This window comes from Martes martes, assembly GCF_963455335.1.
Source record: "Martes martes genome assembly, chromosome: 9".
NCBI classification, from domain to species: domain Eukaryota; kingdom Metazoa; phylum Chordata; class Mammalia; order Carnivora; family Mustelidae; genus Martes; species Martes martes.
Genome location: NC_137896.1, coordinates 109,199,630 through 109,271,718, shown reverse-complemented (window position 1 = coordinate 109,271,718; position 72,089 = coordinate 109,199,630). Strand labels below are relative to the sequence as shown.

The window sequence follows — 72,089 nt, the reverse complement described above, 5'->3', positions numbered from 1 at the left end:
GAGCTGAAGGCAGAGGCTTTAACCCACTGAGCCACCCAGGTGCCCCATTAGAGGTAATTTTTAATTTTAAGTAGATTGCTTGGTTTTTCCTGCATGTTGGCACCTGGAGGAAAAGCTGACTAAGGCTCTGCCGAGTCCATGGGGTGGGTGTCGACAGATCTGACTGACATTTGCGTGGCATTTCCTTCTGTCCTCTCCCCACACCCTGCTTCTTAGTGGCGGTACTTCACTGGTACAAAAATCCTGGAAAATGGCATTTCTTCACCAATTTCTTTCAAAGGGGAGCCCATAGAGAAAGGACTCATTTTTATCTGCGCAAATAACAAATTCTTACAGAAGCTTGTAATTGCTATCAACTCTCCCCCTCGAGTCCCCAAAAATAGACCTTGTGGTGTGACATGAGGACAGCAAATGATTCATACGTCAGTGAGTTTGCAATTCATTTTAGAAATAAAGCTGAGCCCCGTAAAGTACAGTCCAGGAAAAATAGGGAGAATGAATAGCCTTAAGGACGCATCAGATACTTGGGCCAAAATAAAAATATTTGGTATAACTTAAAATAGGTCTGTATTTTTTGAAACATGTGCAATTAAAATTCCCTCTGTCTATTGAGTAACTGCGTAAAAATAGTTTTGCGGCACTGATGTGGCGACTTCCAATTTATGTAAGGGCTGGATGCTCTGATCTCATCCGTGGTTCTGTGAAAGAAAGGTTTTCACGTGATGTTGTTGACAGACGACAAAACAGAAGCTGAGAGATTTTGTCACTCTCCTCAGGTCACGTGGGTTGTAAGTGATAGAGCCAGGACTTGAACTTGGATACTGTGGCTGTAAAGGTCATTCTTTTCCTATTAAATTGCTCTGAATCATGTTCCACAAGGCTTTGTAGCAACAGCAACCATGGGCCTGCTCACCTGCTATCGGGGGGGGGGGGCGGGGTGGAAAGAGTTTTGGACCCAGAATTAAGAGCTGGGTTAGAGTCTCCCCAGATAGGACTTGGGCTGAGTGACTTGAAGCACATCACTAAAAGTCTTCCAAGGCTCAGTTTGATCATCTGTAAATTGCAGGGAGATCTCTATCTATAGGACTGTGGTGAGCACAAGGATCAAGAATGTAAAAGTTCTTGGAAGATGGTAAAGTGCTCTGCACAGGTACACCACTGTTATTTATTAGGCACAGACTCTATATCTGATAATGGGCTAGGAGCTATGAGAAATTCAGAAGACTTTTTTGTAGTCTGTCTGACATCCGCTCCTTCCTTACCTCTTTCCCATCCATTCTAGAAGCTCCATGCCCTAGTTACATCGAACTTTTTAGGTTTTCACATGTAACTTATGTTCTGCATGCTTTTGCATGTTTTTGCATTTTTGCCTACCATAGCCCTTCCTCTAGGAACTCCTACGCATCTGTAAGGACCTATTTAGCAAGAGGCTTTCATTAAAGTTAAACTGTCCCTGCTCCCCTTCTCCCAGGGGATTTATTTAAAAACAAGTCCCGGAAACCAGCTCCAGGTAACAAAGCCCAGATACAAGGGTGGGTCAGGCCAGGTGGAGACATCAGATCAGTGCAGGGTTGCATACTGTCTCCCTAGCTACAAAGGAGTATGGGCCCCTGCCCTTTGGGAGCCTTTTTGGCGCCAATCCTAATCAAGGTGTAATAGGCTGGTTCAAATGTGTACTAGGGTAAATTGTAATTCAATTGGTCACCTAGCATCACTGTGGAGTTTCCTGTGTGTGTTACAATCTCATTGGTCACCTGTGTGTGGCCAGGCCCGACCACATGGCCTTTGCCCTTAAAAGCTAGTCTGTGATAACAGAGAAGGGTCGCCCTCTCTTCTAAGAGGTGCGTCCCCGAACGTTCAGTCTGATTCTTGATGCTTGGCGCGAAATAAAGCTTTGCTTGACCTTCGCTTTATATCAGTCTCGCTCCTTTAATCACGGACCCATTATTGGGGCATAACAGCTTCCTACAGAGGTCCTTTCCAACTTTCCTAGGTAGAGTTCATTCTTCCTCTTCTGGGTTCCCATACACTGTGCTCACATCTCTATTAAAGTGCGCCCTGCAGCATGTTGTAATCCGTCTGTTTACATATCTGGTTCTGCCCCTTCCTAAGCCACGAGCTCCTCAAGGGCTGGTGCTGCCTGGCACACAGGAGACACCCAAAGGCTTGCTTGCTGGATGAATGGTTAGAGACATAAGAATTGCTGCCCTAACCCGCAGATACATTCCAGCCTGAGGGACAAGACAAATACACAAGAAACATGAAGAAAGCAGGCTGGACAATGGATTACACAATAAGGTACATACAGCCCTCACAGGTGCATAAATTCACATGAACAGGAAATTATTGAGAGCTCAGGGAAGCAGGGCAAGTTTTAGTATGTGCAGAATTCGTTAATGGTATGAAATGAGTGGAGAAACACTCAATTCACCAGAATTCCTGTACGGAGGGAGTTGGTTTGGAAGCCAAGCTATGGTGGACACTAAGGGTCCACCGTAGGACCCTTAGTCTGGGGACTCAAGGGCTCTGCCTGTGGGCAGGATGGTTTGCAAGAGGGAAGGGGTGTACCTGAAGTCCCAGGGAGATCAGGGATGAGGAAGGAATGACAAAGGGGAGGATGGAGGAGAATGGAGGACGACAGCTAAAGACCATGTGCTAATAAGTCTCAGTGAGATTGCCTAAATCCTGGAGAGCTGGAACCAAACAGATGCTTCTTTTCATGGAAGTGATGGGTGGATTCGAACAAGAGACATTCCATGTGAATACTGGAACAGGGAGACAGAAAAGCAAGACATAGGCGTTACTAGAAGCATGCATGACAAGGATTTCTGAGGCTCCAATGATGTAGATTTGGGGTTTGGGCCAGGTTTAACCAAATCTCTAAGGAATAGAGCTGGAGGAAGTGTGCAGAGGGAGGAGAAAGCTGACATCCTGATGACAATATCAAAATGAATTGTTCCTCCAAAGCAAAGAATTGGCCAGGAAGTGTTGTAAGGAATCATGCATGTTAAAGGCAAATGATACTTCAGTCCTCTTTATAGACATTTCTGTAGCCACGGACCCTTAGACCCATAGTCCGTAAATGTCAGTCTTCCAACCGGGCTGATGATAGAGGAAAAATTTTCACCTGCCTGTCTCTGGCCATGGGAGGAAAAATGGCAATGGGAGTGAGTCATTTGTAATACTAAAGTCATTTAATTTCAAGAACCTTTTTTGGGAATCCTGTTCTTGAATATATGTATTTTTTTGTTATAAATGTTCTTTCTTTTATAAATTAGTGGTTATTTTTGGATGTCCTGACATAGCAAAATTAAAATGTGTCAACTTTATGCCCATCTCCTAACTCACTTGGAAAATTCACTGGTAGAGAAAATCCAAAATTGTAGGAACCACCTCTCTTAACATGACTGACTCTTGGTATAATTTTAATTCACTAGTGTGTCGTGAATGAAATGTTCGGAAGGAGACTGATTTTCATTTCCTAATTCCACCATTCCTGGTCTTGGTTGGTGCTGTTTAAGATGATGGCTTTTTGAGTCACAACATCCAGGCACTCTTCAAAGTAAAATGTATAAGTGGAGGAATTGCCATGAGGCTCCTCTGAAAACTGTCTGATTATGAACAGGGTTTCGTTCTCCAATTAATATGCCATTCAGCGAAGTAAATCTCACACCTAATGCAAACAATACCTGGCATTGTATTATTACAAAGCAGTGTTTATGTAATGATTACATATTTTTACTCACATAATTATGAAATGCACAACTGTTATTATGCTGCATGGTAATTAACCACAAATGGTACACATTTCATGTACATGGCTGTAATTCATGTGACTTTCAGAACAGGTCCAACTTCATGGGTATGCAGCTTGTGCAGTCCCACAGGACCCCTCCTGAGCCGAGGCTTGCTCTTGACTTAATGATCTGAGGGCACTGTCTCAAAATTACTAATAATTTCTGAACAAGGGGACCCACGTTTTCCCTTTACACTGACACTGCAAATTACAGAGACCTCCGGCCCTGGCCTCTGCCTTATTCTTGATGCCAAGCTCAGCTGGCTTTAAGTCTTATTGAGTCTATACCTAGTAGAGGGATGGGCACAACAATCTGAGTAGTCTGGTTTATTGCAGAAAGATTATCACTGCAGAAAGATACTATGCTCTAAATATCTCCCTGTGGTCTAAAATCCCATATGAGAGAGACCATTGAGGTCAATGCAGACCAATCCCTCTGGAAGAGTTAAGGGGTAGGTGGGGAGCCCTTCTGTGCCTGCTCTGGGGTAACCCATGTGCTGGAGGTGGGCTCCACTGGGAGGGAAATAGAGAGGGTAATTAACAGTGCTCAAGCGACTCCACAAAAGGATTTAGTGGGGTCAATTGTTGCTGTGGGATATCTAAACTATCTGGGTTCCCCCGATTCTTCTATGACACCTTCAGTAGAGGTGACATTGCCAGTTATGGTTTTGTGTTGGTGGATTTCTTTGGAGAACTCAAAAAATGATCAAGTTCTGAGGACAAGTTGATTCAACATGAAAACTAAGATTGTTCATGTGGGCTCAGGAACCAGAAGAGAGAGAGACAGTGGGCAACTAACTTCTGGGTGGGAGGCCTCTGTGGCCTCCGTGAGAATTTCAGTTCTGCCATAATCTTCCTGGTGAGGTCATGAGAGTGAGTGTATGTGGCCCTGAATTTGGGGGGTAGGAGAACAGAGGGCTTTTTCTGCACTCATGAGCAGAGGGAAGCCCAAATGTGAATCTGTTACCTTTGGGGATTAATTGTCTTTGCCTGGGCTCTTCATAAGATTTTTTGTGTTTAAAGATAAAATGTTTCATATAACTCATATAGTAGATGTCAGACATCATTAGAAATAGTATGGTTGTCATTCACTATGTTGCTGCTTTAATTCTTTTTCAAGTTTCTTTCTTTTATTCTCTATCTCTGTATTCCTCCGTACTACACAAAAGTATGCTTACAGCTTTACTGTTGCTATGATGTTAACCTAAGATAGAGGATACGTTGCCAGCCACAGGCCAGAACACTGGGCAGAAGTGCATAAAAGAAATATTTTGGCAGCAATAGGGCTTGGGAAGCCAATATTTTTCACCATACCTTACAGTAAATATGTACAAATTCAGGCTCATGTGGGTGTTCAGAATTTTAGTGAAAAACAATCTTATGCACTTATATTTACTTTGAATGTGTTCTCCTCTTTTCAGTAACCATGACTAATTCCCCTTTTCCCGGGGAGTAGAAAGTAAGTTAGCTCTCGTTCTAGCAAAACACACACATACACCCCAAACAATTTATTATGCACATTCTGGTAGCCAGCACACAGAATGCAGGAGTGAGAAAGCAAAGAAAATCTCTAATATCATAGTACCAATCAGTAAAGGAACTGAGGAAGCACTGTTGCTACAGGGGTGAATCACTGTTCTGCTGATTTTTACTTGGCTTTCACTAGGAAAGCAAAGAATCTGTAAACTCTGAGAGTGATGAAGCCAATGAACTAAGTCCAGTAAAGACACTTACTGTGTATTGCTGTTGATGCTCTGAGAGATGTGAGGGAATAGGACAAGATCTTTGCCTTCAAGGAAATTATATTTGTAAAGAGAACTCACCAGTGATGCAAAGTTAGGTGACCCTAAAAGACGTGAATGACACTCGAAGATAACAACCCAAGAGACGCAGGGATGATTACTTTAAAAATGGAACGTATGGAGTTGTCTTGGAGAGTCAAGAGATTATTCGTGTTTGGCAGGAAAGGAAAGCCTCCATGGAGGAGGAAGATTTGAGCTGAGTATTGGAAAGGGACGTTCCAGGGAGCAGAAGGCATGAGCAGGGTCACAAAGGTGACAAAAGATCCAGGTCCAGGAGAGTAGGACAAATAAGCCAGTCTGGCTGAAATGGAGTTTCAGATGGTGAGTAATTAGAGCACTGGAAGTAGCCCATGTGTTGGACTGTAGAGGGCCTTGAGGTGGCTGACTTTGAGGTAGGAGACTCACGATGCACCATGAAAGCCTTGCTCTGAAATGGTAACCATCTCTTGGATCCACATTTTCCTTAAGCCATTGGGGTCTTCTTTCCTTTTCTAGTTTTATCTTGAAGCCAAGAGTCTATTCCGATGGGCAAGGCCTGTCCCTCCTGACTCCATTGGTCTGAGTCTGACACAAATCTAGGCATGGCAGGTGAGTGTGGAAGGCCATGTGGGAGCTCCTTAAAACTCATGACGATTCCAGGGGCGCCTGGGTGGCTCAGTGGGTTAAGCCTCTGCTTTCAGCTCAGGTCATGATCTCAGGGTCCTGGGATCGAGCCCCACATCAGGCTCTCTGCTCAGCACCCCCACCCTGCCTTCTCGTGATCTCTCTCTCTCTCTCTCTGTCAAATAAATAAATAAAATTAAAAAAAAAAACAACTCATGACTATTCCAACTTGGACAGGCCTGGTTTAGAAAATGGAGTGAGTATTTTTGGAGCATCAGCAGGTGTGGAAACTTCTTCTGTGTGTACAGTAGACACAGAGAAGGCTTCTCCTCACTGCCCTTAAAACCCACTCAGATAGCCCTCAACAGAAGAGCCTGAGAAGTAGGTGTAACACTGGGAATTTGCTCAAAGGACAGGTATTGCCTAAAGATTCAGCACAATCCCTGAGCAAGGCTTATGCACGCAGACCTGATAATGCATTACTATAAGATAGTGAAAAGCACGGACTTTGTGGAGATGTCTTCAGAGCTAAGTAATTCTAGCAAGTAATTATGACGCAGGAGAATGATTGTACAAACTGCAGACTAAACATTTAAGCCCTGTGTGTGGGGCCAGCTGACAAGCGGACGTAATTAATAGGCAGTTACAATGTGGAAGATTCCAGAAAATAGAGTTTTGTCGTTTGAAATTCACAGTTTCTGACAGAAGAATATTCCTAAGACGAATGCAGTTGGATCAAGTAATCTTGAGAGGAAGGGGACTCTCCAATCCCTTTTGGAAAGAATCCCTGGTGGTGTTGGGTTTCCTCTGTCCCTTTGTGAGAAAGTGTTCTTGAGTATTAGGGTTGGCGAGCAGGCGGCTAAAGGAGATGTCACAAGCAACGGGTACAGCTGTACAAGCACGCCGCTGGGAGGATTAGACACTTGTTAGTTTTTATGAAGTTAGGTGTCTGGTCTCTGTTTCTTTGCCTTTCAGAGAGACTTCCTGGCAGAGAGTTACAATCGTGCCTCACAGAAAAGCCCAGGCCAGCTGTATCTGCTCTGGAGCTTGGCAGACTCCAGCTGGCTCTGAGCACGGCTTCCTTATTTTCTGGATCAGGAGTCGCAGTGGGGACGATGGGCCCCAGCCAAACAGTACCCTCTAACCTCTGCTTCCCTTCTCCTGCCCCAGGTATATTGATTATTAGAAGGTGTGACAGGGATCTCTGCCTGCATTTGTGCTGCAGGGGAAAGGAAGGGAGCATAAGGAGCTTTTGGAAGCCAGGAGCCCGGTCTCTACAGCAGATTTTTAGAAAACCATGAAGCTGACTACTTGTTTTTCTCCTGCATCCTTTCGTGACCCTTTCTTCCCGACCAGCCTATCCTCACTGCTGACAGATAATTTGCCCTATTTCCTAAATGTCCAGTTTAATCTTCTTTTGCAACACCATCAAAGTCTTTTTTTACTCTATGTACCTCATCTTCCAAAATGATCCCCAGCCTCACCTCTTCAGAATGTCTGTTTCTTCAGGGCTAATCCCAGAGGAAGCAAACAGATTGATTAGTTCACACTAAGATGTGAATGACTGATGCCCTGGGGTGGGGGGTAAAAAATTAAAGAGATATTCACAATAGAAGATCTTTTAGGCCCAAGTGGTTAAGAATATTTCATATCTATCATTTCACATGCATTTTCCTGTTCATCTGTGTAAAGCAGATCATCTTATAGCCACAGTTTTATAGAAGGGAAAACTGAGGCTCAAAAAACTCAAGTTACCTAATCAAATATACAGTCTAGGCAAGGCTTGAACCCAGGTCTCTGGCTCTAAGAGGCCTGTTCATTCCCTCTCATTCTGTTGTCTGTACAACAGATGAAAATATATTTTGATAGTTAATTCTTCTTAACTTTTAGGATGACCAATAGGTCAATCTCTAAAAACCAGCAGTCTAAGGGGGCACAATGGGTTGAATTGTATCTCCATTAGATTCATATGTTAAAGCCCAACCTCCAAGTGTTGGTACTTAGAGGTGGGACCGTTGGGAGATAACGAGTTGTAGATGCAGTCACGAGGGTGGGGTGCTTATGATAGGATTAGTGCCCTTTTAGGAAAAGCTACCAGAGAGCTTGGTCTCTTTCTCTCTCCTGGCCATGTGAGGGCACAGTGAGAAGGCAAGCCAGGAAGAGAGTCTTATCAGAACCCAAGGCTGCTGGCACCCTGATCTCAAACTTCTAGTCTCTAAAACTATGAAAAATACATTTCTGTTTAAGTCACCTGGCCATTGGTATTTTGATAAGGCTGTCCACACTGACACTGGGACCATTGGGCCAACCAGGAGCCATGTACCCATATCTGCTGTTTGTTTAGCAAATGTCCATGTGATGAACCGAAGAACCCAGGGAAGAACTAGGAAGAAAACAAAAAGCAAAAAATGAAAAAAACCTGAGAATTCTTTTTTTACTAGGTTTTCCTGAAATTGTGTTTTGCTACAAAACCCTGAGTACAGGCCACTAGCTATAAAATAATCCGTAATTCCTCTTAGCCCAGTGATATGAGCTTGGAGTTTTCCTTTAGAAAAGTTTTTCCTAATTGGGCACAGTGTTCTCAATTGTATTAGTTATAAAAAATAAATGCAAAAACCATGCCCAGTCATTTAAAGTAATTCTCTTCTTGACCTAGTTGGTTCCATCTGGTTCTCCAGATGAAGGAAGTGCCCTCAAATGAGCTTTATTCTTTGGAAGTTACTTTCGATGATACGAAAGCCACACATCTGGGGAATGGCAGATGGGAAAGTCTCCCTTGGGATAAACCAGATGGGGATGATTCACATCACCCAAGGGTGATGTCATCACAGTCCAAGATCAGCTGAAACTTGCTTAGGCAAAGGGGGAATTCATTGTCTCTCATAAACAAATCAGGAGACGATGGGGTTGTGGCTAGGCTTTGGGGGTGACTGGGTGACGACTCAATCCTTCCAACCCTGGCCACTGCTATTGGTTACTCAGTGATTCCACTCTTTCTGACAAATGTCCTCCTGGCAGCTGGAAATAAGACCAGCAGAAGCAGCTCACTGCTTGGATCCAGAGCTCACCTCCAAAACCAGCTGGCATTGTAAACCACATGAACAGAATGGAGGAAGGGATCATCTCCCGAAGTTAAGAAATGCTGTTCATTAAAGAAATGCAGGAAGGGGCTGTGTAGATTCCAAATAGATGATCCTATAAATGACCATGGAAATCACAAATAAATGATGACGAAGCTGATTACGCATTCATCACATGTCTGTCTCCCTTCATCCCTTCCTCCTTTCCTTCCTTTTCTCATTGACCATTAGTGATTGAAGTGGATCTCCTCCCCAGCCCCTGTCTTCTCCCTGGAGATCTGGGTTGGGCTGAAAGTTCCAAACCTCTAATCACTTGGTTGTTTCTTCTGACTCCCAGCCTCCCTCCTTAGGTGTGATCCCAAAGTCACTTCATTAACATATAAAGACACCTTTGTTGCTCTTACCACTTAAGAAATGACAAGGGGTTTAGAAGCCCAGAGCCAGGAACCATGGAAAGATCAAATATATAAGAAATATATTTCTTTTTATAATTATTTGAGAATAATCGACATACAGGGTTACATTAGTTTCAGGTGTACAACATATACATAACAGCTAATACATGATGCTGTGTTCACCATCTGTCACCATATGACATTACTGCAATATCATTAACCATATTCCCTACGCTGTGTCTTTCATTCCTGTGACTTATTTATTCAATAACTGGAAGCCTGTATCTCTAACTCCCCTTCACCCATTTTGCCCAACCCCCACCTCCTCCCATCTGGCAACCATCAGTTTGTTCTCTGTATTTATAGGTCTGATTGTGCTTTCTGTTTGTTTATTCATTTTTTGTTGCTGTTTTAGATTCCGCTTGTGTGTGAAATCATATGTATTTGTCTTTGACTTGTTTTACTTAGCATAATAGCTTCTAGGTCTATCCATGTTGTCTCAAATGCATGACGTTATCCCTTTTTTGTGGTTGCATAATATTCTATTGTGTGTATATACCACATTTTCCTTATCCACTTGTCTATCAATAGACACTCAGTTTGCTTCCATATCTTGGCTATTGTAAATAATGTTGCAAGGAACATAGGGCTGCCTATATCTTTCTGAATTGGTGTTTTTGTTTTCTTTGAATAAATACCCAATAATGGAATAACTGGATCATATGTATTTCTATTTTTTATTTCTTGAGAAACTCCCATACTGTTTTCCACAGTGGCTGTACCAATTTACATTCCCATGGTGCACAGGACTTCCTTTTTCTCCACATCCTCACCAATGCTTGTTATTTTTTGTCTTTTTGAGTCTAGTCATTCTAACAGGCATAATGTGACGTCTCATCGTGGTTTTGGTTTGCATTTCCCTGATGGCTATTGATGCGGAGCATCTTTTCACATGTCTGTTGGCCAACTGTAGGTCTTCTTTGGAAAAACGTCTACGTGGGTCCTCTGCCTATGTTTTAATTGGATTCTTTATTTATTTACTTTTTTTGGTGTTCAGTTGTAGAAGTTCTATATATATTTTAGATATTAACCCCTTATCAGATATATCAGATATACATACCATTCAGTAGGTTGTCTTTTTGTTTTTTTGATGCACTACATGTGCTTGTAAATTGTAGGTTTCTTTTTCTTTTTTTCTTTGCAGAGAGAAAGAGAGAAATCACAAATAGGCAGAGAGGCAGGCAGATATATATACACACACACAATATATATACTATATATATACAATATAACTGTAAAATAAGGAGACAAAAAAGTGTCAGGCATACTAGAATCTTACACTAACAAGTTTACAATGTATCATTTTGTTGGTATAATAATAAGTTAATATTTATTGAATGTTAATATTAAGTGTGGGTAACTTTTATGAAACTTTCACTGGCACCATCTCAATTAATACTCAGAGGAAGTAGTTGATGAAGAAAGCCCTGTGTGGGCCAAAGCCAGCCCACCATGTTTGTATCGAGTTCTATTGAGACACAACAACAGTCCATTCACTTATGCATCGACTATGGCTACTTTCATGCTGGAGAACAAGCAGTTTCAACAGAGACTATATGGACTGCTGAAGGAATTTATAATCTGGTCCTCCACAGACCAGGCTAGCTGATTCTTGCAAAACAATCCTGTGAAGGAAGTCCTATTTTCCCCATTTGTCCCCAAGGTCCCATACTGGTATTGTCAGGGTGGCGCGTCAAATCCAGGTCTGTCTGAATGTTAAGTCTATAGTCTTTTTAGATATTTCTATAGCAAAGAACACAGGTCCTAGAGCCAGACTGTTTGGGTTCAAATGAAACTCCACCACTTAGAAGCTACTTATTAGACATTTTGTTTAATTGCCCTGTGTCTTAGATTTTTCCACAACACTTCAGGTTGTTAATAGATGTCACTGGTCATTGTTGCCATCAGCACAGCCCTTGAATCCCAGTATGTTTGTCCCAGAACCGATACCTCCGGGCCCCTCATGCTCTGGAATGCCTTCCTCAACATTTTCAAAGTTCCCTTCAGGTACCTGGGAATAACTGGGATGACTGTATTATCTGGGCAAGATCTTAGGATCAATATCTTTGTGAATTCTGATCCCCATTTCTCCCTTTTGGCATGTTCTTTGATCTTTACTCCCCACACACCACATGGAATCAACCAGATGCCCCAAAGAGCTCCAGGACTCCTATCTATAAGATCATTCTGGGGCCCCTGGCCTGGCCCTGATTCCAAGAGGGTGGCCTGACAAGCAATTGCTACCAGGATAGCCCAGTTTTTCTTCATTGAGATTTCATAAGATTGAGCCACCATAGAAGTGCAGACACACTGATTTTGATGACTCTTAGGTAGGAGACACAAGTTCAGGTCTCTGGGGTACCCATGGCACACTGCCAACTCTTGGGCAGCCACATGTTGGGTCCATGTGTCAGCTCTCACCCCTCCATGTTCCTATATATGGCAGCCTCTGGTCTATAGCCCCCCAGGACAGTACATGGGGCAGCTTACATCCTTTATCCTGCTTACCTCTCATCACAGGCACCAGGATGGTCAAACCCCTCCTTGAGCGGTCCTCCAGAGGTGGCTCTGTCATTCTCTTCTGACAGCTTTCAAGCTATTGCTCTGTAACGGCAGCAGAACCTTCTGATTGACGCCCTCTCTAGGTGCCAATCGATGTGTTGACAAGGAAATCCAGTTTAAGCCATTTTGCTGAGACACAGACATTCCTTGCACCAATGGGACCACTCTTCTTTGTCTACTCATGGCCCCATCCCTCTCCTCCCCTCCCACCGGAGGTGGAAGGCGGAGGTGCTGTCAGCATTGAAAGAAATCACATTCTAGGGGCACCTGGGTGGCTCAGTGGGTTAAAGCCTCTGCCTTCAGCTCAGGTCATGATCCCAGGGTCCTGGGATTGAGCCCCACATCTGGCTCTCTGCTCAGCGGGGGGCCTGCTTCCTCCTCTCTCTGTCTGCCTCTCTGCCTACTTGTGGTCTCTGTCTGTCAAATAAATAAATAAAATCTTTAAAAAAAAAAAAAAAGAAAGAAATCACATTCTAGGAATTCAGGGAATACCCGAAGGAGTACAAGAGAAGATAAGGTTAGAAAAATGCATGCTGTTCTATGTTTTTTCCATACAGTTTCAAACAGCGAATTTCACCTGATGACAAAGTAAATTAACATTCCCGTTTCCCTTCATATTCTGGGTGAGACCACCAGGGTATAGTCCTCACCCACAAAGCCAGAAGGAACTGTTGAGAGTTTCTGAAACTGGGATTCATGGGTGGCAGGATGGATGGGGTGTCCTGGGTGTGGGTAGATCAGCATGAAATAAAGGGGATGAAGGAAATGCAGAAGCAAGAAGAGCTAGGCTGTTTCAGTGCATACATATTCTGAAGAACCATGGTGTGTACGATGACAATGTCATTACCCTTTCCTCGGGGAGGGGGGAAGGTGAAATGAGCATATTTAATGATAAAGAACACAAATAGACACTACTGGTACCCGCATGGAAAGCGCAGGCGCTCAGGCGCTGTGAGTACTCTCCACACAAGCTGATGGGACAAGAAGCAAATTTTTTTTTTTTTTTTAAGATTTATTTATTTATTTATTTGACAAAGAGAGATCACAAGTAGGCAGAGAGGCAGGCAGAGAGAGAGAGGAGGAAGCAGGCTCCCTGCTGAGCAGAGAGCCCGATGTGGGGCTTGATCCCAGGACCCTGAGATCATGACCTGAGCCGAAGGCAGAGGCTTTAACCCACTGAGCCACCCAGGCGCCCCCAATTTGTCAATACTTTAAAAATCAAATTGTTGGCATAGACAAGAGCCCCCCCACACACACACACAAAATTGCCCAGGGGCACACAGTCTAGGGACAGTCCTGCTTGGGGTCACCTTATTTTCTTTCCAATGAAGTCACTTTTGATTTTCATTTGTAGTTTCTCCTACATCTTTTGTGTTCTCCTGTATGTTTTTTGCTCATTTCGGTTGCTCTTTCTTGTCTCCCTTGCAAAAATCAACTTGGGCTTTGTAATATTACATATCCTTTTACTTCTTTGCAAGCAATTTGCTATCCTTTCTCGGTGTCTCTTTGATCATCTGCCTTAGCCTGTCAGCCATTCTCTCTCTCTCTCTGTCACAGATGCACACACTCACACACACTCTACCCGTACACACCACGTCATGTGGGCACACACAATGAATGGATATAAGGCTTTGATATGTAGGCAGCATGTTTCTGTGGGATTTGTTCTTGCTTTCAGAACTATGAGACTCATTAAATAAAGGGCTTCTATTTGATACAGGGAAGAGAGTCCAGGGCTACGTTTCCTCATTCTCGGGTCTAGCATTAGGACAGTGAGGTCATATGTAGCATGCCAAGAATGCCAAGATGTCAGGATGGCACAAGTGGGAATTCTTTCTGATGCCCTGTTGTGTGTTCCAGTCTGTGGTTAGAACTCGGCTCTGTAAATCTTTACTTGCCTGTGGATCAAGTGTCCTGTGACTCGTGACAGCTGCAGCATTGGGGGAGATAAGGGACGCTATGTGTAATTCATAGCTGTGTGTCTACCTTTTCACGATAGAAAGCTATTGAACTTAAAATCACATTTGATGGCACTTAAAAATACTTGGATAGCCCAAGATCCAATTTTTGCTTTCTACCAGGAGACAATACAATCAATTTTAACATGTTGTTTCTCTTTGTTACTATAATTTATTTGTCTTTATTATATGTTAATATAATAATATATTTTATTTATTATATGTTACTATATTAATATTATATTTTATTTATATATGTTACTATAATTTATATGTCTTTATTCCTGGCACTCTCTGGCTGTCCTAGAAACAGCCGATGCCACCAATTAGGACATAAAATCAGTTGCTGCTGCCTCCCTGTCCTGTTATGTGTTCATGCATCAGCAGGGAAGGGCACTTGAAATGCATTTGCTTCAGCACATTTCGATAATGCATGGTAAAGGTGACAGCTTTTTTTTTTTCTTTTTTGTCAACTTGCACATTAGTGTCTCTTAAGTGGCAGATTAAAAATTTCATAAAGCACTAACGCTGATTAAAAAGGTTTGTTCAGGCTTGTTCAGGGCTGTAAGTGCCCACGGGCTCCAAATCACATGCTTACCCTTCTTTAAACCAACACCATTTTAAAAGCTTGCTGTAATGGTTCTGTCTTATTGTAGCAAACAATAATAAATTTCTGTAGGGCTATATTCTTTTATAAGGTAGATAACAAAAATGTGTAAATATGGAAAAACAATCCAGATCCGTGGAAACACTTGCATGAATATATATTCTTTTAAAAGTCTCAGTCCTGTTAGTCAGTATCCTCCTTTTAATACATTAGAGACTCGCATCATACCTTGTTCTCTTTTTCTCAAAAATTCTTTTTCAGAATTTATGGCACGGCGCTCATCTAGCTAAGGCTCCTGAAAAGTCTGAACTTCTTGTGGATTTTACATCTTGTGGACTAATAAAAAAAAGTCTCTGGCGAGCATGAATTTTTGTTGTCTACTTCTTATCTATTTACTCATTCTTTCATCTTTTCCTTCATAGAACCACAACTCCCGCGCCTGACTGGGGGTCAGGTGTGAGGATGGTGTCATCCCTTCACGAGGAAGGACTCGGCTGTAAAACAGTGGAAAACTTGCGGAAAGAGCCTACGCAAAGTGTGATGGTCCTCAGGGAGAGAGCAGTCTCCTGGACACGACCTGATTCCTGCTTGACTTTCTAAGAGAGGGAAGGAAGATGAGGCTTCTCTATAGTCATAAGGAGACCCCAGACCCATTTATCCCAACAAAAGCTAGGAAGGAAAGAGAAGTGATCTAAATTTTAAGAAAGTTGAACTCTATAAATTTATTTATTTATTTATTTATTTGGGAGAGAAAGAGAGAGCATACATGAGCAGGGGGAGGGGCAGGGAAAAAATTGCAAGCAGACCCCATGCTGAGCGCAGAGCCTGACAAGGGGTTCGATCTTATGACTCTGAGAGCATGACCTGAGCTGAAACCAAAAGTTAGATGCTTAACTGACTGAATCACCCAGGTGTCCCGAGAAAGTTGAACTTTAAAAGAAGAAGTCCTGACTGAGGAAGCCACCCGGAAGCAAGGATGTTTATCTTCTAAACCTAACCCTTAGCAGCATAGATCCAATTTTTACCTCCTTGGATATTTGGATTAAGGTGTTGTGGGGGGGGGGGGGGCGGGGTTAAGGATTAGACTTTGATTTGCGTAATTTGTTCACAAATCTATGCTTTTTTGTATTCAGGTTCTGCCACTAATATAGTGAGTTCATGGAGGGCCTTACATGCCTGCTTAGGAGTTTGGTTCTGTGTGGTAAGAAGGAGTCTCTGAAGGTTGTTCACTTAGAACTTCAGGGGTTTAGATATTCATTTGGAGAAGTCTAAAAGATTTGTTTAATATTAAAAAATATTTTGAAAACTCATCAGCAGCAAAATAACACAAAACCATTAGCAGGGGTCAATATGAAGACAGGGAAATAGTTAGGAGCTGTTGCTCTAACAGAAGCAAGGGATGACGAGGTACTGAACAAAGTTAGTGACCGTAGGAATGGCAAAAAGAGGTTGGATGTGAGAAATAGGAAGGGAGTAGAAGAAGAGGGTTGTAGGAAGGAGTCAACACCCACGTTCTTGTCTTGAGCAGCTGGATGGCTGGTGGTGTCATTTCCTAGGATGGGAGAAGGTGCCATATTGTTGGTGATGGTGAGGTCCGTTTGGAAGACAGTAAATTCAGGGTTCCTGCAGGACAAACAAGTGGAGGTGTGCAGTGTTCACTTGGGTATTCAGGTATGAAGCCCAAGAGGTGAGTCTGGGCAGGAGATGCAGATCTGGGAGTCATCAGGAAGTAGCTGGGAGCTGAAGCTATGCCCCAAACAGAGGGATAAAGGGAAGCACAAGGACGGCCCCGGGGTGAACAGTAGTGACAGTGTTATTGATCTATCACAGCCACTAACTCAGGGATGGAATAGTGAGCCCTGGGTGGCCCTGGTAGGGATGCCTGCTCCTCCTGGGGAATCATAAGGGGGCTGGGCAAATCAGAAGCACAGCTCCTGGCTGGACCCGCCAATGCTGTTGCCAAACAAACTCAGATAAACTTGTTGCAAGAGAAGCCAATAACGCAAGAGATGAAGGTCTGGAGCAGAGAAAGGGAGAGATTTATTTCAGGTGCCAGCAACCCTGGGAGGTGGTAGGTGCAATGTTTAACCACTGACCTCTCCACCCCAAGATGGACACTAGAGTTTTACAGGAGAGGTTCAGGGAGGTAATGGCAATAGAACAGGCTGAGACCACTCGGGGCGGGGGTGGGCAGGAGATGTTCAACTAATAATGATCTCAAGCAGACAAAGGGACATGTGGAGTGTGGGTTTCTAGGCATTCTGTTGCTATTGGGACTTTTCTATCCCATGACTATGAAACATGAATGTTTCAGTCATTGCAAAATTTTAATGTCTCAACACAGTGCAATAACAAACAAGTTTTTAGAACACAAGTTAAGCAGTCTGGTCTATTTCTGGTTTTGACTGTTGAGATCTGTAGTGGAGCAACAGGGCTGGCTCTGACAACAGAGCAGGTCAAGGAAGAGGGACCAGAAAGTATCCAGAAAGGAGTGGAGGGAGAAGGGGAGAGAACAAGCAGGGGACCAGTTGAGTCAAATGCTGCAGAGAAGAAAGGAAGGTGGGATAGGAAATGGCCGACTTTAGGAACAGAGATCACTGGTGATGAGGTTGAGGCAGCTTGGGTGGAGTGTGGTGGTGGAAACCAGAGGACAGTGGCTTCACTGAACTTGAGGTGAGGAATGGGGTCAAGGGTGCAAACTACCCTCTTGAGGCTGTGGATCACAGTTTTGAGGCAGTGCTGTTTGGTTTTCAGAGTGAGAATTGAGCACGCTCTCCATCTTGTGTTCTCCAGTGGTCAATGACATGGATGAGCTATTTCAGCCATGGGCAGTCATAGGCAGACCCAGGATTGCTTCTCCCATCATCAGATGGAAGGCTTTTTGCTGTTTAGATCTTTTCAGCTCACTGGGCTCAACTCCTAAGTTCCCTGTACCGGCTTGGCTCCCCGTTCCCTGTTACAGGTGAAGGGTTTGAAGGGTGTGTCACCGCATGGCAGTCAGGGCTCACCAGGCACCATGTTAGCTATCCCTCAAGGGTCACCTTTCTCTTTCATCTGCTTGTGCCACACACGGGTCCCAGGTCTTGGAGTCTAATGAAGAGCTTAGGGGGTGGTCCCATAGTCAGAGGGGCCAGTGAGATGATAAGTTCTCTGGGGTGGGACTTCCCACAGTGCCACTGTTGGGTGTCCAGGCATTAACAGGGTGCTGAGGCATTGAACCCGCAGCGCCGGTGGTGGTAGGTGGGGCCTGCCTCAGCTGTAATAGTCCTTTCATTCCCCAGGGTATCCTTCCAATGGTTCCGTTTCCTTTGTGCACCATGTTGTGGGAAGCACTGGCCCAAGGGGCCACTCCAGCACTCTGGCTCTTCGCCAGTCAGCTTCCTGGGGAGTATCTACAATGCCCTCACAGCACCCCCTGAGTTCTCTCGCCTCTTCCTAGATTTGCCCTCTGCAGACGGGGAAGGCCTATTTGCATTTGCTTGCATTTGTGTGGGATGGAACACATCTTAGGCAAAGAGCTACTGAAGGATATGTCCCTATCAACAACCAAGGGCCCCTCCAAGGTCTTCTCTGCTTCCCTTCTGTTGTTATCTGGATGACAGGGATAATCTGGCCCCTGCCCACATCAAACACTGTCTGGTGCTGGAAACAAGCCTCAAAACATGTTTTAAATCCTTTATTTCTCTCCATCTCCCCCAAATCTGCCCACCAAGAATACACTTGACTTACATCACACAGCAACACTCAATTGGGAGTGACAGTGACCCTCCTGAAGGTAGCCTCTGTGGCTCCCATGGGCGGAGACATCACACCTGGGTCTGATTAGACACTGTGTTACCCGTCTACACATGTGGCACTTGAAAGCAGCTTTCTCTCGTGCACTTATAGGGGGATGCTTTCTGGAAATCGTAACACAAAACTAAAATTTTGCTCCTGCTGATTCTCCTGCCTAGAATGTTCTCCCCTTGTTCAACACCAGCCAGAGCACCACTGAATCAGGGTAAAATCCTCGTCTCGCAGTGGAGATGGAGGTCCAGGGAGATGGGATCATGCTTGGCCTTACCCCCTCAAAGAAGCCCTCTTGAAGGGAGTTTTCTTTGTTAACTCTCCATTGGGCTGCTTGGACCACCACAACAAACGCCACACACAGGCGGCTTACACAACAGGGATTACTCTTCTGTTCTGAAGTCTGAAAGTCCAAGATCAGGGTGCCGGCGGGGCTGTTTTCTCGGAAGGCCTCTCTCCTTGCCTTGCAGATGACTCCCTCTTGTTGAATCTTCACATGGCCTTTGACCTGTGTATGTGGGTGGAGAACCGTAGTGGAGAGGGTGGAGATCTTTCTCTCCTCCTCTCCTTGTAAATCCACCAATCCTAGCAGGCTAGGGCCCACCCTTATGGTCTCATTTAACCTTAAGTGTCTCTAAAAGGCCCTATTTTGGGGCACCCGGTTGGCTCAGTGGGTTAAGTCTCTCCCTTCGGCTCAGGTCATGATCTCAGGGTCCTGGGATCGAGCCCTGCATGGGGCTCTCTGCTCAGCAGGGAGCCTGCTTCTCCCTCTCTCTCTGCCTGCCTCTCTGCCTATTTGTGATGTCTCTTTCTGTCAAATAAATAAATAAAATATTATAAATAAATAAAAGGCCCTATTTCTAAAATGCAGCCACGTGGGAGTTAAGCCTTCAGCATATGCATTTAGGGGGAAACCCAGTTCCGTCCACAGCATGCTCTGTGCTTTAATATACCCCATTGTCCTGTCTTCTGTCCAGTGCTTGGGTTATTACATCCACTGCCTATGCTGCTCTAACAAATTACTATCACCTTGATGGCTTTCACCATGGAGATTTATTCTCTCACAGTTCTAAAGGCTGGAAGTTTGAAACCAGCATCCCTGGGCTGAAGTCAAGCTGTTGACAGGATCACGCTCCCTCCGGAAGCTCGAGGCTCTAAGGCGGCATCTGTTCCTTGCCTCTTCCAGCTCTGCCCACCAGCATTCCTTGACCTGTGGCCACATCACCCCAGTCTCTCCCTCTGTAGTCACATTGTTTCCTCCTCTTCTGTGTGTTACATTTTCATCTCTCTCTTGTAAGGACAATTGAGATTGGACTTAGAGACCACCTGGATAATCCAGAATAACTCCCCATCTTAAGGCCCTTAACTTCATCATATGGGTAAAGATCCTTTTTCCAGATAAGCTAACATTTTCGGGTTCTAGGGATGAGGACCTGATATCTTCACGGGCCATTATTCAGCCCACCTCATGTATACTGTTCATATACTATCATTTGTTGTTTTCAGAGGGGAGTCGATCTATGAGAGGAGCTCTTGCTGGAAGGGCAAGAGACCCACACATGTCTTTCTCGGGCATGTCTAGGCGAGATCATGCCCTGCAAAGCATCCTCCAGACCATTGGCTCTGTCCTTTCCCATGGATCCCTTCTCATGATCTAAAGGGAGGGCTGGGGGCTGGCGGCTGGGCGGGGGGTCTCCCTGGAGAGGAAATGTTCAGATGATCAGGGGTAGGAAGGAAAGAAAGTGTCTTCTTTGCAACCCCATTTCATGGCTGCTTAGAAGGGTGAGCTATTTCACTTGTATTCTTTTACTTCTGGTTCAAGCAATCTCTGAGACTGGGGTCTCCACAAGGAAGATCCTGATTCCCCTCCTCTCTGTTCTATCAGGACACAGTTTCCCCTCTCCATTACTGAAAACACCTGATCAATTTTCAATGTGCTTATGAAGTCTGGAGAGCCAACTGTGTTGAAAATTGGCCATTTTAATAACAGTGAAGCCACCACCTTTTTTTTTTTTTAAAAAAAACAAGGGGGTTACTGTGGAGTGAATCTTCACAGTGTTTTATTTGGTCACAGGACCCATGGTCCGCTACCAGGGCGGGAAAACTTTATTGGTTGCTAATCTTATCTAAGCTTGTGTTTGTCTGCTCTCCCTACTGGCCATTTATGGTAAAAAAATAAATAAATAAATAAATAAAAAATAAATCTGAGGCCAGAACACTGTAAATGTTTTCCTTCTTGTGCCTAGTCCCATCCCAATTTCATCTTCATGCAGTGAGAGTAGGGGTTAGAAGATAGTTAGCAATTTTCTTATCCTGCTTTCAACAACGCCTCTGCTTACTTTACGAAGAGATGTTTGGACATTACTGCTTACTCTGAAACATGCAGAGTGTCATTTTTAATATTGTTTCAGGCTTTGCAAAGTTTCATGTGTTTCTGGAGAATTGCGAATGGTTTACCTCAGAATGCAGGAAAAGTATTGTAAAGGAGACTCTAGGAGAAAATCATAATCTCCTTAAAGAAGCCCTATCACTAAGATGTCATTGTTTAGGGTCAAGAGGGGGAAAGGCAGAGGGAAGATCAGACAGTGATTCAGAAATATCAATGGTTGGCATGAAGGCATGAATACCCTGTAGCCTGTAGGGTGAGGGGAACCATGCCCATCACTGAGAGCTTCACTTTAGTCTCTCCCTGTGTTATCTGACTGGTGTTGATTCAAAATTAGATTTAATTGCAGTGGTTGCACAAGGGAGACCAGCCAACTATAACCTTTATTATCTCTTCTGGTGAAGGCTACCCTTGGTGACAGGTAAATATCCTGGAAAAGCCTATCTCCCCACCCCCTCTTTTATTGGGTTCCAGACAAAATTCTGCATTAAGTGAACCCACTCTTCATGCTTTTCCTGGTGTCTCTTAACTCTGTGTGTCCCTTGCCCCAGTCCATTTGCTAGACGCTTGTGTTCCTAGAGTAGATGTCTGATAAACAAGTTCACATCCCATTGCAAAAGGTTTTAAGATGCTGATACTCCAGGGGTATTCTAAGGGGACTCCTTGCCTAGCATGCCTCACCCAAAGAACCATCTCCAATGGTGGGTTTTCTGGCCCTGGGAATAGCTACATAAAGGAGAAATTGTTTTGAGTGGGATTGTCTTTTTGGGGTCACTCAAGTTCTGCCTATTTCACTTATAAACAACTCTGGTCATGGGTGAGGGGACAACAAATCCTTTAGGGGTTTGAATCCACATTTCTTGTGACTCAAACCCGGAATTTTTTCCATGGAAACAGTACCTCAAGGGCGCCTTTGTTCAAGAGCCCAGTGCAATGGAGAAAGATCGTCCCACTTCTCACTGGTGTTGATTTGTGTTGTAAATGCGGGGGACTTCGTGCTGTGCTGAGATGGTGGTTTCCTGATGTACCTTGTAGGGTAAGGGCTAATCCAATGGGTGAATGTGGTTTTCCCTGAGGGGTGGGCAGCCCAGAAGTCACTGCTGAGAAGAGGCAAGTACTGACAGGCATCCTGAGTCTGGACATCCAGGACTTCTGCTTCTTTCCGGGACTTCGTTCTGTGACTGTGAACTTGAAGGAATTGGCAAGAATGCCAGGGGCTGTTTGTTTCTACTCCATTGGGCTGGTTTTCCTCTTAGCTGAGACTTGTCAACAACATTTAATTTTTTTATTTCTTGAAGAGTTTTATCCCTTAATCTTGCAGGAATTGCAACCCAACTGGGAAAAGAGGGTTGAGAGGGAGCTTGAAGAAGCAACCTGGAGGTTCTGTTGGCGGGACAATGGCCCAAGTAGGTTCAGTCCAGGGACTGTAATAATAACTTTCATCTTGTGCTGTTTCAGGAGTTACTTTGTCCCTCTTGCTTCTTCCATCATCATGAAGGACTTTCTCTGAATGCTCACTGGCCTCACAGTTGAGGTGTCCCCAGGTTGGCCTTCAGGTCATAATGTAGGCACTGATAACTAGACATGCTCATGTCTAGTTTAGTTTAATGTAATGTGCTTATTGTACATAAATTTCTAACCTTGGGAGCCACCTGTCCAGCAATCTCAGATTCCAGAGTCTTCTTACTCCACCGGGAGACCCTTCTCAGGCATGGGCCCAATTCTTCCAGGCTCGAACCTGAGCATTTTCTACCTCGATCCCTGTTCTTGGACTGTCTGGAGTATAAAACCTTCTAGGATGCAGTGTATCCTTTTGTTTTCTCATAATCTTCTTCCTCCTGAATATTCTCCCTCTCCTGAAAAACAAATCTCACTATTTGGGTTCTCCTCTCCCATGAAGCCATCCAGGACTTTCCCTCCCCAGAACTCAAAGGTCTTTTTTTCCCCAATGATCTTTTGGCAACGAATCACACATGTTGTATGACTCACTCCAATAATTGTTTTATGGCAAGCATAACACCCACTTTACCAGTTCAGCCTCCCTAATTTTGATGTATGGCAGGCATCTCTGCACAAGGAGACTCTGGGACATTAACTGTATTTGGCAAAGTGGCCCTGAATTGGGCGGATGTTGTTACGTATCTATCCCCAGTGCTGATCTGTTGGAAATTTGCCTGAACTTCAAAGCATAAAGATTATTGACCTCCCTTAGAAGCCAATGGAAGTGAATTCACTATAGATTTTTTCTTTTTAAGTACAAATGGAGGACAATTAAATGTAGTATATTACAGTTGGTCCCCCCTTTACCCATAGGGGATATGTTTCAAGACCCCCAGAGGACACCTAAAACCACAGATAGTACCAAATCCTATGTATACTATGTTCTCCTATACATCCATAAAGTTTAGTTTCTAAATTAAGCCCAGTAAGATTAATAATAACTAATAATAAAATAGAACAATTATAACAACCGATTATAATAAAAGTTATGTGAATGTGGTCTCTCTCTCTCAAAATATCTTATTGTAGTCACTTTTCTTGTGATGTCTGATGATCAAATGCTGGCAGAATGAATGAGATGATGTAAGGTGAGTGGCATCATGACATAGCGTTAGGCTACTGCTGACCTCTTGGCCATTGGTCAGGGGGATCATCTACTTCCAGGAGTAGATGGCCATGAATAACTGAAATGGCAGATAATGGGGATTACTCAAGTAAGAAATGTTTAGGTCGACTTCTTAATCACATGCCCTGAGAATAAGGAGAATTCAACATTCTCAGATGGAAGACAGGCTGGATGAAATCTTGTGCTATGTATCCCAATCAAGCATACACCTCTCCAGGTTACCATCAGATGAAACAAACATGGCCATCAAGCAACCAACCAGGGACTGCATCTTCTTTAGAAAATAACTGTATTGCTTAGTCACACATAAGTTAACGTGGGAATATTGTTTTGGGTATTGGGACATTCTCAAGCCTTATACAGCCAAATAAACCAGAAGGCGACCTACCTGTCTGGGTCAATGCTAGCTTATCATTTAGCATCTGGAAACTTCTCTTGTGTTGCTGGATCTGGTCGAAAAGTATGGGTGGTGACACAGGGGGGCAGCCAGTAACCTAATTCTGTATGTGGCCTATTGACTTGTCAAAAAAAAAAAAAAAAATCGGGCGCCTGAGTGGCTCAGTGGGTTAAGCCTCTGCCTTTGGCTCAGGTCATGATCTCAGGGTCCTGGGATCCAGGCCTGCATAGGGCTCTCTGCTCAGCGGGTAGCCTGTTTTCCCCCTCTCTCTGCCTGCCTTTTTGCCTACTTGTGATCTCTGTCTGTCAAATAAATAAATAAAATCTAAAAAAAAAAAATAAGTCGATCATTCATTTTAGTTTGGTAGACTCATTCTAAAGTCTGAGGACTTTATTAGAACTGCTAAATTAGGGAATAGATTGGTAACAGTTTCCAAAAAAGAAACTCTTATTGGAGAGAAACCATCAAGCCAACTTGCTTTATTGTTTGTATGTTTTACAACAAAATGATTCAGTCTTACCAGGCTTCATATTAGGAGGAGCAAAGCCATCATGGAATGTATACTTTTCTTTTGTCTGTTTAAAAACATTTACCAAGTTAATGGATTCATGACTTCCTCCATTCCATGACTTCAAGCATTTTTGTGCAGAGACTTAAAAAACTCTAAGTTTGAATAACATAAAGGAGACCATGACTCTGGAGACCTGGATTTCTGTTCAACCAGTTTAGTCTTCTGCCAGGGGCCTGACTCAATGAAATGTGTTAAGTTATGGCTTTATATTTGGGAAGAGCTAAGTACCCTGGTGTTTTGATTTTTTTTTTTAAAGCAAATAATTTGAGGCAGAAATAATAGAGCAGGTCCTCTGTTAGGTCTCATCGCCCAAGGAAAAGATCACCTCCAAGAACCTCGCCTACAACACAAAGAGTCTCTACTTCACACAAATTGCATGGTCTCTTTTCTGGTTGTTGGGTTACAGGTGGCTCATCATTCTGAGTTTGCAAATAACGTGCATCTCGATACATTAGGTTTAAAGTGGGAGGATGTACACAGACTGAGAACATCAATTCAGCTCTCAGCAGGTGCCAAGTTCAAAGTGCCTTTTTGCAGAAAGCCACCACCAGCTCTGCACCTGCTCCTTGGAGAAAGAACCAGGTATTAGAAGGGCTGCCATGGAGAAATGACTTAACAAAATCATAAGCAGGTTGTGGCTCTGCTTCCTCTGTGACAGGGGCATCTTTGTGCCCTCTCAATTATACCGAACTTAATGGGATCCTATCTGTGAGAGGGGCCAGAGAAAGTATAATAGTAAATACCAGCTAGGATGCATTATTACTTAGATTCTATCAAACAAACCCAAGCAGAGGAAATACACAAACATTACTGTTTCACCTAGTAGTTTATCTTTTCCTTGAGGTCATGCTGCAGATGAAGAGTAAAATGAGAATGAATGTGACCGTAAATGAAGATGGGGAGTGTTCAAAGGCTCTGGTTGAACAGAAAAAGAATGCTAGAAAATCGTGGGATAGAAATGCAGCTGGGGAGTTAAGGCAGGTACTCTGTGCTCCAGAGAAACTGGTTTCCTCTTGTAGTTGGTGAGTTGTCTTGTGTGTCCCTGCTAAGTTCAGAGGTTGTTTCAGGCCATCAGATGTTAGAATTGCAACAACTCCAAACCAGGTGGGACAATCATTGACGTATTTGGGAGAGGAAGTCATTTCAGGGATATAGTTCTAGGAGAAATGAAAGTTATTATGTGCAAGTGTTGGACTTTGAAGGGAGGGGAAGGGTGGTTGACAGCAGGGCAGGAACTGTGTACATTTCCTCTTCCTGTTTCCTTAACTGACGTCCTCAGGCATCTCTCCTTGTGGGGGGAGGATGTTCTCTACTGCCTTCTTTTTAGCGTCCTTAATCTTGTTTATATGGCACCTGCAGCAAGGAAACATCTGTCCAACAGGGATGGGACTGGGGTTACAAGAGTTTGCTATAAAGTGTGTTAATGTAAGGTTAAGAGATTCACAGAAATGAGTCCTGAAAGGCTGGCATAAGTGTTGACTTAAAAATTCTGATCTCACATGTTCATTTTTCCTAAAACTGAAGGGTCCTGTTTCTGGAATCTCAAACCTTTGGGCAAAAAATTAAAACTGCAGAGTGGATGAAAATCACCTCTTATTTTAAAGGCTCACATACACTTTAGAGAAGCCATTTTTCTAGCCCTGTTATTACTATAAACAAGCAATTTCATTTTAACATTTACTCTTTATTGTGTTGCATGAAGTACCTACGTAATGCAAGTATGTACTGTACTAAAATACCTATATTTCCAAATAACATTATATGGTGTAGCCCACAGTCTCTGCAGAAGCATCGTGAATAACCTATGCCTTTAAACTTAACAATCCATTGTTGGATGCTGTGAAAAGTACGCTAACAGATGAAGAGAAAGAAATAACGCTAAGTATGAATACACTTTTCCAAACATATACATACGCAGCTTACAATGGAACCCCAATGGAAATAAGTCAAATGACAACATCTGATGTAGGAGCTATAAAATGTAGACTCTGCAATAAAAAGCCAAAGGCACATAAAAATATATTTTAACTTTAAAAATAACTTAGTTACAGTAATACTTCGCTTGTGTCTTACCAACATGTAGCTGACGGTCAAAATTGCGCGATATAGATAGAATATATCGGGATATATAAGAGCTACGAGAAAATCCCCCGAACCCATAGAGTTGTTCAAATGTGAAAACAGAGAACAGTTTTAACACTGAAGAATTCGCTATGGTGAGCCCAAATAAGGTAATATAGAAAAGAGTCTAGAAAAAAAGGCTTAGGTATTAAATTCTGACTTCTTCTTGCTCAGAAAATGCTGGAGTATTGTCAAGTTCTTTAACGTGACTTGTGCAGCCCTTCGTAGCTAGTGCCAATCCTGGCCGAGCCAGAGTTCTTACGTTTCTGGAAACACAAAAATGTGAGCTGAACATTAGGAATGCCCGCCGAAAATGGGTTCTGACTGACTCACTTCCTTTCTGCCAGGACGGGGTTTTTTTTTTTGTTTTGTTTTGTTTTGTTTTTCTAATTGTTTTTGCAAACAGAGCATCACAGGTACAAAAAATATTTCGTAGGAACATGATTTTAGAAAACCCATCACACATAACTGCACACATAGCCAGTGAAGCTCTTCTCTTTGACTGTGGTTAGTTTAGTTTTTATTTTCTGATACCTTTTCCCCCAAAGGACAAGAGTCCACAGTGTCCATTACTTATTTTTATCCATGACATTCAGCACCTCATCCAAAAAGGAAGGCCCCAGATCGAGCTGCAGGGAGAGGAGAGAACCCGTGAGGTCAGAGAGGGACTCCTCGGACTTCGTCTTCTCCTTGACGAGCTGGCACGGGGCGGGATGATCAAACATGTCCTCGGCCGGCCAGTCAGAGTACTGTTCGGAGAGGCTGGAGGAGTGGCTGTCCCTGCCCCGGCTGGACTGTGACGCGGAGCCGCTGGAGCCCCATGAGACGTCTCCCTGGTGGCCTGTTCCGTTCTCCAGCAGACCGCTCTTCTCTGGGGCCTTCTCCTCCACGACCGGCTCACAGCTGAGCCGGGGCAGCTTGGCCGGCCCAAAGGACTCCTGTTTGGAACTAAATGTCACCGGCGACAGCAAAGGCAACATGAGTGCCTGGGACCCTCCGATGGTCGGGAGGGAGATGGCGTTTTTGAGCACCGGGGAGGGCGTGTCTGTGAACACGGAGTCGGAGGTGCTGTTGGCCCGCAGGAACTCGCTGTGCCCAGGGAAGGGGCCCAGGCGCGCTTTCTCCTGGTTTCCTGGGAGCAGCTCGTAGTTCCCTTGCAGGAAGGAGATGTCGCCGAAGACATCGTGCTGGCCCTCTTTGCCAATGTGAATGGTGTGGCGGAAGTCTCCAAGGGGAGGGCTGATCATATCGGGGGACAAGATGTCCCTCAGTTTAAATTTCTTGCCTTTCTTGTTATTGGCTGCTTTTAGGTAAATCGGTGTCTTGGCTGGCATTTTGGGATCCGAGAATGTCTACTTTGCAAAAGGGAAATGGGCCACTTTCTTCTGCGGATGTTGGGTTTCTGAAAATCCTTCCTGAGAGGATCGGTCACATCATTATTTTTTTTCTCAAGTAGCTTCCAGAAGTGGCTGTGAGATGAGCCGGGGTTTAAGAGGCCTTCCTGAGATTACAGCCAAGTGGGGCGTCCCAGAGAGCGAGGTACATCATCCAACCCCTTCCACGGCGGGGAGAAACCTGGAAAAAGGAAACCAAAGCAGGTTATAGTTAGCACCTTGCCCTTTGGGGTTCACCAGGGCCCGCCTTTTTCACCAGAACCTGTGCATAATGGCAGGAGCAGTTCTGTCAAGAGCCATGCTTGATTTTGTCTTCTCTCTCTCCATCAAGTAGGATAGAAACTTTCATCTTCGGGTTTTCTACTAAGGTTCCACTAACCACAGTGTTATTTCAGGGGGAAAAAGGAAAAAAAAAGAAAGATCGAAAAATCTCACACCTATGACATCAGCACTTTCTAAACATGGCTATGGACACAATTCTTTGCATGTGTCTAAGATTTTAGATTTTTCCTCTATTCTAAGCACTGCTGTCAGCACATGACCAGAGTGATTTCAGCTTCCTAGATGCAAGTGGATTTGCCTTCAAATGTGTTTTCTCTTTTGTTTGGTATTCACGCTAGCAAGACTGATAGTATTTTGTCGTTGAGCTCCATGTCTAAATAAAATTAATGCAATACGGCAAACAGTCCTATAAGCAAAGGGACTGGAAATATTTACTAAGTGACAGTGGTTATTAGAGGGAGCGAACTGCATTCTTACATATGAGAAAACAGGGATTCAGGAGTCAAAAAAAAAAAAAATCACCCTTTCTCAATCACCTACAGCCAGTAAAGAGCTACAGCTGGAATCAGGTCGCGGTGCAGAGAACTGGGCTACCAAGGGTTTCAGGACCTGAGGCATTCTGAGATGGAAGGAAAAGATCAAATGGCTTCTTTTCACAGAAAAAAAAAAACACTGTGATCATCTATAACAGGCTGGGTCTTCACTTGGGAATACTTTTGGAACATTTACTGATACAGCATGTATCCTCTCCCTCAGGTGGGCAGAATCCCAAGGAAACCTCCATGATGTGGCTCCTAGCATTAATGCCTTTGTGGCACAACCTGGGACTTGCTTCTAACCTACAGAATATGGCAAAGGGGATGGGATGCTCCCCCCTTGGTTAGGTTATATTCATCTTAGCAGACTGAGAAAGTCTCCCTTCCTTGGCCTTGAAAGGATAAGCTGCCATGGAGGGGAAGGGCCGACAGAGATGAATTTTGCCAACGACCCGAGGAAACCGGAAGTGGATTCTTTCCCCAGTTGAGCATCTGATGAGACGGCAGCCCTGACAACTGGCTCACCCCCTGATAAGACCCCAGAGCGAAGCCCTGCCTGGACTCCCAACCCACAGAAACTATGGGACAATCACAAGGGAGTGATGTAAGCCGCCAAGCTTGTGGTCACGCATTACTGGTGTGGAAAGCTCACACCCCCTCCTTGCACATGCCACTCAGCACAATCAGAAATGCTAAGCTAGGCAGTGTGCGGCTCCAGGTTCTCATCTTACAGAGGAGAAACTGTTCATCTCTTAAAAATAATCCTCTAACTCTTCAGTCACGTCAGCTGACACGGGGAAGCTAAAACCTTTCCCACTGTGGGAATTCCTGAAATGGCTCAGCTGAGACCTCTCCCATCGCGGTCCTCTCCCACGGGCAGTGGAGCAAATAAATAAATAACTACTTGGAGGGCTGAGTCAGGTGGTGGCTTGAAGAGAGCCAGACACATTTGCTTTGTAGCAGCCAGAAGCCGTCTGTATCCGCTGCATACTTCTTTCCTTTCGGCAGGAGCTTCACATTCATTTCCCTGTGGCAGGTGGAAAGAACTGTGCCCTGGTACCCACGGGCAAGGGACCAACTAGCTCTGTTTGGGAACTGGCTTGCACCCAAGCTCAACAAGGCAGAGAACGATGAGCAGGAGAGGCCCACCATGCCCTGCCTTCGTGTGTAGGGAGGAGGCCCTGGCAGCGTGAGGGGGTCTGAACCCAGAGTTCGCTAACCTAGCTGTCACCTGGGACCACACACTTGCCATCTTTCATTCTCTTTAGTCCTGACGAAGGCCCTGGCTCCAACAAGCTCCCCGAGGTGCCACTTCCCACTTGAGGTTAGGGTCCCAAGGAAACACCGTGTCACTAACAGAGATGCCCGCTACCGAAGAATGGGACATGCGTGTGTAAGAAGCCAGGCCAGCGGGTCCAGACGTTCTCTATTTTCCCTCGAATTTGAGTCTAGTGGCTGTCACAAATGTTACAAATCCAAAGCCTTGGATCCCAGCCTCAGAACTTCCTGGTTAAGTGTCTAACAGCCCAGGGCCCCGCCACCCTAGGTAGCTGGTATTGCCTTCCCATGCCTCTAGGCACCGCACAGTGGATGACAACTCGCAGGCGCTGCTGGGGGCACCGAGTCCACTGAAGGTGGGAGGCCGTCCCGAGGGACAGCTGCCCACTGGAGTGGTGTCCTCAGCACACACGGCCAGGAGGACAGCTGCCATGGAAAGATACAGTGTGTCCACCACAACGCAGGGGCAAGCGAGGGCCGCCCGTGGAGTCAAGGTTATGCGAGGCCAGAAACGGAGGGAGAGTACTTCAAACTATGCAGAAAAGTACCACGGGGGATGCAGCCAGTGAACAGTTCTCTGCCCTGATGACAGGATCCCGTGCCACTGCCCTGCACTTGAACAAGGACTGGGTGAGCTGGGAGAAGGGGAGAGGAAACACTTGCACCCGGAAGGTGCTCAGGGCAGGAACACCCAGCCCTCCCTCCCTGCCTGGCCACGGCCATGACCACGGCCACCGCCATGGGCACTGCAAGCCCCTCATCAGAGTCTGGCTCAGCCTGGTCGAAGCTGGGTTTTAGGTCAGTGGCATGGACACAAAGGTGGGAAGGAAGCGACAAAAAGAAAGGAAAGGGTTGGTGAGTGAGGGCCACATAAGCAGCAGGCAGTGAGACTGGAGGGGAAGAAGAGAAAAGATACTGTAAAAAGCATTTTTCTTTCTATAAATATTTACATAGTGTTTACTGTCTGACAGGGATGTGCCTTCTAGGACTTTGCAAACAATAATTTGTATTGAATTTCTACTATGCGCTGGTGCTATGAGCTCCCAAATACACGGGAGTTGCCTTTTTTTTTTTTTTTTTTTAAGGAATTTTGGACAAAAATGTCAGTTTTACAACTTTAGATGAGTCGCTATTCGCGATGTAAAGCTGGGGAAATGGAGCTCGCCCCCCTCCCCCCCCACTTCTTACCTGTCCTCCTCCTCCACTCCGCGGCAACCATGTTCCATCCCACAGATCACAATCTAATAGTGAGCACGTCTTACACTGGCTGCTTCCTCCCCTCCTTTCTGGATATTCTGGGCTCCTAGGCTTCTCAGCCAATGTACATCACTGGCCCCCCTCCCCTTCCTGGCCTGACTGTTCTTCCCACATCTTCTCTGCCATTGCCAGTACAGGAAACTAACGGGCAGTTTCTTCAGTGGCAACAAAGTGGCTGGTCCTGGGTTGGCGGGGAGCGGGCGGGGAACTCCTGGGAACCACCAACCCTGAGTACTACTGCAAGCAGCCCTGTGTTCTGGGCACTGTTCCAACACACTAGCTCCTGCACAGGAACCCATGAGGCTGCTGTTACCAGCCCCATTTTACAAATGAGGCACTGAAGGGCAGATGATGAGTCTTGAGTCCCTTTGCCAAGGCTACCTGGCTACAAGGCTCGAAGCCAAGTGGCCAGGCTCGAGTTGAAGGTCCCGATGCTGAACGAGCACACTCTCCGGGAGTTAAGTCAGTTCCCCCGTGAGGAAGGGGGCACACTGCAAAGCCTGTTCAAGATACAGATGTGTGGTGACACACTGTACTGAGGGGGGGTCAGGCCTTGCATACACCGATGGTGGGAGCCCCAACAGATGCCCCCCACGTAGCAGCGGGTTTGGCAGCATCTGTCACAACTGCAAATCCCATGCCTTGGACACCAGGATTCCACTTACAGAGATTGGCCGACTTACATATATGGGAAATAATCCATATACAAGATTATCAACTCAGGAATTTACAACAGTCTGGAACTGGAAACAGCCTAACTGTCCACTGATGGAGGACTGGTTAAATTGAATTAAGGTGCATCTAATACAAATGTGTATCATACAGGCCTTAAAAAGGAGGAAGCAGGTCTTTGTATGCAGATACAGAAAGAGCTCAGAGATATCGGTCTTTGAAGTATACAGATCTACTTGTGCCAAAGTACACAGCCCTCCTTGTCCTGGCTTCTAGGTCTATGAAGTCTCGCTGGAAACACACACAGGAAACTCATAACGGTGCTGCCCGCAGGGAGGAGTGGATGGAATACGACAGATGCGGGCGGGTGAGAAACTTCTCACTGTGTATCCTTTTAGGGTTTGGGGGTTTTTGAAACATGTGACTGAATGAGCAATTAGCTATTTAAAAAACAAATAAATAGGGATGCCTGGGTGACTCCGTCGGTTAGGCTGCTGCCTTCGGCTCAGGTCATGATCCCAGGGTCCTGGGATCAAGTCCCGCATCGGGCTCCTTGCTCGGTAGGGAGCCTGCTTCTCTCTCCGCCTCTGCCTACTTGTGCGCTCTCTCTCTCTGACAAATAAATAAATAAACAAACAAATAAACAAAAACTCAAAAAACCAAAATAGGCTGTTTAGGGCTCAGGCTGCAGCTTGGAGTGAATTTTATATAAAGGTCCCAGAAAAGCCTACTGAATCTGACTTATGGGATCGTAACACAAACATTTCTGGGGCAAATGTGTTCAAAAGCCGAAACCTAGGGTGGCAGCCCCGCCGAGAAAGGAGAGCTTGTCTCACCGGAGCGTGGCCAAGGGACAAATCGCCTCTTCCTGCGGGGACCAGGCAGTCACGTTTAAGAGGCAGCAGTGGGACCTGGCAGAATGAAGATCTCCCAAGAAGGGTTTGTGGTCAGAAAGTAATGAGAAAAGGCAAGGGGCAAGAGACATAAGGATGCAGCAAGTGTCCAGGTGGAAGGAAGCGTGGGCAGGAAGAGGCGCCGGGCTGGGGCAGACTGCTCCTGTCCAGACTGCAGCTAGTGACCCAGACGACACTCTGCGATGGGATGGTCCTAAATGCCCAGCACAAAATCCTGTCCCTGCTCACCATTTTCACCAAAGACCTGGGCTCCAGGAGGCCGCTGGCAGCTGACCAATGTGGCAGTGGGCAGAGCAAGGATGAATCCCAGTGGGAGAGCCCAAGTCAGGCTGACACCTCTGCCCAGAAGGAACGGGGCTTGTCTGCTGTAGGATGGGGTGGGAGAGAGGAAGGAGGGACTCACAGGCCAGGTGTGAACTACTCTCCCACAACTGCTGAGCAGGCCCTCCGCTGTTCCACAGACCAGATGAAGAGAACTGCTGGCCTTTTCCTATCGGGCAGGACTACTGCGACCACTTGGTACAGAAACACCCGCAGGACACTGCCCGCCTACACTGGGGGGCTCCCCCAGCTCTCCAGCTTTCTTGTGTTGCCATCATTCCTCTACTCCCACTGTTTTCCTCAGATCCAAAGACAGAAGGTCAGAGAGGAGGAAGTCAGGAAGGCAAGAAAGAAACAGGAAAACAGAAAGAAGTCTTCCCATGTGTAGCCTTTCCTCAAAAACCCTCCTCTTGACCCTGAAATCTGAACGCTCCATGATTGCTAATCCCTCTCTCTGTGTTCTTGGATCACTCTTTGTTCCTCTTTCCCCCCTTCGATGATACTTGAGATAATACTCATCTGGGAAATTAGATCCCCTAGAAAACAAAGGTCCCAGTCCCTGGGCACTGGAAGCGGACAGATTCGCCAACAAAAGGGGTCAACTCCCTGGCCAGTGGTTTGTCACCCTTCATCAAGGTGAGAGAGAACGTCCGGCAGATGTGGGGACCCAGAGTCCAGCTGCAAATGCACACGCCCCGCTTACAGGAATTTATGAGACATGCAAGGGTTCCAGGATACAAAAGGACCTGAGGGGAAGTCACAGTTTCGATAAGAATGGCGGAGTGTTGGGCCGTCCTTCCGGCACGACGCTAACCCACTCCATTTTCTGGTGACAGAATGAAGCCCAAGTGACAGTGCTTGTTAGTGAGAGAAATCATCACAGCAGGAATAATTCAATGAAAAAAAGAGAAACCAAAAAACAAAAACCCTGAAGCAGCCCTTTGATTCACTTCCTTACCATCCTTTTGGCAAATAGAACGATGCCAGAAAGACCAAAGCAGGGTAGTGGCCGGGAGCTGGAGAGAAAAGGGATCCGTTAAGAAGTGACACACGAAAAAATCAGCTCCTGAATCACTTAAGAGTTGACTGGACTGGCAACTCATCTGAAAAGAACAGAGAGGTTTCGATTTTAAAAACCCCATTTAAGATAGGAATGTTTGGTTGGTCCACTAATTATTTTTAGAGTAACTCTCAGTGGACAGAGGATAAAAAAAGTTCTAACATCTTATGAAACAGGTTGCAATGTTAATTTGAAACACACATGCATAAAAACAGGGGCAGGTGGGGGGTGGAGAAACCACCCCGAGGGACCTCCGGGCTTTTTCCTTTCTTCTACTTTCGGGAAGTGAGTGTGTGCGGACTTCCCCTTGCTTGCTTCGTTGTCACATCCTTCAAGGACATCCTAGCTTCTGATCACTTTTCACTTCGCCTCCCCTCTTAGCACCCAGACCCAGCACTGCCACACCACCTGGGCCCCAAGCAGAAAAATGAAACGGGTCCTCCTTCAAGTCTGAACCATTAGCCCAGGGATGGATGATGAACCTCTCTACTCCCAACCATCTTTGGGGTAGTTCTCTCTGCCGCCAACAGGAAAATAACGCTACTGTGATTAAGACCTGGAAAACTGTATTTGGCCCTGGACGTCACAGTTTATTGGTTTTTAAAAAATATTTATTTTAGAGAGAGAGAGAGAGAGCCAGGGGAGGACCAGAGGGAGAGAGGGTCGCAAGGAGACTCTGAGTTAAGGGTGGTGCCCTGGATCTAGCCCTGGATCTTATGACTCTGAGATCACGACCTGAGCTGAAATTAAGAGTTGGAAGCTCAGCCGACTGAACCACCCAGGCGCCCCTGGACTCCACACTTCAGAAGGGATAAAGGTTACCTGAAACATGTTCCTACATGTTCTGTGGAGTCCAACAGGGAGACAAAGAACTTGGTCATGACATGTGAGAAGCTGAAGGAGGGGAGCAGCTGAACAAAAACTCAGACTGAGGGAAAACTAATCTTTAGGAATCTGAAGGATTCATTTAACTGTAATAGAAAAGGAATTAACTTGTCCTCTGAGGCCCTAGGATTGCTGGGCAGAAGGTCCAAGCACCTAGATTTTGGCTTCTCTCAAAAATGGAGTGGGTGGCTGTGGGGTGTGTGACAGAGGTCTAGGGGACGTCACAGGGAGCAGCCCTGATCCTAGGCCGCCTCCGTGGTGCATGGCGGGTCCCTGCTCATTCTGTCTCCCACCCAGGGACACTATCATTGATGGCCTCCTGTCACATTTGCCTGTGAAAACGCTCACAGACTTTACCCAGAAGACTTTCTACTTGAAGATGGCCATGTTTTTACTAACAGAGGGATGACCAGCGGCTAGCTCAGAAACGCTAAGACGTTACCACAGTGTGGGCTCTCAGGCCAGTCCTTCCGCAAAGGTCTGTAGGAGGGCTTCTCTGCATCAAAGAATTTGAAATTCATGGGAAAAAAATCACGATGTTAGATGTTTCACACTGAACTTCAATCAAAATCCAAGACAGAAAAGAAAAAAAAAAAAGGAACCAGAGGAATGCTTAATAAACATCATCCTGAAGGGATGTTTTTCGTATTTTTGGTCTATTTTACTCCACCCATGAGAAGATAAGAAGATGCCATTTCTATTTTGAGATTCTTATCCTCTCCTGTATCATCCAAGCTGAGCATGGCGTTGCTGTATGTGCCAAGATGGTGACACTCAGTGAGCTCCGCCCCTAGCCCCTTAGCCCTCAAGCCCATGGACTCACAGCCAGACCGAGCGGACTCAATTTTATGGACCCACTCAAACAGTCTGACACAGCTCACCTTCGCTTATTTGTAAATGGATGTCTCGTCTATGATTCAGCAACAGCTTGTATTTATTTTTCTTTTACGACCTGCTTTGTCGAAACCCACAAAATACCATATGGGAGACTCACTGCTAATTCGTGTACACGCCTCACATTTATAGGACCTAATTGTACTAGTTGAAAGGGTTTTTAGAGGCAGAACTGGAAGACGGTACCTCCACCTCGAAAAGTCTGCACTTTTGAAGATGGGCCATTACGCACCCTTTCTCCTTATTAAAATCGGTTATTGGGGAGGACTCAATATGGACATTGATCCCTGGGTGTTGGAGCAAGGCAGGAGGAGGACAGGTTCTCTCAAAATGCCTGACTCATGTACCACAACTAGCTTTGCATGGGGCACGGTGTCGGGGCTAGTCAGAGGGACCAAGGCAGGCACTCTAGCTTGACGCCATTACTGTGAATGGTTCGCGGAGCCCACCTGATCTGTGAAGCTGCAATGACGCTATCAACACAAAAAGAGAATTTGGCCCCAAAGTTTAGGCCCCTTGATTACTCTTTTTGTCTATTAGGGACAAAAGACAGATAATGGGATCTTCCACGTTATTCTCCCAACCTACCCTAGCCCTGGATAATCATTCATTCTCATCAGATGGGCTGAAACATGGCTTCTCCACCTCATACCAGCACTGGTTATCTTTGGAAGCCGGCAGTGGCCATCCCATTCTCCATCTACTTTCAAGGCAGGCTCCCTTGTGCTATTTGTACGGAAATATCTATACACAAATATTTGTTCAATAAATGAATGAACATCCTCTCAGACCAGGCAAACCAGGCTCTTCTATGGACACAAATTGGATCTTCTCTTTCCCTCCCACTATACAGAGCACACAGTGAACATTAAGTCAAGAAGTTTTTAAACCCGTAACCCTTACTACCCCCCTTCCATCATGAGGGATGAGTTGGTTTGCTCCCCAAGTGCCAACCCCCAGGCCAAGTCTACAGGGGATCTGCAAGGAAGTGGCAAGTTTGAAATGCCTGTTTCTCTAAGGAATTTACACTGGTGGACATGAATGGCTAACATGTGAGTGTCTGCTACGGGCCAGGCGGGTACTGAACGTACCTGTTAGGAAACAATCTTAGATTAAGCCCATATCTCAGGTCAATCAGCCAAAGCCGTGGAGGAGCTAGGACTTCAGCCACTGCTAGACTCCGCAGTCTGTGCTCTTAATTGCTCCTGGTTGGCTAACATGACAACTGGCATGCAAGTGAGTTTAGAATGGAATGGCCACCGGCGCAGGTTACCTGCCTCCAGGTCTGACAGGACAAAGAAGAAGCGATACACTATGATCTCAACATCAACGAGAGGCAGAGATAGTACCTGCACCTGGTCAGCAACCAAGAATGAATAAAATGGTCCTAGACACCAGCCAAAAGAATTTTGTCAAAAGGAATCTGACTTGATGTAAAAGCCAAAAGATTAAAAATTTTGCAGTGACGAAAGCCCCCTGAGGCTTGAAGAGAAAAACAAACATCCTGTTCTAGAAAAGAGTGTTCAGCGCCGTTAATTCTTTTCCCAGAGGAAGCACGTGCACCAGGCGCACTCAACCACCATGCGGCATTCACTGCGGACAATGGCTCCCTTCCCTCACTGGGGACACTTCACTTCCCTGCAACTTTCTGAAACTAAAAACCCTGTGTTCCTTATGTGGCATGTCCTCCCACCTTCTTACCATCAACCTCTACTCATAACATCCCTCAAGATCCGCTTTAGTCACTTCCTTCCCAGAGAAAATTCTCTAAGTCACCTCACGTAATCCAGGCTCGGTAATGCACTGGTGGGAGCTTTCTGAGGACTCTTAAAGAGCCTATTATTTGTTATTTTTGTTTTCTGGTTTTGTGATTTTATGTCTGGTATCTTCAGGTAGGTGTTAAGCTCAATAAAAACGAGGAAGGCAAAGGTGCTATGAGTAAGTGCTACTGTTGATAAAAATCTCCTCCTTATGATGGATTCCCGACAGAACCTCCTCTGGGCAATGATCACCAGAGGCCCTCACGTGCTACTGAATAAACCCTTTTGGTTTCCCCTCATCCATCCCTTAGACCCTGCATCTGCCAATATAGTCTGTGGGCGAAATCCAGACCTTGGCCTGTTTGTGTAAATAAAGTTTAATTAGCACACATGTATGCCCATTCATTTATATGTTGTCTGTAGCTCAGTAGTTCTTTGCTGAGGGTGACTTCACACCCCCACCCAGGTGACATTTGGCAATATCCGGAGATATTTTTGATTCTCGTGACTGGGGGGTGGTTGGTGCTATTGGCATTTAGCGGGTGGGAACACAGGAGATGCTAAACATTTTTCAATGCACAGGCCATTGAATTATCTGGCTCCACTTCTCAGTAGTGCTGGGGCTGGGAAACCCCTGGAGAGATGCTTTCACAGGACAAGGTCCGAGTTGAGTAGTCATGAACAGGCTATGTGGCCCTCTAGGTCTGAACTATGAACTGACCCCTTTACGGAAAAAGTCTGAGCCCCTGCCCCAGATATGGCCTTTCCACAGGGCTGCACAGTTGCTGTCCATCTCCCAACCCTTAACAATCCCTCCACAGTCACAACCGTGCACGTGGCTTCAACAATCCCCTCTAATGGTACCTTCCCAGTCAGTGTCTTTAGCCCACACATAACAAGTCTCAAGTTAACTACAAAAGGTAGCTCTGTAGACCAAGGCCCGTCGATGACAAGATGAGTAAAGAAATCAAAAGAGAGTTACCAGAAGCTCTTTGACATTGCCGTAACCATCAAGGACAGGATCAGTGGACTTTTCTCCTTGGATAGGCTATTGACAAGTTTGGGAGCTGGGCGTGGGCTCAAGGTACTCGTTGTGCACACTAGTATCAGTAGCTAGAAATTACAAAACAAACACAAAGAAAACACCGCTCCTTCGCAGACAGCACTGGACTTTCCTCCCCTGGTCTTTTTAGACTTCACTTGGCTTCCCCAGCCCCCCACTGGGGCACTTCCTGTTCAATTTACTCCACACGAATGTGCCATCTTTCCTCCTACCTCCCTAGCACAAGACTCCTATACTTTCCCCTCGGTAAATGGCAGGAAGGCACCCAAATCCCAAACCCGGCTGTCATCCCTAACTTCTTTCCCTGCCTCATTCTCCACTTCAAGGCCCACTGCTGTCTCCCCTCACCAACCCCAGGGCCTCAGCCTTTTCTAGGCCTCAAGACCGCTCTCCTGCAAAGGGCGTTTGCCACCCCACCTCACCTGTCTTCCCGCCTCCAACCTCATCGCTTTTTTTTTTTTTTAAAGATTTTATTTATTTATTTGACAGACAGAGATCACAAGTAGGCAGAGAGAAAGGCAGAGAGAGAGGAATAGAAGCAGACTCCCTGCTGGGCAGAGAGCCCCATGCGGGGCTCAATCCCAGGACCCTGGGACCATGACCCGAGCCGAAGGCAGAGGCTTTAACCCACTGAGCCACCCAGGTGCCCCCACCTCATCTCCTTGAGTGAGCCAGCCTCAATGCCCAAGTGACCTTGTTACTCTCCGTCTTCAATGGCCAGCCCACCCTTACAACCTGGACAGAAAACAACCCGTGTGAGGCCCGCGTTAGCAGTCGGGGTCCTGCCCAGCCTTGCAGCCAGTGTTTCCTGCCAGCTCCCCCAAGGCTTCTCACACCAAGCCTCTACCGCACCTAGTTTATACCTCAAACCCACCAGCCAGTACACTTCGCTGCTATTACTACTGGGTCTCCCACTAGGCTACCTGCTTCTGGGGAGACACAACTAGATTTAATTCATAGCTGGCACTGAACAAATGTTTGTTGAATGAATGAACAATGAGAAAGTTTGAAAGAGACTTCCTTGACTTCCTCCTTCCCCGCCCATCCTGTTGAAAATGCAAGATGGAATCTTTCTAGGACTCCTATGGGGGAGAAAAGAAAATCACTTAACAACGGAGTTGTGGCCTCTTGTGAGAAAGGCTTTCTTCCCTTTTTCCATGTGTAAGACATTTTAGCCTTTCTCTATCCACGCAGGGTAAGAATCTTAGAGGCTATCAATGCAAGCTCCAGTAATTCTATAGGCTCTTACAGATCTTCGGGATTAAGGCAAAGAATATTTGTCATCGTGCTATTTGAAAGGGAAAGGGCTTCTATCCTTGACTACAATGTGCAAATAGCGTCTCAGAGAGACAGGCAAGACTCAAGAATAAATTGACAATACCTTCCCCTGAATGCAGACTCGCTAGTTATATTTAAGTCAATCTTAAAGAATGAGGCCCTGGAGAAACAAAGAGCTCGCTCTCCTGACCTTTCCTTTCAAAAGGAAATGGGTTAAGGGGAATTTTGGATTATCTGGCCCAAGAGGTACAAAGAAACCTCAAGGGACTATAATGGACGTTCTACAGAAAAGGGTTGCTTTGGATGGCAATGTGGGACGAACACAGAGCAGGTACTTAAGAAAAACACCTATTGAATGAATGAACATATTGGCAAACACAACAGCAGACAGAGCTCTCACTGCGGTTCTAGGCCTTAGAGGAGAAGGCACCTGGGCTAATCCTTGGAGCCAGGCTTGCAGGCTCCTTGTAGAACTCCAGACACACGTGGGGGCCAGTTGCCTTCTGCGTAAATGGAGATCATTACCCCAACCCTGCTTCTCTCAAAGGTGTTTATAAGAGTTGAGTGCTGTGCAGACACCCAGCATCATCTTTATACCGAAGGAAAGACCAGACCATCTACTAGATTCAACATGAAGGAGGGGAAGCATTCTATTACCAAAATGACTTTCATTTCTTCCCTGAATGTTTTCTGTAGCAGTCATCAATAAAATGATTTGTGTCCACCCTGTGAACAGTCTCTACAACTGGAAGGAATTCCCACCTCCAGCTGGCTCAGAGGATAATTCCTTCCTCTGACATGGGGCGAGATTATCTTCCCCTATAAATGGAAATGGACAGGCATCCTTTCTCTCCAGGTATAATTCTCCCAGCCTTGAGAACCAATGGGACTTCTTGGAGTTGGGCAAATTACAATCAACGGTTACTGGTCACAAAAGAAAAACATAAGGGCCTCTAGTTATTTTCTTTAAATATCTGGTAAGCTGTCAGGTGAGAGGGAATCTGTATGGTACCCAGGACTGAACCAGGCATGTGATGAAAGTTCACGGAGAGGCCAGGTGGGGCTGTATCTGAAGAAGAAGTCTAAAACAACTTGAGTTAATCAGCTTGAAGAAAGGGAGAGGCTTTCCCGCTGAGTCGGAGTTCCCAAGCTGGGATTCCAGAGGGGAGGGATGGAGGAAGCATTTCTGCCTGGGGAAGTTAGAGTAGACATCCTCTAAGCCATGCTCCTAACTTAAAGGAGCAGTCCCTGGCAAGTGCCTGCAAGCTACAGACACGCAGAGATGATAGAATCACAGATTTGTGTGTAAGATTTATCTGTCCTTAGTATGGCGAAGTACTTTATGACCATGTTCTTCACACCGTGTTCCCTGGAACGCTTAGAGCTCAAGGAAGGCACCTCTGGGTCACTGGTGACAGGAAGGGAGACTGAGAAAAGTAGGGCCAACTTCCCTACCCATTTCTTCCCCCTCTTGCACTAAAAAAAATTCTAAAATCTGTTAATAGATTGGGTTTATATTAAGATTTTCTTTCTTTGCTTTGGCTAGAAAAAAGAAAGTTTGAAAGAGAACTGGGCCAAGAAAAAGGACTCGTTTTCTGTCACTCAACTCTTAGAGCCCTGGTTTTATCTTGTCAGAATGAGACACGAGGGCCAAAATAAGGACCCTTCCATCTGTGAAATGTTAGAGTCTGTGACTCTATGTCTGCAGAAACACCTAGTTTCCAGGGAATTTGAAGGAAAAAATAGAGTATTTTTTAATGAAGTTAAGAGCATCCTTAGAATCAAAATACTGGTTACCAGCTTCTAAAATGTCCATCATCTTTTCCTATCTTTCCTGGTACCAAATTAAGGGAACAAAGCAATGCCAGTAATTTTCTCTGGGAGCCTCAGTTTACTCATCTGCAGAGTGGGGACAGTAACCATGTCTTCTTAGGCAGAGATAACACATGTCACATGCTTGACGAAGTTCTGTTAGGCAATGAGCTGACAAATCAGTGGAAGAAGCAAGGATTACTAATCATTCCAAGAACCCAGAACTGTGTAAGGAAGAGGCCAGGCCAGAAGTTCACTGTTTGGATTTTTCTCCAACCTTATTTCTTTTAGGTATCGGGACCTAGCCACATGCATAAACTGATTGTTTTAAATTGTGTGAACCACCCCCTCCCCCGGGGTGTTCTAGTTCCAAGCATAATTCCTAATTCTGAGAAAAAACTGGAGTTGGAAAGAAGTCACCAATTCCCTCCCCCCACTGCCCCGGGGACATGTCGGCAGTGCTCTACCCCACCTGCCCCCTCAGGGCAGCTCACAGATGGGACAGAACAAAACCCACCCATGAACACAAACTTACACTAAATTTACAGGAAGCCAAAAAAAAATCAACGTTATCATGGAAGACATTTCACTCTGAAGCCATCTGAGGGCAAGAAAACCACTTGGCAGTTTGGTGCTGTGATAGGCACACGGTGGGCCATGTGGCTGCAGCCGATGGGCTCACTGAGAGCTCACCTGGCGTCATCCAGCCCCTGGCTAGTCACTCACATCCACCACCTGCTACCCAGTCAAGAAGTAAGTTCTGGGGCTGGCTTGCTTCTTGGAGCACCTTGTGTGACCCTTACCACCAGGACCAAAGGACCGGTGCTGCTCCCCTTCGAACACGCGTGTGTCACCTGGGAAAGAGTAATGTTATGAGGCCAGGATCTGAGTAAGCTGCTATGTGAACGTGACTTTGGCCCAACAACACTAAGAGAAGACCGAGCCAGAGGCAGAGTCATGTCACAGGCCAGGGCTAGACTGTCTACTTTTCCACTAGGTTTTGTTGTAAAAAAAAAAAAAAGGAAAGAAAACGAATATAAATGAGGTTCTGCCCCTTCTTTTGAGGAGCCAGGAGTCTAGCTAGGTCGCCATGAGGGGCAATAAATGATCATTTAAATGCAGGAAGTGTTACCAAGTAGAAGACACTGTGGAAATGCCTCGGATACAAGGGGAAGAAGGAGTCAGAGAAAGACAGCAGCCTAGAGCCAGAAAAGAGCCTGGAAAGCATCCATTTGCTTCCCCTGCCCCCCCAACCTTCCCCTTCCACAGCTTCACAGAGGCAGGGGCAGAGCCTGCCCAGAGAAGACCTGGGCTTTGCCTTGTGACACAGCTGGCCAGTCGCGCCCCATCTCCTGCTGTGTTAAAATCAGTGTTATGTGTCTGAACTGACCCTTGGCAAAAAAAAAAAAAAAAAAAAAAAAAAAGTCAAGAAAGTTAAAATAAACAAATAAAAAGGGAAAGAAATCATATATTCTGAAATGGCAAAGCCACGTTAAACCAAAAATGCCTTGTTTAAAAAATGTGTGCAGCCTAAATGATTAGAATGAATTTGAACAGAACAGGTCTTTTTCAACTAAACACACAGTGATTTTTCACTGGCTTTATGTGTCCACAAATACGACCTTCAAGTTGTCACCAGAACATGACAGATTCCCGAGTGTGTAAGCTGTCTAAATAGAGGGCTGGCTTTGAAGTTCTCTGCTGTGCACACTGGCTCGGGGCGCCTCGCTGCTGATTCGCCCTCGTCTGTTTTTAACCCAGGGGTTTAGCATTATTAGCGGGAAGAGAGCTACGCTGATCGGCGTCATGCTCCGGGCTCACTGGAGTCTACAGCTAGAGGTGCTCTAGCACCAAACAGCTCAACCATGAGAAGAGAAAAAGACCTTGAGGTCTGTTACACTGGATCAGGGCTAAGACCGGACCCTGCTGTCTCACGTCCTGTACCTCTGTGATTGTTTCCATCAGTCTTGCCTTAACTTGATCAAACAGCAGAATGACAGGTGTGCTCGCATCTTCTGGTGTGTCCTTGTGGCCTGCGCTCACCCTATGGTTCTCTAAAAAGTCCTTGGGTTTCTTCAGCTCCGCAGGGCAGACTGCCTGGTGTGGCTTCTGCCTCTGGCTCAGTGGCTCCCAGAGTGTGTTTCCTGCCAGACTAGCCCTGCCAACTGCTCTGTGGGCTAATGATCTGAGACTCTGGACACCATCTCCCTGTGGAGATTCACTGAACACAGTGACAGATTAAATGCTCTGAAAAGTCCCGCAGAAAGGGACCTTCATCAAGCTACTTCCCCAAAGAATCCTTTCTTGATGCTATTCCTCTCTCAGGGTCCAAAGTAGGTGGTGTACTCCTAGCTAACTGCAGATTCACTGCAACACAGTTGAACAAAGAACCAAAGGCTAGAAGGCAAATAATGACTTTCTCAAATATGCAAACAAAGCTCAAATCACTGAAAATCAGCTTTTTTCAATTTCAAACTTGAAACTCGAGAATTCTACTAGTAATCCATGACTTGGGTGCGCAAAAAAGATTCCACAAATACTAATTCAGAAGTCACCAGCTTCCAAATTCATCAGTTTGCTTAGCTCTTCAGAAACAGAGAACTTTTAAAATATCAATATTGCAATTCATATTATTAAACTGTGGTTTCATTTTAAAAATGGCTTTTCCACCAGGGGTACTGTCGAACTCAGCCCATCATCATGAGACACTGGTGAACTTGGAATTGAAGAAATGTATCAAGGCCAAGGAAGGCATTTTTTTTTTTTTAAAGGAAAGAAATGTACCCAACTATTGCTGTAAAACTACTTGGCTACTTTTATTATTTATTCTGGTTTGTGGGGTGCTGTTTCTTTTCATAACCTTTAAAAGGGTGGGGCAGGAGAAGGGCAGATTCCAAATGGAGGCAGACAGCTGGAAGGCTACTGCTCCTAGTTTTGAGGCAACCAGAGTTATTTCGAGCCATGCTTTCCAGAACCCCTACTTGGGTCCAAGCAGCCCAGCTCCCCGCCCCCGCTAATCACATTCCCACAAGTCCAAGGCAGCAGAGGCCAGGCCGGCCCCCTGTGGGTTATCCAGGCCACCTCTGGTAGGTTCCCCAGGCCCCCTTCCTCTATCTGTCTCAGCAGACGCTTATCTGGCAGGGCCCGGGGCCTGTGTAGAACTTGGAACTGTTAATGAGGCCCGACTTCCGCCAAGGACAGAACCTTCCTGCCCCACTTACTGGTGACTCCTGCCTCTTGCTTAGCTCCTCCCAAGGCAGCGCCGTTATGAAACATGTATTAAAGGTCCACTGGGTGCCAGGGGATTGAAGGGCCAGGCACTGTGGGTGTGGTCACCGGCCTGAAGGACGGGACCGTCCACCCTGCTCATGGGACACTGGGACCTCGGCCTCTCAGAACTTCAGCGCAACGATGTGGTCCACCCCCAGCTCCACTTCATCCTGGGCTCGCTTCTGGATGTTTTGGGCTTTTCTTTCCCCTCTTTGCTTTTGGGTCCACGAGGCACATCTCTTCATTTATGGCATAAATCAGATGCTCAGGTTCACTCTGGCACTTTGAGGCTGGATCCACTGCAGGAGAAGACTGATGCCACAGCTGGGACACTAAACTATTTTTGAAACTGAAATCATTCACGTGGTTTTCCCCAAGGCTGTCAGGGACTGCCATCTTCCTTTGAATATGGAGTACTACGAAAGGAGTACCAGAGTACCGCCAGAAGCCCAAAACCCTCACAGGAGTCAGATTTCACAGCCTCCCTGCCCCTCCTCCCCAGGTGTGGGGATGTGGTATTTAGCACAAGGTCAACTAGACCTGAATTCAAACCTGATTCTGCTACTTACTCAGCTGTGTGACCTTCGCCAAGTTACTAAACCTTTCTGAGGCTGTGTTCTCATCCAGAAAACAAGAGGAATACTGTCTACCTCAAAGAGTAGTTACGGATATTAAACAAGAGAGCCAGCATTAAAGACCTAAGAAAAAAACTAAAAGCAACAATGAAACCATCAATCTTTTCTTGTGCTTACTCTGGACTGGGCACTGTTCTGAGTGCATTACTTTTTTTTTTTTTTTTTGACTCATTTCATTCTCAAAGTTAATATTACTATCCCTATTTCATAATCGCTAAGCTGAGGTATGCAGGCTAAGTAATTTGCTCAAAGTCACACAGGTATCAAGTGCCAGAGCCAGGCTATGAGCCCAGGGGAACCTGACTCAGAGAGGCTTTTTAGCCTTAGGATTTTCCCCCCATTTCCTTACCCTAAAGAGGTATGACATTCATGCAGGGTTAGCCACTCCTGCATGCCAAGTAAATTACATAGGCATATTTAGATTTTTTCCTTTTAGTGTAATTTTGGGCAAGTATAAAACAGTTCTGTCCTCAGCTTCCACATCTGTGAAATGGGGATATTAACAGCTTTCCTTCACAGCATGCCTGCTAGAAATAGCCGGGTTAAAATCGAGGTAAAGGGCTGAGAATATTGCTTGGCATTCAGGGCAGGCTCCATGTAGGAAGTACCTTTCTCACCCAAAGTCCTGAACAGCGTGATGTATTAGCAGAATTCTGGGGCTACAGTCCTTGGTAAAGGAGATTTTGGATCTGGCTGAATCTACTAGTCTCCAATGACCATCCTTGTTTTCTGGCAAACATACTGCACTTAAAAATAACTGAGGTTCTTATTCAATCAATGAATAATCGGGTTCACGGGATTCTGGTTAAAAAGAATTAGGCCAGGCCAAAACGAAATCAGACCAAAAATAAGAATTTTAATAATTAAAAAGAAAACATCAGAGCAGTCTTTCTGGAGGGTCTCTTCAGGTTATGAATTGTACTTCACCCACTGGATAAACGTGACGGCTGCTGGGCACAGAGCTTGGGAAAAATTTATGGCCTGGTAAAAATTTTCGGGTGATATGGTTTAAAACAACTTTATCCCCACGGCTGTTGAATACCATGAATTCTAGAAGCAAAAAAAGGGCAGCTTTTATGAGCACGTTGGACATAAAACAAAACACCATGCTAAAAGGAAAGCTGGACAGCAGAAAGACAAACCAGCACATGCGAGCACTCCTGTGGTAAATTTTAGGGTTTTGTATTTATTCTTCTTGCACATTTACATTTACAGTGGAAAGCAAAAAAAAAAAAAAAAGAAAAGACAAAGACAAAGTGCAACACTCACTACTTTAGCTGTCTTTACATGTTATGTTAGAAACAGATAGAAAACAGAATTTCCTTGCTCAGATTTGGAGGGAAGGGGGAGCTCATCTGATTTCATGTCTGTAGCTGCTGCCACAGCCACAGCTCCATGTTCCAATCATGGAATCCATAATGTAAATCTCTTGCAGATGATACCACTGGAAAACAGAAACTGCCATGGACTCAGAAACCCTTCCAAATTTTTGTAAAGTTCTTATCTGCGAGCCCAGAGGCTGGTACTCAGTGTTGCATTCAGTGAGTGAGGCCCCTTAGGAAATTGACATTCTTTGGGAGACTTAATGAAGAACTTTCCACCATTCCTCTACTATACAAATACAGGCAATTCCACCCGTGACAATGCTGAACATTTCACAACCACCCCAACTTATCTCCTGAGGGTTTAGATCCATTCTGAAAAGGGTTTGTGTCACACACAGAGGGGTCTAGGTGATTCTTTAACTGCCAGTCGGAGCTCATACAAATTACAGGTGTCAAGGAGAAGACCTCTAGAACTGTCCAGGAAAAAAGAGAAGCTGCGTTTTTTGTGAGACACGAGACCTTTTCTAAGTTAGAACGTTTGAGGAGTCTTTTAAATGGCCTTCGAGATACCCCTGGGGCATGATCACAGCTTCAGGGAGCCTTTTGTCTCCCTGTGATGTGAAGGGGAAGTCTCCAAGACTGGCCCTGCTATTCAAACAGGGACATCTGCTGCCCTCCTAATTTCTTGTTCTTTCTAAAAGGCAGCACCTCCAAGAAACTCTTGAATATTGTGAGGCCTAAAAGTTGGGGGTGGGGAGAAAAATCTTTGTCTCCCTAACACATCCATCAGTTCCCTCCCCCTTCCCAGCACCTCCCTCCCCAGAACCCCCAACACCCTCAGTACATAGAAGCAGCGCCTCCCCCAAATACACCAGAGCTGGAAAGATTCATGTTGCAATACCCTCCTGACATTCCTATTCCCGCCTTCATTTTAATTCACTTTTTTTTTTTTTTTTAACAAAATGTAATTACTTGACTGTCAGCCTGGGCTGCACTCTGGGGCTTTTACTCTTTTCAACACAGCTGCGCTCCGGGCTTTGATGCTGCTGTCCACGCAGCTTGTCCCAGCCACAGCCTGGCTCTCGGTAATTCAACATTCAAGTGCATATTTATTTTTAAACTGACCTCTCCTAGACTGTACAGTATAAAGGAGGTCCTGCCAAAAAATATGCTACTTTCTATTTATAAGATGAAACACATGCCTCCCAAAGTCGAGAGGGGGATGGAGTACAATAATTCATAACGAAAAAAATGACTGACTGCCCAGATCCATTCGTCCTCACATGTCTGATACTCTTCTATGTCAAGGCAGTTTCAAGGAGGAAAAAAAAAAAATCTTGAAAACGCTTCAGCTGTTCAGAAACCACCGTCAAAAAAAAAAAAAAAAAAAATTTATAAACTGCCAGACCTGCAGGTTGGAGCTCCAGCCACAATGCCCCCTGTCAAGGCAGGAGAGGGCACCCGGGGCGTAGTGCCACCGCAGATCTGCACAGTGCACCCATGTGTGGCCCCGGTGCCAACCTACGATGGGAGAGGAGCGGTAGCCATGTGCGGTTTGTTCTCAGATGGAAAAATGCAATACGCGCCCAGAATGGCTGTCAATAGCTTGGAGGGTGCAGCGGAGCCGTGCAGCCCCACCCTGAAAAGTGGTGGGCACAAATGGTGGAGCTCTGCGTCCCGGTCGTGCCACCCGAACCCCTCCCGGTTTGCTTTTTGGCCCCGTTTGGTCCTTTGGACACCAGCTGGGAAGGCGATGCTCTCGGTATCCCCGCTCCCTGTGCGTTTCCAAGCCTAGCACCCCGCGCACGCCGGAAGCGGCCACGACCGCGGATCGGACAGACTCACAGGCAGAGGAAGGAGCCCTGGGCAGGCAGCTACTCACCAGCCACCCCGACGATCCCAGCAGCTGCCCCAGGGCGGGACGCCCCGCACGGACGCCTCCCGAGGGCACACGCAGTCCCGGCCCGTTACCCGCCGATCCAGACCGCTCGGCCCGCTCGGCACCTCACAGCACTGTCCTCTCCGAGTCGGCGTGAAGACGCCCGAGGCCGCGGGTCTCTAGGCTCTGCCCGCGCTCCAAACCCGCCGCTGGGCTCCTAGACCGCTCGGACCACCGCCGCGAGGGAAGGTGCGAGCCAACTGAGCGCGCGGCGACGGGACGCGGAGCCTGAACCTGTGAAGGGCGGGGCTGCCGGGGCGGGGCCGGCGGCGCAGGGGGCGGGCCGGGGCGGGCCGGAGGGCGCCCGCGGCCCCCAAGACCCACCCCGCCGCGGTACCTGCGCCTGGGCCGGGCCGAGGGGGGGCGGTCAGCCGCTGCAGCGCCTGCGGGCCGCCGGAGTACAATGGGCACCCATTGTTACCGCCCTGGCGTCACCCTGAGGGATGCGGCTATGCTCCGAGCGGCAGCGTTCAGCTCCCTCGGCACAAAGAGAGGTCGCGGGAGAAGCTCGGTTCAAAGAGGGACCCCGGGGTGCTAGCGCCTGGGTGCCCGAGGACAAAGGGACTCCGCCCGCACCCTGGACACCTGCACTAAACCTCTTGTGCCCACCTCTCCTGGTCCCAACAAGCCGATCTTGCCCGGCGCGGCTCCGGCGCCGCGCGCGGGTGACTCTCAAGGAAGGGGGGCCCCCTGACCGCGCCGACCCTGCCCAGCCCCCGGGTGCCCCAGCCACTCGTGGCCCCGGCTCGGGGGAAAGGTCGTGTTTTGTCAGTTTCCAGCTCGCTCCCTTTGGAGCTGCTGCCAAAACCCGGAGAGTGGATTTGGCGCACTGGAGACTCCCGGGTCTGCGGGCTGAGCAAGTGGGCACGCAAACAGCCGACGCTGCAGGTTTTTCCAGTCCAGAGGGAGGTGTTTCCTCTCCCGCGGGGTCCCTAAAGAGACTTGCCTGAAGCTGGGGCAGGCGGGTGGCGGCTGTCCCCGACGCGCGAAGAGGCGCAAGTGGCGCAGCTGCCGGCCCGGGAGCCTAAAATTCCGCCCTCGGAGGCACCTGCGCCCGCCGGTCATTCCGGCCACCGCCGCAGCACGCCCCGCCCCTCCGCCCGGAGGCCCAGCTTGGACCCAGTTAATTAATTTTCTTAATCCGTCTCCGTCTCTTCCTTCTCGAGTAGTCCGCCTGGGTTAATGAGTAGGCGACAGGAAAGGGCGGCGTTTTCCGGCTGCGAGGTCCCAGCCCGCACGGTCGGCCTGGGAGGTGGCTGGAACCCGGCGCGGGAGGGGGGTGGGGTAGGGGGTGCAGTCGGGCGCTCCGGGCCTCGATCGGGCCCAGGGACTCTCGGGTTGGACGGAAATCCTGGCACAAAGCAGATACCCTGCAGAGGACCTTGACTTTGCCGAGCGCCCTGGGCTTCAGGTCCTCACCGCAACGCCCCCGGGTCTGAAACCTTAGAGGATGCACAATAAACCGGCGTTGTAAGCCAGGGCTGAGGCTGACGTTAAGGTGAAGTGAAAAGGAAAAAGGAAACGCACACAACAGCTCTGGAGAGCAGAAGACTTGGGTGGAGTGGTAAAACCCTCAAAGAAAATAATAGTTGGCAGGCAGGTCAAATGGCCGTCAGGCTGGAAGTCAAGTACAAAACTCAGCTGAAGAGACCTTAGAAATCTGACCGGCGAAACAGTCCGGGAAGATAAAGAGACCCGGCGTTGTTTCTTTTCTTCAAATGACAACTGCTCCAAAGTTTCCTTTGGCAGATACCTGGATTTTACTGCAGATTCCTCAGAGTTTTACTTGGGGTTCATATTTCAAAATATATGTTCCATTTGGCACGAATGTATATATTTTATGTATGGATTTATTGAAAAATATTAAATGTTACTGGCCTACTTAGATAAAGGGATTTTTATAAATATTTATGCATAGCTTTCATTGCATGTGGTATTTTTATAAGTACAAATAATATCTGTATATATTTATTAAATACCACATGAAAAATTCCTTTTGCTCACACAAAGACATTCTTTACACATATGTCTTACGTGTAAATTTTTTTTTCATTTGCTCTATAGTTAGCCGCTGTTAAAAACACTTTTTTTTTTTCCCCACATTAAGTAAATTGCTTCTTTTACAGCTTGGGCAAATACAGAGTGGCAGCTTGTTTGGGGTAGCTATTTTATTCCAAAACCCCATTTTCACTTTTCTACACTATTCCTCATCTTCTGGAAACTTTCCATCTCTGTGCTTTGTAAGACTTCCCTCCTGGGCTCAAGACAGTTTATCCAGAACCTGTCCCTTCTAGGCCTGGTGGTACCGGTTTGTTGAATCCTGGTCTCTTTGCTACACGTTATCGATTCGTACTGGCCATCTTCTTGATACTGATCAACCTCAGTGACAGGGAGCGCCCTCATAGAGACCATGCATTATCCTTCCAAATGAGTACATTTTAGGCTTGGTGGATTTTTATTTCATTTATGGGGAGAGAAAAGGGTTGCCTGAGGAACCGATTCTGGGATTCTGCTCTGAATTACGGAGAAGTTTAGCCTTGAACACTTGGGGGTAACCTTAGAAGCCTAAGTGAGACTAAAAAAGTGGACATAGAAAAGATGTTCTAATCAGGCTCAATTAACGCACTCACATCGGTAGGGCAAGCATCTGGCAGGCTCCACGGTGGGTCCGTTAGTCTGAACTGTGGGACAAGAGCCAAGAAGTGTCAGCGGTTCCCTTGCTGTCCAGAAACCTGCAGTCTACTTACAAGGCAGAGCAACATGCCAGTGTCTGCAAGCAAGTGCTGGCTACAATTATGCTAGCTTTTTGCCACCCAGTGTGGGCATGGGACTGTGGGACCCAGCAGCACCAAGCCTCACGCCAGGGCTACCGAATTTTATTCTTAATGAAACATCGATGGTTCATGTGCCCATTTGATGTTGGAGAAGCACTGGCAAGAGTAGTGGTTCTCAATCTTTTTTTTTTTTTTTTTTAGATTTTTTTATTTATGTATTTGAGAATGAGAGAGAGAGAGAGAGGAAGAGAGGGGGAGGGTCAGAGGGAGAAGGAAACTCCCTGCTGGGCACGAAACCTGAGGTGGGGACTCCATCCATCCACTCCAGGATCATGACACCAACTAAGCCATGCAGGTGCCCAGTTCTCAATCTGTTTACATCAGAGATTCATTTTAAAATCTCGTGGGACTTAGGAATACCCTCGTCAGAGAAACTCACACAGGGAACTACCCACCAACGTTTCCGCCTTCCGCTTCTGAGGTGCCCTGAACAACAGTCTATGTATGGGCGGTGAGGAAGTCCCCAGTAAAAGCCTCCCGTTGGCAAGCCAGAAGAGCCACTCACGGTCAGCCCCAGCACCCCCAGGGAAGGGAGCATCCTTCAGGAGGCAGAGCTTAAATGATCTTTGGAATAGGGGAGAAATTAAATAGGGAGAGGAGTCAAGAAGGGCTTTTCAGGAAGTCCAGCGTGCCTGGGGTGCTCGTCTGCTGGACACTTCTCCCCCAGATAACCAAATGATCCATTAAGGTCTTTATTCAAATGAGACTTCAGGGGAGAGGCTTTTTCTCTAAAATACCAGCCCCACCCATATCCCCCCCACCCCTGCCCTTGCTGGGCTTAAAGCAAGAAGAATTTCTTCATTACCTGACATTACATTATATTTACTTACAGGTTCATTTATGGCCTGTTTCCTCTGGTGTGTGTGTGGACTTGGTTCTTGTATCTTTCTAAAAGGGGACCTGGCACATAGTAGGCACTCAATGAATATGTATGGAATAAACGGCCTCTTAGCTACAACCAGTAATGGATGTAAAAGCCATGTTCACAAACCTCATAGCTCCAGAAATAATGATATATTAAACATTCCTGAAATATGCCACACATATGCGGGGACTGAATTTTTGACCACTTTTCTTTAGTGTAGCTGAACAAGAAATACTAAACACATGGAACATTTTAAGCTCTAAAATTCAAACATTGAAAAGTCAGGCTTACAAAAAATGTCTTTATAGTCCATGTATAATGCATAGCTATGTCTCTTCTAGCAAAGCTGAAACATACTCTTGTGTACTCAGCTGGGGTTTTCCTCCAAAATGCCACATTCAGACTGAATTTGTGTGTGTATGTTCTCGATTATCCCCCTAAGTTATATTTAAGGCAAAACTTAAGAGAAGCTGAAAGGTTAGAACATTTTGAACGAGAACGTCCTTGTAGCTGGAGGATTCCCCTCGGTGCTCCCCAGTTAGAAAGTCACCAGTCCCGGAAGTAAAGCTAACCAGTGCTAATGAATCTGTTTGAACCATTGGCGAAAGCTAAGGCATTTGCAAGCCAGGGATTTCCTTGTAAATAAAGTCAGGTCACATCTACTTTGCCTAATCAGATGCAGCAGGAAATGGCATAGGGGAGACTACATCAGCATGCAGAAGGCGGGCCTAGTGTGGAGGTCTGGGCAGGTCAGTCATTCATTCACAGACACTGCCAAATCCTGGGACTCTCTTGGCATTTGAATTAGTTTTTGAACTCAGACAGCACCAATTTTCTTTGTGGATAAGGCCTTCAAATATAGATGCATGTTTGTTGCCTGGAAGCCAGTCAGTGGCTAAAAAATAGCCTTACCTTCCATCTGTAGAGCTTTCCTTGCTTTACGAAACCGTTTACATTCATCAGGTTTCTTCCTCCTCTTAGGTCTCTTGTCCGCGTTTGGTAGGTAAGGCCCCTGTGGGTGATCGACGCTTGGTCTGTTCCCAGAAGGGACTAAAGGCAATTTAAAAACCTTGTGTGTATAATGAACCATTCCTGTTGTACTCTTTGGGATGTCCTCTTTCTCCAGATACCTGCAGCCTCCCCCCTTAGGTTTTTTCAGGCCTCCACTCAAATGGTAACACCCAAGAGGCCTTCCAGGACATTCTATATGTCACCCATGGTCACCCATGGTCCTTTTTATCTCTTTACTGCCTTTATTTTTTCATGGCGCGTATCACCCAATATACTGGGTATTTATTTGTGGGTTATCTCCTCTACCCCACACCCAACATACCGTATATTTATTTGTTGATTATCTCCCCGACCCTGCACCACTCCACTGTCTGCTCCACGAGGGCAGAAAGTTGGCCTATTGTATTCCTTGCTGCACTCCAACAACCTGATGGGTGCCTGGCACATAGTGGACTTACTCAAGATTTGTTGAATGAAGGAATGATTCCTTAGTGCTTCGTGTAGCTACATGGCATAAGGTGAATGTTTGTTGAATAAAACAATATTTTCATGAATGAGTTAGAGGAAGCCCTGTGATTCATTCAAGGTCACGCAGATAATAACTGGATGTATCAAGATTTCAATCCCTATTAATTCTTTCTCTGCAGCATCTTCATTTGTATACCTGCTAGCAAGTCCTAACTATTGGCAGAATTTCTTTTTTTTTTTTTTTTAAGATTTTATTTATTGGGGCACCTGGGTGGCTCAGTGGGTTAAAGCTCTGCCTTCAGCTCAGGTCATGATCCCAGGGTCCTGGAATGGAGCCCTGAGTCGGGCTCTCTGCTCAGCGGGGAGTCTGCTTCCCTTCCTCTCTCTCTCTCTCTGCCTGCCTCTGCCTACTTGTGATCTCTGTCTCTGTCAAATAAATAAATAAAATCTTTTTTTTTTTAAGATTTTATTTATTTATTTGACAGAGACAGAGATCACAAGTAGGCAGAGAGGCAGGCAGAGGGGGAAGCAGGCTCCCTGCTCAGCAGAGAGCCCTATGTGGGGCTTCATCCCAGGACCCTGAGATCATGACCTGAGCTGAAAGCAGAGGCTTATCCCACTGATATTGACAGAGTTTCTTTGTTCGTCCAATTTCTCCCTGCCCAGATGAACATTACAGAGCTATCTCAGTGATTATAAGATGAGCAGGAAACTCAATCGGTCCTTTCAGTCAATGTTCTGGGTTAGTGATAAACAAGATGAAAGCGTATGGGGGAAGAGAGAGGTCCACAATGATACCCCCCATTTCTCCTGCTCCCCCAAGGGATTCATACACATACATGGGACCACAGGGACTCATGTACCTCTCCCCAACCCATGACCAAAACACACACCTGCCTGACAATGTCCTCGCTGTCTCTCCCTGTCTTGCATTACCCAGTGTTAGGAGTCCCTGCGCACAATGGACAGCCCATCTTCTGAGGGGTTTACTACAGGTCCCCGAATTTGGACTCTCACAAAGCAAACCAGGAAATGTGCAGTCGGGGGCGGGTGGACACCTGGGACTGTCCTTCCATTTTCTTCCCAGACACTGTTCCACAGGGCTGTTCGAAAACCAAATCTGACAATAGTGTCCTAATCTGAGGTCCCTAAGGTCACGTGGGCTCCCAGTGAAGGCCTTGTCCTGAAGCCCACCCTTCTGAGGGGTTTACAGGACTCTCGAGGATAGCTCTTCCTCCTCCTGAGGGGATGCTCTCCTTAGTCTGTGACGTCGACTCTCTGGACATGATAGTTGAGGTATTTGGTATTTTCCTCAAGAAAGATAAGAGAAAGGCAGGCGCCGGCCTTGGGAGTGCTTTGAGTTGCCTGACTCCTGACTGAACAGGTTGGAGCAGGAGGGGAGGGGAGCCACTTCAACTCATATTTATTAGGGCACCGCTCCGTGCCAAGGAACCAGGCCTGTCCTGCTGGTGCTCCTCTCGGGCTGACCTATATTTCTCTCATCTTTCCAAACCTACTTGACTAATGTGGAACCTGTATTCCAAAGGCATTCATCATCATCCTCTGGGGACGTCTAGGTGGACCTGACCGTGGTCAGGTCACTTGTCTGAGCAGAAGGCCACGTTAGGCGAATTAGGCACCCACGTAAGACCTAGCACTTGGTGAGGCCAGGCTTTGCACCTTAGCCCGGAAACACTGAGATTTATACAAACGGATATCCCAAAGGCCGGGGTCTCCTTCGTGGCACAATATTAACATCTCTGTTCCTACAGGGGCCTAAGACTTCCTTTTGGGTTTGTAAAATTCTACTGCAAGTTGCTTCTGACTGTGTCTGTCTAAAAAGCAAAGATAAGAATTTAGGACCTTCATTCCATACATCTGCTTGCTAGTGAATCTGATCTGATATTCTTACTGTCATTTGGCTTACATTTGTTGAACACCAGAGCGTAAGGCCCTGGGACAGGTACTCTAAAGGACGCAAAGAAGAATACGCTTCCTACACGTTAGCAGTTTAAAATTTATAGAGATGATGAAACAAGGGCACACGTAACTATAATACAGACAGGATATGAGAAATGTCATCAACTCCACGTTATTTTCCAAATGCCGAATGAGGACATGCGCTCTGAGATGTTATCTGACAACAGCCCAGCGTGTATCTCAACTGAGACCATCTGGTTACTGGGGAAGGATGGCCGAGTAATACTGATATTTCATTGTCCATTTGTGGTTTTGAGGTTTTTCCCTTTTTAAATGGAATTGTAAGCAGGACCCCGATGTTCCTGGCAGGTGAAAGTGCAGCTGTTCTGGAACCCTTTTTGTCTGGGCCTTCTACCCTCTCGTCAAGGAGTTTCTCGAAATTCCTTCCTGACTCTCCTGGGCTCCAGGAAACACAGTTGAAATCATGGCAAGGGGGTTGGTAAGTGCAGAGCTTGCTTCTGGGTGGGGCGATGAGGATGGCCTGATGGAGGAGGCAGCGTTTGAAATAGGTGTTAGGATAGGGTGGGCACCAGACTTTCCCTTCTGTGGGGGCTGGGACACCTGGTCTGAGAGGCCCAGTACTGCAGAGGTCTTCATGGCCCCGGCAATGGCCTCCACGAGGATGTCAGTGAGACTCCAACACTTGATTTGTGAGTTTCATGGTGGGGAAGGATCTGAGGTTTGTCTCTGACCTTCTCTGACCTTCTCTTCCTCATTCCTTATCATCCTTCTTTCTAACCCACTATCAGGGACTTCCTGTGGTCCCTTTGTCAGCTTGGAGCCCCAGTTCTCCTCGATATTTGTTCTTTACCAGCAAAGCACTGACTGTGGGTTCTAACATTTTTTCCTTTAGCAATGGACCCCAGAAACACATGCCCAAGTCACTGTAACAATGACCTGCCCTCTTTAGAGACTGCTGTGCTTTCTTGCAAGGGGGACAGGCTTGGGAGGGAGGATTCTCTCAGGAGCCATAGAACCAACGAGCTAGAATCCTAATCCTTTCGCACAGCGTTCTGGCTGATCAAAGTTTTATACCACCTTGGAGTATAGTTAACCTTGCTTGGGAGGTGAGCTGCCTACTCTGAGATTCATGCTGTCCTAAAATACCTAAAAATTAGGATTAACATGGAGGAATGACCAAGTCAGAGGCCCCATTCTCTTCCTTAATTGCTGTATTATTTCTTGTTAGGCAAATGACCTAGTTTGTTGTAAAGGAAAGCAGAGTTTATGGAAAACCCAAAGATGGAATTCAAACTCAGATTTACAAATGTGTGAGGGTTGCATAGAAAATTCAGTTAAATTAAAACACGTATGGATTGAGTGATTTCCTTTATTTTCTAGAGAAGTCTTAGCGGCACAGCAGAACTGAGCAGAAAGTACAGAGTTTCCATCCACTCTCTGCCTCCACACACACAGCCTGCCTCAGAGCGCTACATCTGTTACAATCAAGGAGCCTGCATGACTTATCATGATCACCCAAAGCTCATAGTTTATAGCAGGGCTCATCCTGGCGTGGCCCATTCTCTGGGTGTGGACAAATGCATTGCCTTGCTTCTGCTTCACCCCTGGTGTGAGCACACAGTGGTTTCAACACACCGAGTCTACAACCCTGGAAGACACATTTCGACAGAAACGCCAACTAAGAAAATTTTGAGATGTTTCCTGTCACCAGATGAGCAGGAAAGGCTTTCCATCTTCCACTTGTCTCCACCTCCTATCAAACAGTTCTCCCAAAGGGTTCTACAGATGTGTCTCGTTGATTAAAGGAACATCAGAGCTCAGTGGGACCTTAGAAAGTCACCAGTCCTGCCCTCTCATTTTATAGCAAAGGAAACGGAAGCTGAGAAAAGGTTGGTGATTTTCTCCAGGTCATCTAATTAGTTAGTGGCAGAGACTCCTAGTCTAGAATGGATTTTGCTTCTTTGTTTGCTTGCTGGCTTGTCTCTAAATAATTTTGCTTCTTTTTGAAAAAAAAAAAAAACAAAAAAACAAAAAAACAAAAAAGAAGACACACATCCTTGATGGGTTAGAATGGGAAAGTACTTTGAATTTTGTCTCTGGGAGGGCCATGACATGAAGGTGAAAAAAGCATGTGCTCTGGAGTCAGACATCTGGGTGCAGACCCCAGCTGTCCCTTGGCTAGCCATGGGACCTTGGGGCCAAGACTGATGCTCTCTAAGCCTTTGTTCTTTATCTGTAAGAATGGTGGGTGGGTGGGGAGGTTATCCTAGAACATATCTTGAGAGTATATATGAGATTAAGTGGAAGAATTTTTATGAATGTGACTGGCACATTCTCAAATCTCAAAAAATATATTCAGTTCTGTTCTTCCTACTGGGTAGGAGGACTGTCTCTGTGTCCCTAGGACCTGGCACAATTCTTGTCACAGAGTCTGTGTGCACCAAGTGTGTGTTCAGTGAATGAAGCATCAGGAATGGCCTAGGAGATACAATAGCACAAAAAACTGGGAAAAGAAGAAGGAACACAGAATGGATGGGTAAGGGAGATCTGTAAATATTTAGATTCTCAGGCAAGTGGAAAGATTTGAGAAATGTTAATTGGCAGTGAAAGGGAGCAAGGAATCACCCCCACCTCCTGTGTCCCACAAAACCCCACAACAGGTGCACTTGACATGGCTTGTAGAGCATGAAGTAGAAAACAGGTGTGCATGGGTCATCAATGCCAAAAGCAACCTCATCTTACTAGGATCTGAAGAGGGAAAGGTTGCCCCAAGCATCCGGAGAGGCTTACACTGTTCAGCCCTCAGGAACAAGGGAGGTCAAGGGGGAGGGAGTCTCAGGCAGTGCCGGTGAAAATAGATCCAACAATAAAGACTCTGCAAGATGGGGTGTATTAAGCATGCCTTTTTACTCTTGTCAACACTTCTCAGCACACAGAGTGCACCTTAATTATGCAAATTTAAAAATCATTTAGGAGGTTCTAGGATTCCAGGATGGAATGCAAAATATGACAAAAGAATGTAACTATGTTATAAATGCCTGAGCTGTCACCCAAGAAGGAGTGCAGAAAGTGCTGACCTAAGTCACTTTGGAAATGAATGGAGTTTGTATAAAAAAAGGCAAAAGGAATTGTACATAAGCACTCTAGCTTATAAAATTAAGTTCTGCTGAGGTTGTGAGCTAAGAGTGATGTAAATACAGTACACTGGGACCAAGCGATTAGGTCACGGATAGCTGATAGTAGGAGCTGGGGTTCTCATTGTAAGGAAAAGGTTGTAGATGAGCAAGGGAAGAAGTCTGGAATGATCCATGTAGTAATGGGTTACAGTTGGAGACATCACTATGACCCATATTTAGGTTAATAGAGATACAGAGAAATATTCATAGGTATTTGTGTATATACATGTGTTATACACACACATATATTCTTTCTGTCAGCCAGAAGGGCCTAGAAGCAATGACACCCCAGTAGCACCTAGCACTCTCAGATCATGATCTCCAACACCATTCCCCAGTAAAAGAATCAGGGCTCCTTGGAGACATGCCTGATTCTAGTAACAGGAAATATACAAGATAAGCCCACAGTGTCTAGTAGGTCCAGAAAGTAAGGAAGTAGGCCAAAGATCACAGAGACACAGGAGCCAATTGAAAGAGCTCTCAATGGCCAAAGCTGGAAGACTTCGAGCAACAAAATAAAGTAGTATCAGGTTTTAACCCAAAGGGGGAAAAGAAAATCCACGAATCCATACTGGTATAAATAAATGATTGAGTAAATTAAAAAAAATGGGGTACAAAGGACATATCTCCTCTGCAGAATTCCAAATAACTTGTATAAATATCTTTCTGTCAATGAGGTAGAGGATAACTCCCCACTCCTTAATTGTGGATTGCACATAGTGACTTCCTTTCCAAGAATACAGTATACAAGGGTTGGGGGAAAGTAACTTTACAATGGCGAAAACCTGACAAACACTACCTCAGCCAGGAGATCAAGGTCCATGTCTACAGTCATAGAATCATGTAGCCTTGAGATGAGATGAGAACGGTACTTCACCTCTGTGGTCTTCCTCCCCCAAACTCATAGTCAGAGTCAAATAATGAGAAAAACATCAGGTAATTCCTAACTAAGGGATATTCTACAAAATACCTGACCAGAATTTCTCAAAAATGTCAAGGTCAAAACCAAGAAAAGACTTAGAAACTGTAAAAAGAGCCTGAGGAGACGTTACAACTAAATGCAATGTGTTGTGCTGAGTGGCATCCTAGAACAGAAAAGGGATATTTGGTATTTTATTCAGACTTGAATTAAAAATAATGTATTGATACTGGTTCATTAACTGTCACAAATGTCCCATATTCATGTAAGACATTGACAGGGAAATGGTATATGGGAACTCTGTATGATCCTTGCAAATTTCTCTGTAAGTCTACAACTATTTTAAAATTAAAAGGTTTATTTTTTTAAAAGTTCTAGGAAGAGGATCTGGGCTTAATCATTTTGCTCAAAGTTGGTTTCCACCTTTAACTCCGTGTTTTTTAAAGCTTAGAAATTTAACTTTTGAAATAATAAAATGAATAAATGTTAACTCCTTATAAGGAGCTGAACATCTTCCAGAAAATTAGAAGTAAAGAAGTAAACCAGCAAAAAACAGGAATTTATGGGTGTACAGAAGTATAAAACTGTATTTTTTCTGTACCGTTAAGAAGTTGATCATTGCGCTATTGATCTGCATTACTGAAATGAAAATATAAAAGTAGACTTTACATTCAGCTATACTTTATACTTCAGTACACAAGATACTGCTGGCTTTGGAACACAGCTTAGAAATGGATATCTTGAGAGAATCCTGGTGAACATGAATCCTTCGGTATCAATAAATAGGTGAGTGAATATCTTGAAACTTTGACAAGAAACTCCTGCTCACTTTCGCCTCGCACTGCCAAATGTATATCTGCCAGTCTTTGGAATCTTCTAGAAATTATACTGACTCTAGTGCCCATGACATCTAAGAAGATGGGCAGCAGAGACCCTCTGAAGTCTTTGAAGGTCTCTGGTGGCCCTTACTGTCTGAAAGAAGGGCAGAAAGGCAGGGAAATTAACCTCTCTCCGCAGCAAGTAGTTGAAGGATTTTCTCCTGTTTGAGTACTAACCCTGGCACCATCTCTCTCCCCTGCAGTCCCAGACACAAATTCTGGGTTTTCTGTTCATTCAGCACACATGTAGGGTATAGTTAGCCTGTGTGAGGCCAGTGCCAGAAAGTGTGAATAGCACAAAGTTGAATCAGACATGAATCTCTCTGGTCTTCCCTCAAGGAACAGATAATCCAATAGAGGAGATAATATTTGCATAAATAATGAAACAAGGTAGACAGTGAGCGTTGGAAAATATTATTACTGAATAGACAGAATTATTCCAATTTTTTCCTCCTTCCATAAGAAAACCTGTGGGATCACCTAAGACTATTTATTTCTGTTATATTTCTGGGTGAAGCCCTCATCATGTCTTGCTGAGAGCTTTCATCAGTACCCTCTCTCCAGATCCAATTAGTTGCCAGGTCAAATAGATTGGACCACCTGATGAGGCTTCTCATAGACATAAGGATAAAATACAAAACACTTAGAAAGAAAGAAAGAAAGAGAGAGAGAAAGAAAACAACCTTCTGTCATGCCTTGGTCCTTGTCTTCTTCTCCAACCTCACCTTCTAAACCATCTCCAGGTTCCAAACATACTGACTGACTTGTATTCAAAACTGCTGTGTTCCTTCCCCTCTCTGGGCAGTGCTGTTGGTTCTTTCTGGAATGCCCTTCCCTCTGCCCTCCATCTGACTACTACCTCCATAGCCTTCAAGGCTCACTTCCTCTGTCAAATGCTCTCAAGTCCTGTTGTCCGGACTGTTGTCCCTCCTCTGTGTTACTCTAGCTCCTTGCCCAAGGCTCTGTCTCATTTCTTATCTCCTGAAATATTCCTCCCCTGCCCATATACTCATACTCATTCTCCAAAACTCCTCTTTGGGAGATAGCCCTCCTCCCTTTAGTCATAATTAATCTTCCCCTGCTCCAATGACTCATTCAGGTTTGATTCCTCTATTATAGAACTGACGTGCATTACAGTGGGCGTCCCCTTATCAGTCGGGTGTACATTCCAAGACCCCCAGTGGATGCCTGAAACCATGCATAGGACTAAATCCTGCATATACTGTTTTTTCCTGTCCACACATACCTATGATAAAGTTTAATTTACAAATTAGGCACGGTAAGAGAAGAACAACAATAATTAATGATAGAACAGTTACAACAATGTACTATAATAGAAGTTGTGCGAATGTGGTCTCTCTCAGAATATCTTATTATACTATACTCACTCTTCTTCTTATGATGATGTGAGATGATCAAATGCCCACATGATGAGATGAAGGGAGGGAATGGAGTAGCACTAGGCTACTGCTGACCTTCTGACCATATGTCAGGAGGAAGCTCATTGGCTTCTAAAGCGCGGTTAACCAAGAGTATCCCAAACGAGAAAGTGAAACCACAGAGAAGGGGAACTATTGTAGTCACCGGCATGCATGTTCGTTTTGGTCTGGCTTCTCCCCCTGACTGCTGTAACCATTTCAGACTAGGCAGCTTATCTTCATCTTTTGTTTTAGCACAATGCCTGGCACAACACCTGTGGATTAAGTTAATTACCCTGTCGGTGGTTCCTAGAGCCTCTAGGCAACCAAGCATCTCCGGGCTGATGCAGAGGCGGCCCTACTTGGCCCCATTTCTGGCCATTCTGAAAGGCAGGCTCTGCCAGTCTTTAGAGGACTTAATGAGGCTCCAGCAACGTGGAGATGGAATTTACAGCCTGTTTTTGTGTCTTCTCTAGATACCTGTTCCACAATCGTGACCAAACAGGAATAAATCCAAACCAGAATCCGAAATGTAAAAAGGCTACTTGTCAACGATTGCATTGTTTTCTGCTGGAGCTCGCCTCAGCTGCACATTCCTGGGACATGAATAATATCAGTTGTGATTACACTTCAGTATCTCATCCATCACCAGCCTAGGAACGCTGAATATAACCTAATTAGGAAATGTGCAGGTCCCTTTGCCGGGGATGAGCGCTGGGGAAGCACAGGTCCACATGCCTCTCCCCGAGACAGGGCTCCTCAAGGCTCACACACAGGTTCTGATCCTGCAGAGTTCAAGGGCCGACCTCACCCAGACATCCATTTTCTTCACATAATTGCCAGTAAGCTGAGAGGGTGGCACCTTGGATTCCGTCCTCTGTTACACTCCTCCTCAAATGTTGCAAAGGACATATATCAGGACTCATAAATGAGTCACCTTCAAATGGATATTAAGATATTAACTAAGTGATTAACTCTTGCTGCCTAACAAACTTTTTTTGGTTTATTACTTTCCACTGACCTCAAATAGGATCTCTGAATTTGCTGACCATTGACTTCTCATCTTTTACTGAATTCTTTGGAGCGTGTCTGTCTTCTTCTACACAGCTCTTAAAATGCAGGCAGAGGGCTGCCTTCTCTCTTCCAAGGTTCCAAGAGCAGAGGACTAAGGATGTCTGCAGGCTTAATTACAAAGGATGAGACACCATCCTTAAAATTCCTTTGCATGAGAGGAAAAGTACATTCTCTTCTTTGCACAAAAAGCTACTGCCTCTGAGTCCCCACTTGTTATGCGTGGACTTTAACTTGTATTCAGAATTCATCCTCTGCCCAGGCACTCATCTGACTCTTGTCGCGCATGGGCTGTGGTGCTATTTTGCCTCTCCCCGTGATGCCCTGGCACTCAGCATTTACAGGGTAACTGACAGGAGCAAAGAAGAGGCCTATGGCCACAAGGAGGTGAGATGGATTCACCGTTCTGGGACTGAGTGCCCAGCTGAGCACACAGGACCTCAACTGACTCAGCTACCTGCTACATCAACCTTAATTCTACTGGACAATGTTTTTCCTCGGCCAATGCAATGTACATTCCTATAACCTACACCTTGCCCTGATAATGTGTGAGCTTCCATGCCAAGGTTCTTCTGTTGCCTGGCATGGGGTCTCAGAGATGACCACTAGAATTCTCTAGTTGTCTTGAATCACGGTTAAGCTACTCTAGAGTGTCATGATAGTTTGCCACCTGTTTCCAAGTGTCCTCGGCCCCCCATCCCACCTCATTTCATAGAACTGGGCTTTCCTTGGATTCCCATTCTGGGTTTCTAGTCTATCTTCCTATAATTTTGGAATGCTTGTTCTCTGCCTAAGAGATTTAACCTGGCCTTGGTAAGGACCTCCATGAAATACTGGGATGGGTGAATACCACACACTCAATTTTGCTGACCAGGCTTTGACTACGAGTGAGGACATCCTGCTACTTCCTCCTTTTAACCCGATCTTTGCCTGCACCTTGTCTGGACATTGCTTAATCCTCTTGGTTGCCATGTCCTACCAGCTTGTTTGAATTTCTGTAGTCACCCTCGTCCCCACCTGTCCCAGCACCCCTTGTCCTGCTGCCATGCCTTCCGAGGAATCATGAAATTTGAGAGGCAGGATATTGTTGTTGTTACTACTCTTGCTTTACTGTTAGGGAAACTGAGGCTCCCACGGATTAAGTGACTTGGCCAACTAGATGTCTAATACATAGTAAAGCCAGACCTTAACCTAGGTCCCTATCTCTAAATAATTTGCTCTTTGCCCAAATCCATGCCATTTGCTCTGAAAATCTTAAGATGCGATCAAAAGGTGAAAATACACAGAAATAAATATTTTATTATTATTCTCATCAGCAAGTGGGCTTCCTCCAACTGCAGCAATGCATTTTGGTGGGGGGGGGGGGTCTATCTAGGTCTTTAAGGCAGAAAAGATGCTGCTTCCCAGATGAGATAATCCAGCTCAAGTGGAAGGGGAATTACAACAGTGTTTTCAGAGGCCAGGTGTGAATCAGTTACGTTCCAAAAATTCATTTGTCGTTATCTAGAATGGAGGCATCATTTTCCCAAACAGATAATATTATAAATGGTGGTTAGATTCTTGGGTTATCCCACAAAGGCTGTTTCATTAGTAATGCAGCTGGGGTACATTTCTAGTTCATAAAGTAGCTGAAGTAATGCCTATATTATGCCATTGCAACATGACTGACAAAGCCCTGATTAACCCAGTCAGTGTTTATCTGGATCCCTGTAGAATTGTCTACTGACAGCAGTGGTGATTCTGTCACCGTTGGCTCTGGAGGGGTTGGGAAATTTCCCGAATTTTAATAGCTGAGAGAGCTGGTGTGTCAGGTGAGATGTGAGAAGGTATTCTAGAGAGGTCAGGGGGCCTGAAAAAAATGTGCAGCTGTGGAAGAGAAAAGGGGCAGGAACAGAGGAATTCTAGGAACAAAAAGAGACGGGAGCAGAGTAGTTAGAAGAAATCAGAGTTATGTGGGGATGGGAAGTAAAATCTGACACAGAAATGGGAACTAATAAAAGGACTCCGAATGCGGACTTAGGAGGAGAGAAACAGAAGATGCTTGGGCAGACAATGGTTCTGAATGGCTTCGGATAACACCAGCTCAGTTTAGTGACCAAGCTCGGGTAACTCGACTCTAACAAAGCGACACTAGTGGACTGCCAGTTAGCTATGGATTGTCAGTGATGGGGAAAGGGTACAGCCCAGGAAGGACATGAGATCAGAGGACTGATGGGAAAGAGCCTTGCAGAGAAGCTAAATGTTACTCCACACCAATAAAATAGGAAAAAGCAATCCTGCAGACAGAAAGCAGATGGCTTTGGTGGAATATGTGTCTCTATGTTAGTCTTTCTCCTATTTCCAATACTAGCGTGGAGGGGATCTTGATTAGAATAGGATTTGGTCCAAGGTAAAGAAGAGTTATGGAGTAGCTATGAAGTTGATGGCTCTATTATTCTCAAAGATGCTGTAATGGGCTCCTTGGTTGGTTGGTTGGTTGGTTGGTTGGTTTACAAAGGGAAAAGCCTGGGAAAGGTCTGGAAGCAGGAGAACAGGAACAGGGGATTGATAGCTCTTTGTCAATACTATAAAAATGCCATCTCCTTTGTGACCCAGTGCAAACTGTTCAGATCATGTTGCTTTCAGGGAAATGTTTCTCTCTTTTAAAATGCATTTTGGCAACATTTGTCCTACCAGAGATGAGTGTGTACGTTGTTTGGCTGGAGGTTCAAAGTGTTGTTTCATTGAGCAACTCGACCTTTGGGAACAAATACTGCTGAGACTATGATGTCTCATGGATTGCCCTTATTGGAGCAGAGGAGGAGACCGACCTTCTAAAGTAGAGGGATGAATTTTATAGAGGAAAGTAGAGGTTTGTGACATTGTGGATTTAAGAATATTCTTTCTCTGTTTCTGAGGAATGAAAGAGGACCAAGGCTAGAAAACCCAAGAAGGGTGTGAAATATTTAACTTGATTTTTAATTTTTTTTCATAGACCCTGGGAACAATGATGTTTATGGTCATTTTTAATATAAAAAATAATTGGGGTGCCTGGGTGGCTCAGTGGGTTAAGCCTCTGCTTTCGGCTCAGGTCATGATCTCAGGGTCCTGGGATCAAGCCCCAAGTTGGGCTCTCCACTCAGCGGGGAGCCTGCTTCCCCCCGCCCCCGCCTGCCTCTCTGCCTACTTGTGATCTCTCTCTCTCTGTGTCAAATGAATGAATAAATAAATAAAATAAAATAAAAAATAATTATCTCCATCTCCAAACCCTTGATCAAGTCTAACAGCCTTGTGTTGTTAATGGAATGGCATGAATTAAGGAATGTGATTATAGAGGGAAATGTAACTTTTTGCTGGGGTCAGTGTGATGGCATCAGAGTTCTGGGGGGTGGGGGGGACATTGCCCCAGAGATCTAAGTGGTGAACTACCAGTGAGTATCCAGAGGCTCAGGGTGCAGCTGGCAGAGGCAGCCATGATGCTGGACCATTTCAAGAGCAGGTAAGAATTGCAGTGACCTTTAATGGGGGCAGTGTCCCCTGGGATTACATAAATCAAAGAATGGAGAATTTTCCATCTTCCCTTCCATTAAGATGTTGGTAGAGCCGACTCCTTGGGATCTCAGATAGGAGAGTGCATATGCAGTTGAGGATTTCCCAGAAATACTATACATGTATTCTAGAAGGGTTGAAGATGAATGGAGAAACTGAGATCCAGGAGGGACCCATCAGAGGCCCCAATGGAGGCCAGTGGGGAAGCTAAGTCAGGAAATAGTTCCACCTCATTGGTCACTGTAGTGAGGTGGAAAAATGCATGAAGATGTAGGATTTTGTAGGACTAGGAATTGCCATTCCTATTTGCTATTTATGGATACTGTTTATTGTGTTGCTTCCTAATTAAACTTGTATTAAAATAATCTTGTGGTGACAATGTTGGAAAGAGAAACACCGGCTCTTTATTTCATCACTAGGCAAATTGGGGCTGTTGGCCGAATATTCCAGCAAAAGCAGTATTCTATGAAACTATCTGGAGAACTTGCAGGAGAATTTCTGTGCTGGGTTATACTTAAAGAGGAATTTTTCAGGAGCTTGGAGGTCCCAAAGGACTTGTTTTGAGATAGGATAGCTAAGGAAATAAGAGTTAACAGTTTGGGGTGTGGGAAGAGGAAACAGAGGTAGCGTTGTCACTGCAAAATTAGAACGAGGTTTTGGCAGTGCTTCCAACCATATCATAGCATCAGGAAGGAGACTTGAGGAGGGGAAATACTGGGTATTTTGCCTCAACTGTACTACATTTGAAATGTTGATTTCAATTTCTTTTTGGATTTTGTTCCATTTATTCCTCCAGCCTTTGAAAATGCAGTAATTTATTTGTACCCAGGAGCTCAGCCCCATTAAAATCTCCCCTTCTTGTTGGGTAGGGGGACTGGACCCTACACCAGTCCCAGATGCCATAGCTGAGATGCTAATTAATTGTTTGGGGGGGGGGAAGGGGAGGCTTTTCCTCACCTCTAAGACCCACGGATGTCACTGTTTAAATGGCTCTTAATTCATGCCACTTCTAGAACTCCCACATCTCTCTTTGTCCGCAGAACAATAGCACTTAAAGTCTTTACACAATATTTAATTGATTAAATAAACTCATATAGTTTTCTTCTAATATTCATCTCTCATAGTTTGTCTTTATTACGGTCAAGAGAACCAATTGGTTTTACATGGTTCCCTAAACAAAAACTTGGGAGATTTTTGACGTCCAACATCCAATCCCTTATCAATTTTGCTAATTCCTTTTTACATAAAGTCCTACAGATATACCCCCTTTTAATTAGACTTTAACAAAGACCTAGATACTTTGTATGTTTTCTGTCTTAGCCTCATGTATTACATTTTACAATCAGCAGCTAGCTGAACCTTGAAACTCAGATGTTCCAATTCCCAGTTTCCAGATACCTCTGGCTTCAGTTTGTTCATCAGTTCCGTTTTCTCCCCCGCAATACTGTTGACCTACTTATGCCAGCCTGGTCCCTGGGAAATAAAGAGATATGATCTCTTGTAACAACATGTGTCTGTAATTCACATCACCTTATATAGGACTGATACATAGAAGAATAAGATCAGAATAACGCAGAAGTCATATTGGTTTATGTGTTTTCCATAGAGTAACATTTGGCCATTCATTCATTGTCTTTACGTGAAAGAGAAACCTTGTCTTCTGCAGCCAACTCTCATTCAATTCATCCAATTCAGTTCTGACTTTTTTTTCCTTCTCTCTCTGAATTCTCTAGACATGTAGGTATCCAGTTCACGTCTTATGAATTTACATTTGCTGAAAGATTTTTTTTTCTACAAACTATGTATTGCCAGATACTGTAGATGTGTCTTGTCAGATCAGACTGTAAACTCACGAGGACCTGGGCTGTCTTAGTCTTGCCTCTTCCCAGATCACCTAGATCAGTTATTTTGCATAAGCCGGGGTGCTCACACGAGACAATGATTCTACGCGAAAGTGAATTTGAGGCATTTCAAGAAGTCGTAGCATATCTAAACAGCAGAGGTCAAGAATGCTAGATAAATAGGATATAAATATTTAGTAGGTATTTTATTGCTGAATGAGTAAGTGAATGCCTACATGCACGAAGGCCACTGGGACTTGGCAAATCCTTTTCCAGTGGAAATTACTTCAGTGCATCAAATATTTATTAAGCACCTAATATGTTCCTGTCACTTTGCTAGACCCACAGATGGAAATGTAAAAATAAAATGTTTTAAAAAATGTAAAAAATACAGGGGTTTTGACCTCCAGGAAAATAGATACAGGGGAAAGAAGCGTGCACATTCACATGGCTAATGCAAACCAGGTAAAGGATGCTGGGAGAGCATGGGGAGGGTTCCCAAGCCTGGCATGACCTCTCAGGAAATGGCTCTTGGGCAAGATGAAACCAGTCAAAGCTTTGTGTGTAAGAGACAATGAGGCCAGGTATGGGGTAGAGTGAGGAAGGGTATTTGAAGCAAGGGGAAGCACATGAAGAAAATGCAGGATTATTCTAGCATGATGAGCACAGCAAAGCACTGGTCACTTAGAGCACAGAGCAGGGGGCAGCAATTTGGGGGAGATGAGAATGAAGTGGTGGGTAGGGACAGACCAAGGAGGACCTGTTTTCCCTGAGAGGGAGCTCAGCTGGGTTTGGGAGAGTCACTGGACCAGTACAGGAAAAGGAATAACACGGTCAGCTCTGTGTCCGAGATCCTTCCAACAGCTGCGTGGAGGATGATCTGGGGTGACATGAAAGCAGGAAAGGAGTATGGCCATATAGGTAGGAGATGAGGCCTTGAACTAGAATTTGCTAATAAAAACACAAGAGAAGGAATGGGTTAGAGAATGAGTTAGCAGGAAAAGTGGTCAGGGCTTGGTGAGTGACGGAATGTGGAAGATAAAAGAGAAAGGTGAGTCTGGGCGGATCCCCAGATGCCCGACTGGGATGACTGGGTAACCTCTGGGTCATTGTGTCATGGAGGCGTGGGGAAGAGAATGGATAATATAGGGAAGATGACGGGTTCCATTTTGTCCTTGTTGGGTTTGAGGCACCTCTTGGGATAGTCAAGAGGATATAGGGGCTCTTCAACTGGAGAAAGCTACTTGGGAGAACCATGTCCTCCAGCAAGAGCCCATTTTCATTAAGCTCAGGAGGTGGAGAAGCATCTGTGAAGAGTGTTAAGACGTAGGGTGGCTGGGTTATGAAATGGAATTCCGGAGGGCATGGTCGAAAGCCATGGGGCGGGAGGCAGAAAGGAGTGGTTGGACAGACACAGGAGACTTAGAATCCCATGAGATGAGCGTGTGAGAGGGTCCAGGGAACATCCATGGCATTTTGTTTGGTGACCAAGGATGACATCATGTTTAGGCTTGGTAGAGGTAGCGGGCCTTGAGAATCCTCCAGGGAATTTGGGATTGAAGGCAGGGCAGTGTTTAGGTTTGGCCTTGGGCAGCCCCAGTCAGGGGTAATGGATAGTGGTGGTGACTTTAGCTTCATGGGACAGTGATGCCAGTGGAGTCCGTGATGGTGGCCTCCAGGGTACAGCCTTCACAAACTTTACAAGCCCTGTGGTGAGAGGAAGCCAGACTGACAAATAATGGCTCCAATGTATCTATCTATGCAATTTTATCTCAAAGTATACATTAACCAGGGATTTAGCCAGAAGATACTCATTTAATCATCAGAATATTTCAAATTTTCTTCTACATCAGTAATGCAGACAAAGCGGGGAAAAATAAAGGAGCTAAAAATACATATAAATGGGAAAAACCACGAGTTACACTGTCTCAAGTCCTGTTTTGTTACTCAGAAATGTTCTCAGTCATTTGCAAGAGCAGAATGAGTTTCTAGAAAAGATGCCTTTTCCTCATACATTCCAACCTCTAATGATCTCTTAGACCTTCTGATTTTTGCCCATGTGCTTCCAATATGGATAGTGCAGATAGGTATTTGACCAATTAAAAGGTACAGCGACAGATGAATGCTCCAGAATAGAAAGGCATTTGAGCACAGGAGTACCGTGTTAGGGGGATCCACAGCATTGGGGAATTTACAAGGTGAACCTTCTGGAATGTTTAATGGCTTGTCCCACGTGAGACCTCACACAATGACCTCCCATAGCCACTTGTATCAAAGTCTTAGCCTTTCTTCCAGTCTTTCAGAGCCTGCAATAATCTGGCTTTAATCTCATCCACCAAGTGGGAATAATAACAGCTACCCTATGTATCCCACAGGTTTTTGGTCCAAACAAAGAAAACTACGTTTGAAAATGAGTTGAAGATATAAAAGCTGTATGTGTTCCTTTATGACTATGTTTTTGCTTTATCCTCCTTCCTTTAGTACCAGGATTTTCTATCCCTAAACCACAGGCTTCCTAATACCTAGTGCAAGATTTCTCTCACACCCAACCTGTGCTCAACCTCTGTTGAAGACCAGCACCACCTCCCTTTGAATATCCACCTTCTATCTCAGCCTTTGAAACAACGGTTCTTCGCAACCAGTCTAGCCTGGCCCCCAGGGACCAGCTTGTCTACTTCAGACCCATCTTCAACCTCCTCCCCCCAAGTTTCTGGACCTACAGTAACAAATCTGCAGCTTCCTAAAACAAAATAACACCCCCCCCAAAAAAAACCCCCAAACCCAAAACCAACCAAACCAAAAAAGCAATGATTT

The 72,089-nt window shown here is 45.5% G+C and overlaps 1 protein-coding gene across 3 annotated transcripts; it reads right to left on the bottom strand.

The window, feature by feature from the left end:
* Positions 1 to 23,945: 23,945 nt before the first annotated feature.
* Positions 23,946 to 50,488, bottom strand: CDC42EP3 (CDC42 effector protein 3). Of its 3 annotated transcripts, none has more exons than XM_080814859.1 (2): positions 50,272 to 50,488; positions 23,946 to 28,325 (listed from the first exon to the last, which is right to left on the bottom strand). In XM_080814859.1, exon 2 carries the CDS (start codon positions 28,082 to 28,084, stop codon positions 27,320 to 27,322), a length of 765 nt encoding a protein of 254 aa, XP_080670985.1. In that variant the 5' UTR covers positions 28,085 to 28,325; positions 50,272 to 50,488; the 3' UTR covers positions 23,946 to 27,319. The 3 variants fall into 3 exon arrangements, with proteins under 3 accessions (XP_080670985.1, XP_080670984.1, XP_080670986.1); XM_080814858.1 differs by lacking the exon at positions 50,272 to 50,488 and adding an exon at positions 49,269 to 50,060; XM_080814860.1 differs by lacking the exon at positions 50,272 to 50,488 and adding an exon at positions 49,935 to 50,002.
* Between the last annotated feature and the right edge of the window lie 21,601 nt (positions 50,489 to 72,089).

Bases quoted from the DNA above. Each gene is read 5' to 3' on its own strand.
- CDC42EP3 (XM_080814859.1), bottom strand. From the start codon at position 28,084: ATGCCAGCCAAGACACCGATTTACCTAAAAGCAGCCAATAACAAGAAA.